At 37.6% G+C, this 72,089-nt stretch overlaps 2 protein-coding genes and 1 long non-coding RNA gene across 8 annotated transcripts in view; 1 reads left to right on the top strand and 2 right to left on the bottom strand.

The window, feature by feature from the left end:
• Positions 1-6,363: 6,363 nt before the first annotated feature.
• On the bottom strand, positions 6,364-19,268 carry LOC139124561 (multiple epidermal growth factor-like domains protein 11). The gene is made up of 5 exons (XM_070690694.1): positions 18,340-19,268; positions 12,928-13,037; positions 9,675-9,855; positions 8,289-8,332; positions 6,364-7,343 (listed from the first exon to the last, which is right to left on the bottom strand). Exons 1-5 carry the CDS (start codon positions 19,011-19,013, stop codon positions 7,105-7,107), a joined length of 1,248 nt encoding a protein of 415 aa, XP_070546795.1. The 5' UTR covers positions 19,014-19,268; the 3' UTR covers positions 6,364-7,104.
• Positions 19,269-23,853: 4,585 nt separating this feature from the next.
• LOC139125020 (uncharacterized) lies at positions 23,854-27,592 on the bottom strand. Its single transcript, XM_070691134.1, has 5 exons — positions 27,402-27,592; positions 26,180-26,244; positions 25,546-25,634; positions 25,045-25,153; positions 23,854-24,145 (listed from the first exon to the last, which is right to left on the bottom strand). The coding sequence occupies exons 1-5, from the start codon at positions 27,579-27,581 to the stop codon at positions 24,109-24,111; spliced, it is 480 nt and encodes a 159-aa protein (XP_070547235.1). The 5' UTR covers positions 27,582-27,592; the 3' UTR covers positions 23,854-24,108.
• A 32,138-nt stretch (positions 27,593-59,730) lies between these two features.
• Positions 59,731-72,089, top strand: part of LOC139124833 (uncharacterized) — a 17,698-nt gene continuing 5,339 nt past the window's right edge. The window contains exons 1-3 of one of the 6 annotated variants that reach the window (XR_011550057.1): positions 59,731-60,186; positions 60,869-60,950; positions 66,050-66,163. This is a non-coding gene — a long non-coding RNA (uncharacterized lncRNA). Of the gene's footprint in view, positions 60,187-60,737; positions 60,951-66,049; positions 66,164-72,089 lie in introns of those variants that run through there. The other 5 variants (XR_011550058.1, XR_011550056.1, XR_011550053.1 and 2 more) reach the window with 5 other exon arrangements.

Below are 72,089 nucleotides of genomic sequence, written 5' to 3' on the forward strand. Positions count from 1 at the left end.
TGCTTTTCAAGGAATTGTAATTGTCGCACCATAAAATTTGAATTGAAACTCGGAGAAAAACTCGCAGACACAGATTTGAAGGACATTGATAAGGCTTGCTAATGCATAAATTTCCACCGGCAATATTACAGCATGTTCGCTTAAGGAGGTACGCTACCATTCCAAAAAATGTTGGGACATTCTTGAAGTTGACTTTTCTGAAATAATCTTTATGTGTACATTGCAAAGATATGAAAAAAATAGGGTACCCATGCAAATTTTTTGAAAAAAACACATGCCAAAATTGACAGAAAACCACTAAATCTCCCGTTTTGCGAAATTTGCACTTACCAGCAGAATCTTTATATTATCGCAAACGATTAACAGATCCCAGTGTGCATACCACATTTTTGCATCGCCAGGACAGCAGAATTAGGACAATCAACTAAAATTTGTGATGTCTTGTCTTAAAAATTAAATATTAGACCCAAAATTTATCTTTTAACTGTAAAATTAGCACTGGCATGATTTTTTTGTAATTTTGTCCTGTTATTCACGCTCTCCAGGTTAGGTAGTCTAAAAGGAACATGTACATCTTCTGGACAAAAGAGGGCGCTCTCCTATATAGAATGGTAGCGTACTACCTTAAGGGAGGAAAACAAATTTTTTGAAGGTTCATCAAAATGCTTATCACGTGACTAGTATGCAAATAATAATTGTGTTCTGTGCTCGGTCGGATTTCCAAATATCAGGGCTTTCAAAATATATTAACTTTATTGGGGAATTAGACTTCTATTACTGAGAATAACATAAATCTGAAAGTGTGTACTGGGTATGTAGCTACCTTAATTATGAAAAGTGAGCATCCAGTGATATTTCTTACAAGAAACGACTGCAACTGATATGGACTCTGGAAAAGTAGCTCTTGGGCCCCTCTGTCGTTCGCACGGGCATTTTTCGTAAATTTTGACGGTTCGTTGATAATATAATTGAAATAGCAGACTCCGCGCTGACCATTAACGTTTATTTATGGGCACGGGCGAGAGCAAAAGCCAAATTAACAGGCTCAGCAAGCCTCGCTCATTAATTTTTGGCTTTCCTCTCGCCAATGCCCATAAATTAAGTTCTATATTTTTGATCAAATACTCTGTCTTCTTGGATATTGTCCGTTTTAAAACTAATCATTGATTGAGATTATATATATATATATATATATATATATATATATATATATATATATATATATATATATATATATATATATATATATATTATACATGTATATATATTATATAATATACTAGTTATTGTAGTATTCACTGCTGATATATACATGTATATATATATATATATATATACAAATATATATACATATATATATATATATATATATATATATATATATATATATATATATATATATATATATATATATATATATTATATAACATACAACATTATAGAATGCCTTTCTTCCAATCTTGTTAATTTCCGATTATGTGTTTTCACTTAAATATGGCATAACTATCACACTTATGTCTCAACGTAATTTCCATAGAATCTCACAATGGTATTCTTCTACATGGATAGACGTTCATCCACTGTGATCGGAGGGGATTGATTTGTCGCAATCCACAGCGGACACATGTAATCTTTTGAGTATGTTGCATGTACAGAAAATGACAATTTTCTCTGAAAATAAATTTGTACAAAACACGACATACCTTTCTTAGCTGCAGAGAGAATCGGTTTTCAGTCACTTTCAGCGCCTTTCTGAAGTGGCGCTAAAGATATCTCCGGGCATGCTGTCTTTGTAATCACTATTTTTGGAATTGTTTCGTTCCTCGTTCAACATAATTTGGCAGTCTTCCGAATAAACTGATTGCTGACCACATAGAGAAATCAATAAAGTAAAATTCACAAAGAAAGATTTTCATTTCTTTCCCATATAATTTCATTACTTGACATAGAGATCGATTTCAAATTATGGCCAGGCATCTGACTTTCAAAGTATTTCAATTTTGGAGTCACTTGGTGTATTAATTTAAAACGACCTTTGACCCGACTTTAAATAAAGGCAAGAGATTAAGGCTAAAGATGAGTAACATATTGAGATTCAGTGCGGTCATTTTGAAACAGTTGTAAGAAAATTATCACAGTAAATCAACAATCACACTGAACATTTCCTCAAATGACGTTATAGTTTCAAGTTACAAAATAAACGAACAATACCTAAGCATCTGTGTCAAAATGTGGTTTCTCTCTTGTTGACTTCTTGTTTTTTTATGAATATATGACACATATATGTGACTTGAACAACTGCACAATTTGCTTGGGACTGTGATTTTGGTGTAGCCTAGGGACAATCGGAGGGACCTTAGCGTACCGTCAGGTAGGCCCCCTAAATTCCTGGGACGATACACAGCACAATGAAAGAGTCGTCAGCGTAAACCTAAAGAAGTTACTAGGTCATCATAAACTTTTAAACATAAATTTATGATCAATGGTTCTGACGAACGAATTTTACACTACGGCTTTGTTTTTTGCGGGGGCGGCTACTCCTCTACACAGATAGTGGGCCGGGGATCAGCATTTGGCAGCAGAAGGTAAAGTCGACAGTGTCCATTTCAGAATGCCCGCGTTCGCCTTTTAAGTTTGCGAGGAAATTTACCGATGTATTTAGAATGCTTTATACCGGTATAAAAACTTAAAGAGGCACTCCCACTTGGTAAAATTTTTAAAACACATTTTTTTAATGCCAACAGTCGATATTTGACATGGCGACTGCGCGCGGATCGCGAGATATCGATAAAAACATGTCCTCAAAAAAGTTAAAGTTTGATTTCCGGTGGCCCACCTGAATTCAGCTTCCGAACATAGAACGTTCGGCACTGAGGCCATTGTCAACTAAGCTATGGAGTACGAGTCTACGTTGACGCAGCTGTACGCCACAGCAGTACCACTCGCGTCGGTGATCGGTCATGTCTCCTGGGAGAAAGCCGAGTCTTACTGACTCAGCAAAAGACCGAAAAACAAAGTTTGCTGATTCCACCAGAATTCGCATGTGACTAGCACAGATAGGTGCGGTTGATATATAGCATGCATAGTGGCCGCCGCGTCGTATGCGAGCATACACACGCGGCGGCCGCTATGTATCGAACCACGCGTAACTGTGTGGCAGACGACAAAATGTAGTCATCAGAGGCAACTAATATTTTACACGTAAAAACTGATACCTATGTGGTATTGTTTAAAAATCTAATACAACTGATTGAGAATAATGAAAACGACAAAAACTAAGGAGAAGTTTTAAAAAAGAATTACCAGAGGTAAGGACATTGATAATGATGTATATAAAGTCATCGCGGTAGGAGGTAAATTAATTGCGTCATTCGAACGTTTTTGAACTCCCTAGAATATCGCCAATCAGCACAACAACACACTTTCGGGGGATTACGGGTCACAACCAGAAACGATCGTAAAACTTCGGGATGTGAAAAATACGCTCGGGAAATGACATGTTTTTATCGATATCTTGCGATCCGAGCGGAGTCGCCACGTCAAATATCGACCATAGGCATTAAAAAAAATGTGTTTTAAAAATGTTACCAAGTGGGAGTGCTTCTTTAAAGATCGGTACGTCAAAGACCACGGGTATGTAAATATCTTTGATGTAGGTGCAGGTTTGTTTGTCATTATTTACAGACTTAAGATTTACGAATTGGATACGATACTCAAAAATTTGAGTAAAATCCCTTGCCAACCATGATGATTTTGAGTATACCACTCTCTAACACAGACTTATTGGCGTACACCAGCCTTTCCACTTCCAAAATTTAAATATTAATACATGTATTTGTAAACTTTACAAAATACAGCAGTAGTAAAGACCTTTCAAATCCCAGTTTACCCTGCTAGATTATTCTCAGTTGCATTATGACGATTGAAAAAGGTAAAACCAATAAAATGAAATCCAAAGTCTATTGTTTTTCATTACTTTCTATTATTTTATATCATCTCATAAGTTTACTAAATGTTTCGGTAAATTGCTAAAAATAGATAAGCCCACTCCTCTCTTTTTCCTCTCAACGGTTAAGCATCCCCTTGCAGCTTTCAATATTTGAGCTACCTAAAGGCGATAAATAATTACAGCTCCCTTACCAGCTGGCAAAGTCCATTGCGTTCACTTGCCCCGAATATTCATTAGATAACGTGCCAAAATATGCGCTGCTTCGATTCAAAGTCACCTTAACCGCAAAAACGACAGTCAGCTGAAGTTTACAACTTCAAATTACTCGGTTTTGATATTTATTTGGTCTGCAGACGTGGGCAAGTGTATACCGTGTCGTCTTGTCTTTTTTACATTGATTTTACATCGCGATCGTAACTGGGATTCCTGACCCACTGCGCACCGGCCACTGCCGACTACACTTTGTAATCCGTATATAAGGCACACATTGTGCCAGAAGAGAATATCAGCTTCCTCTGATACACAATAGCAGTACGTATATGAACAGACAAGAACAAAATGAATTAATTTGCAGGTCATTCAGCCAAGGGCCATAGACGATCGCCCGGACTGCCTGCTTAATGATGTAACCAGTATCAGCGTTCTCAGTCACGTGAACAACTTCAAAGTTGTAAACAAACCCGCGCGGCATTTCATCTCGATCGGGCAATACTTAGCCTTTGTATGTCACTACACGAGCACAAATTTGGCAAATGTTTTCACGGAACAATATATTCACAATGAATGTTAGCGAATGACATGTAATTTGGCGAATAAAATGGTTAAATGTCTGAAACAGGAAGATATACTTTATCGCAGACTTTAAAACTTCCTGTTTCGTAACTTTAATGGGCTGACATACGTCAGTATCCAAAACATCTGTGCGTTTAACGTTCTTCTACGATTTGGTTGTAAGAGAAAAATCAATCACTTTCTCGTGTAACTTTGATTTGTGGTTCTATTTAGAAACTACAAAGAATCTGCAGTACTATGCTCTAAACAGGTGATAGCGTAAATCCTGCTCTAAACCGGATAACACGTCATTCAAATATGTGCACTACACTTCCTGGTTACTTCCTGGTTTTGATGACTAAGCAAAGGCATTACTGAGCCAGTACAATAAAATAATGAATTAAAAATTAGTGTTTTAGTTACCAATCCTGCCCGTCTCTTTCCATGTGAGTTATTATGTATACTTAGTTGTATGTGTTTCTTTATTAGGGAAAGGAAAATCAGAATACAAATATGCAAAAATTCGACTGCTAAGATTAAGCATTTTGCCTGACACCCTAAGCAAAGCATGCATACCTTTCAAAGTTATAAACCTTTTTCGATTTCAGGCATGTCATTTTCCCCTTTTTCAGCCTTTTCCACATCTAAAGTAGCGGGCATTCATTTGCAGTAAATCTGGAAAAATTGGAGTCAAACTGAAACACGGACACTAAGATGTGGAATACAGGTGTCGTGCTGAGCCAAGGTGGAAGTTGTGTCAATTACTACACATCCGTTTTTTATCAATAGTCATATGGTAATTGATGTAACCTTTGAACCTTTCAGCAGATCTCTCTCTCTCTCTCTCTCTCTCTCTCTCTCTCTCTCTCTCTCTCTCTCTCTCTCTCTCTCTTGTATGTTTGCCTCACTGTTACAATGTAAGGGAGAGATAAAAAACCATGTATGGAAAACGTTGATACTCAAAAAAGCGACAGACAAGTCCCTAGCCTTTCGAAGAACAAAATGATGGAAAATATGTGATGCAGACTCATCTGTGCAGACATACTATTGTCTTGTATCTAAATACTTTGGACTGCAGCTGATAATTATTTCTCTATCCTGAGCTTTCGACAACTATCCAGCCGTGTTTTACAAAGGTGTTGATAAACACCACTGCGCATGTGTGATCTCAAAATATTATCCCAGATTCGAGGCAGCATATATTGTCCACCATCCCGATTCAACGTGCGTTTATGTTTTCTTCTGTAAATCACTTTCTAAATACTTCTCTTGAGCAGGATTGGTTCAATAGATCAATGTGGTTTCTTGACAACGGGAAACGGTACCCGAACACAACGGGTTTCTGTTTGCGATTCGTCCGAACGGTTTTTCGGGACCAAAGGGGGGTCCTTTCATCAGTCACTCAAAGTTTCTATATTACAACATTTCTGAAAAATGTGAGTCAACACCGCCTTTCAAAGCGGTTGTATTCCCTCTCCCGCAAGTTAGACTTAAATTGACCTCCAATCAGTAAGGTGGTGAATGGAAACCTCGCAAATATTTTATATTTTACGATTAAATAACCTGAAGTAATACATACACAAATGAAAATAAGGTATACAGTTATCTCAATACTAGAATGGAATGAGTGCAGGCAAAGGTCTCGACCGTGGACTGACGAAATCCCGTGTAAACCATTTCTATTCCTCAGATTGAAAGTGAAATTCATAACTTTTTTTCAAAGACCTTAACATTCTGAGTTCAAGATGGCTTGTGTATATTTCAAAAGGGTATAATAAAGTATGGAGAGAGAAAATATTGGTAACCATTTTTAACATTTCACATCGACCAATTCCTTGTAATGATTACATGAATCCATTGACCCACATTTCAACTTTTAAGACATTGGCGGAGCGTTGCATCCTATCTCGCTCAAATGAGCTGTAGAATTTTGTAAAAACATTAAACTCAATTTTCCCGCCAACATGCATCAAAAGAAAATGTAATTTTCCATAAAACTCCTAAAATCCTTTAGATTGATTCAGTGGGTAACACTAAGGATTGTTCAAGGAAACATATTTTGACCGATTTAAGATACATATGAAACATTTGAATATCTCACTGAAAAGTATATAGAGTTCAAAATGTTAAAAATTCTTCATTCCTCTAAATTCATCTAAATATATCAAATATCTTGAAAATCAAGAATTTACTGACGGTGCATCAAGTAAATATCTCAACGTCCGTATATACAATGTCTATGTATACTTGTCTTTGCAAGAAGCTAACTATAACTACACTATTTGTCCTGTATGCACTTAATATGTGTGTGCCTTTAAAATCATCACTCTTAACGGTTAGTCGATCCAAACATAAAGCCGACACTTATGCACTGCTATAGTATTTCACACTATTGTTGTATTTATGTCATCCATTCCCATAGTAGCCAGATCAAGTTTCTGGTATTCAGAGCGAGTGAAGTCACCTAATTGTTCATAATCTTCTCTGATGTTTACAGCTTCTCTGGACGTATTTTCATACTCAGGAATAGTCTCATACTCTCGATAATCTTCTCCCACTATATTTTGTTCAACTTCTCCAGACATATCTTCATACTCAGAAATATTTCCAGTCTGCTGTTGACCTGAAACGACCAATTCAATTCACTATAACATGTTTAAACAACAGGGATAAAACATTAATCAATACGATTTTTCTGGAATTTGAAGGAAACTACTGAATACCATTCTCGAAGACATGCTTGGCGCACTTTTTGACTTCAACTCGATAACTACCCTCCACTTTACCGTACCTTTCTAACACGATTGTAACTAATTTGGGAAAATTGGATGAGAAAAATTATTGGGAAAACGTAACGAAATCGAAATTTTTACAGCTGAAATTTTACAAAATGATAGAATAGTGTAAAATTTGAAATATTGTTCTCATCGAACAAAACAACGAAAACACAACGATTATTGCATACCCCTTTCGTCGGATGCATTTTCATGAATAGAAGTTCATTTTTGTGTAAATGTACTAAAAAGAAATGAGACAAAATGCTTAAAATTTCTCTAATTGACGACTTTTGAGTCAGGGCACTTTTGAAATGCCCCTGACTTTTTCGTGAATTTAAGGCTTCATAAACATTAAATTGAGTCAGGGCACATTTTAAATGACCCTGACTGACTTAACTGTAATCAATCGAAAAGCTTCATTTGGGTCGGCGAAAAGTGACAAACTGAGATTATTAATAGTGTTTCAGTAATGAAGACACTACAGACAAACACGACAAAAATATTTTCATTCAAATATGGATATTGTTCACAGGTTTTGAACAATATTGCATAAGTTACTATCATGCACTGCTTCTTACAAATAACATTTCAACAGCATCGTAAATTTTGAATAGAATTTTAAAGATGGTAAGCAAATTTGGTGTAATATTAGACAAATTTCTAAATTCTTGAGAAATTTTGCCAATCCAATTATCCCAATTTAGTTCCAATCGTGTTTTCTTTTACTTAAGATGCCAAACCGATAAATACACAGCTATCAAAATGTATGAATAATTATATTAATACTTTACCATGCATCTCCATGTATTCTCCTTCTTCATCGTAATCAGGACTTCTGTCGAATATAAGACGATGTTCATTGTTTTACACATGTGTGATGTCAATCTGACATTCGATTAAGGTAATTAGCATGATTGCAATTTTCAAATCATCTTTCAATCAAGGATGCCTTCAATTTGATGTAAATGTATTGCATTCACATTTTGATGTACCATTTGCAAAATCATCTTCGAACTTTTTCTTTCAAACTGTAGAATAAAAGTCGGATTTAAACATCGGTATTCGAAAATCAAATACAGTAGTCCATATAACCTTTAAGGTGAAAAGTAAAGTTTGTACTTTTCATAGCACTTCATCTCACAAGTTTCATTTTTTCAACACACTTCAAAATTACTTCAAACATACAGAAGACAAAGCACGATTTAAAAAAAATGAGTCCGAATAACCATCATTAAACGCACAACATTACGAGTAAACATTATATTTTATTTGGGGTTGGAGGGTTTCGGGTGTTTATATTTCCTGACTTCACTGATGTATCTTGCGATACATCAATGATTGAAAATTGTCTTTAAGCTGCAACAAGCCGAGCAGATAAAATGGTTTTTGTAAGCAACACGATTGGAACTAATTTGAGATAATTGGATGGTGAAGTAATGTCGGTTTAATCTGCAAATGTAGTCTCATCTGCTTTTTTCTAGGTTATACACTTGTTTTTATGACTGATTTGTAATTTTGCAACATTCTGCTGCACGGTACCTAACACTTTTGTGAAATTTGAAAAATATTGAGATCCAATTATCCCAAATTAGTTCAAATCGTGTGAACTTTGTAATCCTGGAAATGTAGGGGAGGGATCTTTTCATTTGTTGTTTAATATTATCAGTTTGATGAAGAGTTAATATCAGTTTTTTTCAGAGATGATTGGTTTTCGTGAATTATTTTTATCTTTAAGCTTTAAAACACCTTTAAAACAAATCGAAGCAGTGACTGTTAATAATGCCTTACACTAACGAATCAATTTTCCCCTTTGGAATTATCCTTTAAAGCAATGCAACTGTAAAACGCACCAGGCCTATAGAAGAGATAGCTCTGAAGTGAAAATCAAATTCAACTACATGTATTTATCGACAATGTCATTGTCAAAGGGTAACATATAAAGACACGGCGTTAATGTGCCCTACTTAATCCGAATAATGCGTGATTTCACATTTGCTAGATGCAATTATCATGGATTAAACGTACCTTTCAGCAAATGAAAGATTGCTTAATCGTTAGCATATCATTTGCTATTTTGAATTTTCAGTTTGTTACTTTATATTATCTGATTGTTATTCAATCAGTTAGTCAAAACTAACAAAAAGTATCATACATAAATGAAAGCAGAACATTCTTACCTCCTTCCTGTCTTCTTTTTCAAAATCAAAACGACAGTTACAGAGACAATGATGACAGTAATAATTATAACAATGCCACCGATCATTATGGCAGCCAGAAGAGACATTTCGGTTTTGCTCTTTGTGCTTACCAAACCAACCCGTAAAGGAATTGATGTGTGACTGCTGTTGTCATAAATATCTGACATATGAAAAAGGAAAACTACATAATTGTTTGTAAGTTACTCACCGAAAGGTAGAATATGGTTCAAGAGTGTAATTTAATGACTTAACGTGAGTGAGCTTACTCAGTAGGGTAAAATTAAGTGCAATATTCGCTATGATCTGCTGACAAATTAGAACTTACTGGAGGTACTTTAAAATAGCTTTAGACGAACTAATAAAGATACTGCGGGATTAACTTGTATTCATGGACTTGGGCTCGAGGCGCACCCTACCTTAATATAAATCCTGCCGTCTTTTTTCTTCTCAAGGTGTGACTCTTTGCGCGTTTGTCAGTCATTTGTCTGTTCAATTTCGAGATCGTTTTCTCTTCAAAAATTATGTCAGAGACAAGATGAAGCTTAGCGACAAATATCGATCTCCATATCTAATTTATATGACGATAAAAGTGAAGAGCAACTACTCGTAACGGTTAGTCTCATTACTCGTTTATATAACTCGTTGTCGTGTACGTTTGCAAGTATAAACTTTTCAGATGGTCTTTTATTAATTTGTATAGTTGACAATTTATTCATTTTGTATTTGGAGAGTAAAACTTACACATGATCTGCACTAGGTGGTGCAGGCACAAGTGGTAACCATTCGTTTTCGTACCTTTGCTTGAAATCGAAACGATAAGCTAAAATCATGTGAAATTATCTCAGGAACCGTATCAATAATGATCTTTACAAATTTGATATTTTACATAGGTCAATCGGTTAATTGGGGCTAGCAACAATTTAGCCTACACTCAAAGCAATTTTACTGTAAATTTTGGAAAGAAATTTTAAAGTCATATGAGAAGAAGACATGGGTCAGAGTTGAATATGGCCATTGATTTAATCAACTATTGATGAAACCATATAAAAACGTAAAAATGCTTGTGTGCTAGGTGTTGAAGAGCACACAGTTATTCTGTACTTATAATAATTATTGCCACATATGTACAATTGTACATTAGAGATTGAAGGCTAATCTCACACTATGGAATATTCCATTGCCTCATTAGGTTGATATCGGTGAATAATGTATACGACGTTAGTGAATGTACAGCGGTGATAAAATATACCGAGTTATTTACAACACGTGCATCTTGTGCCTAATGATGTCTTGTAAATATATTAGAGTAGATAAGCAAAATGTTCTAAAAATTAAAACATGTTGAAGATTCTTCGTAAGAAAAACATTGCACGTAACTGTGCAGATATTGGTGGGTGCAATCTAATATGTGTGGATAATACACCGTATTAGATTGAAAGTTACTTATAATCAAATAAGTATAAAACCCTTCGTATACGATACTATTCTTCGGAAATGTCTATCGAAAAACGCTGTCGATTAACGATTAAATCGAAAAAGTACTCCCTCTTTAAATGTAATAGTCTAAGAGAAAAGGAATAAGGAAACAAAAGTATTGGATTCATCAGACATTGTGATCCGATGTACAGTTCTAGACTCAAAATGTATCTTTCAAGGAACCAAGCTAAAGTAACAGATACTCCAAACGGATGCTTTTTGTGGTATCTTACTCACACATGCGTTACGATCTTGAATTGTGCAAGTCACTGTGAGATATCTGGTTGTTTCTATTCACTAAATTTATTTCACCTCAGCTCATTTTTATCTTTAATTAACGATACTAAAGAAAATAGTGTTAACCTGCTCGCAAATGATCTTGTATTATTCCGAACATTAAAAGACCATATGTTTACCGATGTAATGGTTCAGGGTCGTTTGTCATATCAGCGGCTGAAATATTCATATTGGCAGGCCTTGAAAATCCATAGTTATCGTAGGTGGCGTAAGGCACCATTCGATATTCGAGGATATTACGCGACATCAGAGTTGACCCAGTTTCAATTTCGTCTTTTAAATTCTCATTTGTCTATATCCTTGAAAATTGAGCATCTCCTGCTGTATTATTTGTGTTTTTTATTATGAGGCACTTGCTAATTTATCGTATCCTGTTTCATCTGTGCTGGGTAAACACGTGAGCTCCTCAGAACTCTGACTATTTTGTGAGCAATCATAACCTGTATCATCGGTACTCTGCAAACGCTTAAACGCCACACCATTCTAGGCATTTAATTTTGAATGACTTTGCTTCTGACGCATGGAATACCGAAGTCTATCTAATTTATCGTACTCATTATCTTCTATGTCTGATCCAAAATTAAAATGAAGGTCTGAATGAAACAATGGCATATGAGCCTTCGTAGAATTCGTCCGTCGTTGATGAGAATTTATTGCATATCGCCAGTCGGTGCGCAACAATATCGTTCTCTCATGCGTAAGATTTCCTTTAATTCTAAGTTGATTGCTAATCTTGGGGGATCTTGTCTCATTTTTCGTTGGAATATCATATGGATTGATATAATGGCAGCAGCGCCGCCAATCAGTATATCGATTAGAATGAACTTTTTCTGTTTGCTCTGAGCGTTTACAAAACCAACTAACAAGGGAAGTGTAGTCTGACTGCCGTCGTCAACGTTATAAACAGCTGAAATGTAAAAGGAGCAATACTACATTTTTGTAGACTGTTAGCAGAAAGTTGCACGATACGTTGTTTTACGTTGTTTCTTCTTATTCAACGACTCGTACTGACTCTAAATAAAGAAAGCAAGTTCGATTGGCTGATATAGAAAAATACCACGTCACTTATATTAAACTTCTGATATGTTTCTTTATCCCTGTTGCTGTCAAAAATTAATTTTAATTGTACTAGTATTACACCTGAAGATATGCAACTGTCAACGCCCTACTCATTCTCGGAAACTAAAGCGCTCATTCTGTTTTATACGACTAGTCGTTGTCATAGTATGGTACAACGGTTTGTGAAAATTAATTTTAATGGGCTATTTAAAAGCCGATGTAACAACTTCATATACTTTAATCGAACGTCAAAATTTTACATTATACGGACATTCAAAAATCAACCTATTCAAAGACTGACGAGATCAAAATTGGTGGTTTTAAGAATATTAAATGTTTTATCTAATCAGCAACATATGTTTCTGACACAATTTTTCTCCAAATCATAAAATCTTCTTACCTGGCGTGGTTACTTTCACATTCACGAGGATGTTACAAACAGAACCACTCCATTCATCAGGGCATTCACAATTAAAATGATCTTCAATGCAGTTACCACCATTTTTACATCTAATATTTTGGCAAATTTTCGTTAACATTAGTATCAAATGGTGTACAAATTTGGCATGGGCGTTATTTTTTTTTTCTAATGAATCGTCTGCTACCAATTGTCACATCAAAATAACACTTAAATGCAGTGAAAACATGAACGCTATTTGAAACTTTGTTTTTTGAATTCACAATTTTGACTTAAACTCACTGATATAAATCCCCTTAGATAAACATTTCCGGTGGTCATAGTATGTCATGTATGATACCTTCTAGTAACTTTTTCTCATGTACATTACCACTTTTGGTTACGTATATTGTACCAATATTGTGCAAAGTACTATGGGCTTAAGTGTGGCTCTGATTACACAAAAAAAAATTATTAAAAAAATCTGTACACCTAGGAAGTAATTATGTTCAACTCTAGTAACCATATTTTTTATCTTTGGAGAAAACGAACCGCTGTTAAAACTTTGTCACCATGACAAGGACAGTATCATTCTTTGTGGTTTTCGTTCCCATCATTCTTTCTAGATATGTGTATCTATGATGCGGAAAATTATCAAGAGAGCGGATTCAACGGAAGTAAAAATACTCACCTCTCTACTTTTGGACAGCTACCAGAAATATGATGACAGATTTTGGTACAATAACACTCGGGACATTGTTGTTTGCAGCCGTTGCCATAGAAACCAGGTTTACATGGATTGGTACATTTCACACCAGACCATCCAGGTTTACAAGATATACAGGTATTATCATTACAGATTACACAATTGTCAGGACAGGGTTGCTCACAATGATGACCGGTCCATCCGTTCTTGCACTTACATGTACCAGTCATGGGATTGCAGTTACCGTGCACACAGTCACATACCTGTGAACAGTTAATTCCATGGTAACCTTCTTCGCACCTTTGATCACATCTATCGCCTTGCCAACCAGGCGTGCACAAACAGTCACGACTAGAAATGCTGCAAGTGTCTCCATTGTAACAATGAAGGCACCTGTCCTCACAGAACGTTGCTTCATTTGCGGCAGTGTCACACACGGTACAATCAGACTCCGTCCAACCAATTGCACATTTACAATCTCTTCCATCTTCATTAGTGCAAGTGGCTCCATTAAAACATGTGCATCTCTGTTTACAACTGTCACCATAGTAACCCGGTTTGCATGAGCAACGTCCATCGAAAGGGTCACATAATTCGGTTTTCGCGCAGTTACAAGGTAGACAGGAAGGTCCAAGAAACCATCTTGACAAATGCACATTCCACTAACACTGTTACACACTGCATTTGGAGGACATGAACACTTGAATTCACAACGTGTACCGTAAAAGCCATTTGTACAGGAACAAATGCCATTTGAAAAACAGGGTGCATCGTTTTCACAGTTACATGGAAACTGACAGTTCTCTCCAAAATAGTGCCCAGGACAATCGCAAAATCCATCACGTTTGTCACATGTCCCGCCATTTTCACATTTGCAATTATTCTTACACTCAGAGCCATACGGCCGTCGGGACATTCTGCAAAAAGAAGTGAAAATGGAGAGTATAAAGTGTAAAGTTAAACCAGTGATAACGCAAACCTAAGTATGTACATATTATATGTTGCCAAGTAAACGGTTTGGTCATACTGCATGAATTGGGTCATGATCAATAACGTGAGTGAGCTTACTCAGTAGGGTAAAATTAAGTGCAATATTCGCTATGATCTGCTGACAAATTAGAACTTACTGGAGGTACTTTAAAATAGCTTTAGACGAACTAATAAAGATACTGCGGGATTAACTTGTATTCATGGACTTGGGCTCGAGGCGCACCCTACCTTAATATAAATCCTGCCGTCTTTTTTCTTCTCAAGGTGTGACTCTTTGCGCGTTTGTCAGTCATTTGTCTGTTCAATTTCGAGATCGTGTTCTCTTCAAAAATTATGTCAGAGACAAGATGAAGCTTAGCGACAAATATTGATCACCATATCTAATTTATATGACGATAAAAGTGAAGAGCAACTACTCGTAACGGTTAGTCTCATTACTCGTTTATATAACTCGTTGTCGTGTACGTTTGCAAGTATAAACTTTTCAGATGGTCTTTTATTAATTTGTATAGTTGACAATTTATTCATTTTGTATTTGGAGAGTAAACTTACACATGATCTACACTAGGTGGTGCAGGCACAAGTGGTAACCATTCGTTTTCGTACCTTTGCTTGAAATCGAAACGATAAGCTAAAATCATGTGAAATTATCTAAGGAACCGTATCAATAATGATCTTTACAATTTGATATTTTACATAGGTCAATCGGTTAATTAGGGCTAGCAACAATGTAGCCTACACTCAAAGCAATTTTACTGTAAATTTTGGAAAGAAATTTTAAAGTCATATGGGAAGAAGACATGGGTCAGAGTTGAATATGGCCATTGATTTAATCAACTATTGATGAAACCATATAAAAACGAAAAAATGCTTGTGTTCTAGGTGTTGAAGAGCACACAGTCATTCTGTACTTATAATAATTATTGCCACATATGTACAATTGTACATTAGAGATTGAAGGCTAATCTCACACTATGGAATATTCCATTGCCTCATTAGGTTGATATCGGCGAATAATGTATACGACGTTAGTGTATGTACAGCGGTGATAAAATATACCGAGTTATTTACAACACGTGCATCTTGTGCCTAATGATGTCTTGTAAATATATTAGAGTAGATAAGCAAAATGTTCTAAAAATTAAAACATGTTGAAGATTCTTCGTAAGAAAAACATTGCACGTAACTGTGCAGATATTGCTGGATGCAATCTAATATGTGTGGATAATACACCGTATTAGATTGAAAGTTACTTATAATCAAATAAGTATAAAACCCATTCGTATACGATACTATTCTTCGGAAATGTCTATCGAAAAACGCTGTCGATTAACGATTAAATCGAAAAGTACTCCCTCTTTAAATGTAATAGTCTAAGAAAAAAGGAATAAGGAAACAAAAGTATTGGATTCATCAGACATCGTGATCCGATATACAGTTCTAGACTCAAAATGTATCTTTCAAGGAACCAAGCTAAAGTAACAGATACTCCAAACGGATGCTTTTTGTGGTATCTTACTCACACATGCGTTACGATCTTGAATTGTGCAAGTCACTGTGAGATATCTGGTTGTTTCTATTCACTAAATTTATTTCATCTCAGCTCATTTTTATCTTTATTTAACGATACCAAAGAAAATAGTGTTAACCTGCTCGCAAATGATCTTGTATTATTCCGAACATTAAAAGACCATATGTTTACCGATGTAATGGTTCAGGGTCGTTTGTCATATCAGCGGCTGAAATATTCATATTGGCAGGCCTTGAAAATCCATAGTTATCGTAGGTGGCGTAAGGCACCATTCGATATTCGAGGATATTACGCGACATCAGAGTTGACCCAGTTTCAATTTCGTCTTTTAAATTCTCATTTGTCTATATCCTTGAAAATTGAGCATCTCCTGCTGTATTATTTGTGTTTTTTATTATGAGGCACTTGATTATTTATCGTATCCTGTTTTATCTGTGCTTGGTAAACACATGAGCTCCTCAGAACTCTGACTATTTTGTGAGCAATATAACCTGTATCATCGGTACTCTGCAAACGCTTAAACGCCACACCATTCTAGGCATTTAATTTTGAATGACTTTGTTTCTGACGCATGGAATACCGAAGTCTATCTAATTTATCGTACTCATTATCTTCTATGTCTGATCCAAAATTAAAATGAAGGTCTGAATGAAACAATTGCATATGAGCCTTCGTAGAATTCGTCCGTCGTTGATGAGAATTTATTGCATATCGCCAGTCGGTGCGCAACAATATCGTTCTCTCATGCGTAAGATTTCCTTTAATTCTAAGTTGATTGCTAATCTTGGGGATCTTGTCTCATTTTTCGTTGGAATATCATATGGATTGATATAATGGCAGCAGCGCCGCCAATAAGTATATCGATTAGAATGAACTTTTTCTGTTTGCTCTGAGCGTTTACAAAACCAACTAACAAGGAAGTGTAGTCTGACTGCCGTCGTCAACGTTATAAACAGCTGAAATGTAAAAGGAGCAATACTACATTTTTTGTAGACTGTTAGCAGAAGTTGCACGATACGCTATTTTACGTTGTTTCTTCTTCTCCAACGACTCGTACTGACTCTAAATAAAGAAAGCAAGTTCGATTGGCTGATATAGAAAAATACCACGTCACTTATATTAAACTTCTGATATGTTTCTTTATCCCTGTTGCTGTCAAAAATTAATTTTAATTGTACTAGTATTACACCTGAAGATATGCAACTGTCAACGCCCTACTCATTCTCGGAAACTAAAGCGCTCATTCTATTTTATACGACTAGTCGTTGTCATAGTATGGTACAACGGTTTGTGAAAATCAAATTAATGGGCTATTTAAAAGCGATGTAACAACTTCATATACTTTAATCGAACGTCAAAATTTTACATTATACGGACATTCAAAAATCAACCTATTCAAAGACTGACGAGATCAAAATTGGTGGTTTTAAGAATATTAAATGTTTTATCTCATCAGCAACATATGTTTCTGACACAATTTTTCTCCCATCATAAAATCTTCTTACCTGGCGTGGATACTTTCACATTCACGAGGATGTTACAAACAGAACCACTCCATTCATCAGGGCATTCACAATTAAATGATCTTCAATGCAGTTACCACCATTTTTACATCTAATATTTTGGCAAATTTTCGTTAACATTAGTATCAAATGGTGTACAATTTGGCATGGGCGTTATTTTTTTTTTCTAATGAATCGTCTGCTATCAATTGTCACATCAAAATAACACTTAAATGCAGTGAAAACATGAACGCTATTTGAAACTTTGTTTTTTGAATTCACAATTTTGACTTAAACTCACTGATATAAATCCCCTTAGATAAACATTTCCGGTGGTCATAGTATGTCATGTATGATACCTTCTAGTAACTTTTTCTCATGTACATTACCACTTGTGGTTACGTATATTGTACCAATATTGTGCAAAGTACTATGGGCTTAAGTGTGGCTCTGATTACACAAAAAAATTATTAAAAAAATCTGTACACCTAGGAAGTAATTATGTTCAACTCTAGTAACCATATTTTTTATCTTTGGAGAAAACGAACCGCTGTTAAAACTTTGTCACCATGACAAGGACAGTATCATTCTTTGTGGTTTTCGTTCCCATCATTCTTTCTAGATATGTGTATCTATGATGCGGAAAATTATCAAGAGAGCGGATTCACGGAAGTAAAAATACTCACCTCTCTACTTTTGGACAGCTACCAGAAATATGATGACAGGTTTTGGTACAATAACACTCGGGACATTGTTTTTTACAGCCGTTCCCATAGAAACCAGGTTTACATGGATTGGTACATTTCACACCAGACCATCCAGGTTTACAAGATATACAGGTATTATCCTTACAGATTACACAATTGTCAGGACAGGGTTGCTCACAATGATGACCGGTCCATCCGTTCTTGCACTTACATGTACCAGTCATGGGATTGCAGTTACCGTGCACACAGTCACATACCTGTGAACAGTTAATTCCATGGTAACCTTCTTCGCACCTTTGATCACATCTATCGCCTTGCCAACCAGGCGTGCACAAACAGTCACGACTAGAAATGCTGCAAGTGTCTCCATTGTAACAATGAAGGCACCTGTCCTCACAGAACGTTGCTTCATTTGCGGCAGTGTCACACACGGTACAATCAGACTCCGTCCAACCAATTGCACATTTACAATCTCTTCCATCTTCATTAGTGCAAGTGGCTCCATTAAAACATGTGCATCTCTGTTTACAACTGTCACCATAGTAACCCGGTTTGCATGAGCAACGTCCATCGAAAGGGTCACATAATTCGGTTTTCGCGCAGTTACAAGGTAGACAGGAAGGTCCAAAGAAACCATCTTGACAAATGCACATTCCACTAACACTGTTACACACTGCATTTGGAGGACATGAACACTTGAATTCACAACGTGTACCGTAAAAGCCATTTGTACAGGAACAAATGCCATTTGAAAAACAGGGTGCATCGTTTTCACAGTTACATGGAAACTGACAGTTCTCTCCAAAATAGTGCCCAGGACAATCGCAAAATCCATCACGTTTGTCACATGTCCCGCCATTTTCACATTTGCAATTATTCTTACACTCAGAGCCATACCGGCCGTCGGGACATTCTGCAAAAAGAAGTGAAAATGGAGAGTATAAAGTGTAAAGTTAAACCAGTGATAACGCAAACCTAAGTATGTACATATTATATGTTGCCAAGTAAACGGTTTGGTCATACTGCATGAATTGGGTCATGATCAATAACGTAAGGATGCCAAGAACAGTTGCAGAAAAATAAACAGAAAATAAAATAAAAAAGATATATACCGAGGCAGTTTTCTGTGATTCTTGCAGTATCATTCTTATAGTAACCATCACAACACGTAAACACCCTGGAAAATAAAGTGTAGTGAAATGTGCATAAGGTCACTTGATTTCATATTTGATACTGGTGATGGTCTTGCCTCCTCATGAAAATCTATAGATGCCCCAGTTTAGAACATTGGAGTTTTCATAACTCAGAGTATGATTATGATTATGTACACGATGTATTTCTTAGTGTAGAAAAATAGCAATCCATCATCATCAGAACACATACCATCGAGTTAATCACTGACCTTGTTTTAGTACCCAGTAAGAACAGAAAACAACCATGTGGATCGTCGAGTCCAGTCCTCATTGAAACAGCGATGTCAGTGTTTGAAGTTGATGCAGTACATGTTATTGTCAATAATAGCAAAATTCCTTGCATCAGTATTGACAAAAACCCTTCCATGGTATAACTGGATCAGGGTTTTCTAAAACAAAGACACATTTTAAGAGAATACGTACGTATACTCAACATAAGTACACACGGCAGTTAATTCTTCTATTGTAAGAAAAAGTATTTCAAGCGAGATTAAGATGTGGACGGAAAAGTAAAAGTTATCAGAAACTACATGTGGTTTGAAAATGTTTCCCTTCGATCAAATATTTGTCTCTCACCTCCCTGTTTTTCTTCTCTGAACTGCTTATCTCTGCCACTGACAAGAAGATCCGTGTTTCCCATACCTCTCCCAAAAACGTTTTGAACAGTCAACACAACATAGTATTACTTTTTGCCCGCCAAAAGGGATTTTCAGATGTATCTGCTACGCAACAGGATAAAACTTCCCCACAGTTGATGTAGCAGTCTGCCCCATTTTTGCAAGCCTCTGACAAAATGTGTTAAGTTTCCATTGTAAAGCCACAACAATTCGTAGTATTTCCTATACCTATTGATATTCCGACTGGTTAACAGCTACACTTTTATTTATGTCCACTTTAGTTATCCCAACAAATTTGGATAATTAATTAATTAATTAATCAATTCTGTTCATAAAAATGTCAGGTTTACTACTTCAGGTATAAATTGCAACGCGGTAAGTGGTTAATTTGCAGGAACACATAACCACTGTGGTGTTTCTACGGGATGAAACGAACGGCTAGATCAAAGACAAACGTTGCCGGTTTCCTTTATATGCGAACAAATTTTAGGCGACGTCGTTGAAATAACGATAAAAATACTTTTACGTACCATTGTTGAATGCAAAAATATGAGCTGATTCAATCTCTTAGACCTTAAATATGGTTGTAATCTTAACCGTAAAGCGCAACAGCGTCAAACGTTTATGTTGCATGGTTTCCCATGGAAGATGATCGGATCTGACGTCCTTGCATATTCAATAGGAATACCCAGTAATCTACCCAAGGTTCAAAACCGTGGATTTATTTTTTTTTTGTGTACATTACATTGTATATAAAAGACTATTGCAATACAAGAGAGTAGGCTATAGTCATGGTATGTCAGAACACTAAATGTACATGGTCCGTAAAGGTTGACGGCTGTTTACGTATGTTTTCAACTAATTTGATATCAACTGGTGACGACATTTAAAATAACTGTTAAACAGCTACTGTCTGGTTTTAGTTTTAAGAGATGCACTGCTATTGTCGTGGAAAAAGATGTAGGTATCCGATAACTTGTTCTGAAAAATAAAAAAAAATTACTCACATCAACACTCCACCGTTGATATCAACTCCGGAGAAGAATTTTTTTATTTTTGTTTTATTTCCCTTGAACATACTTCTATACAAATTTCCGATTAAATTCCTACAGCTCCGTTGCAGTTGCCATATTGCCCTTGCATACTTATTTCAGTATACGTACTGTACCAAAAAGTAGATTTGACCGGATAGGCAAAGCACCCGACAAAGGTTGTCAAATTCCAATCTTTGACTGTATAATGCTTCCTACTGCTTTCTTCACAGTTGCACCTTATTAGCACCTTTGACATGCACGGCGCAGTAGACAAATTCCAACTTTTAACGGTATTGGTAAAGTTTTGGTAAATGTGAATATACATGTTCCAGTTTTGCAGCTGTTACTACTGTTAGTACGGGAATATACTTAGTATGCTATACCAACATGGAAAAAGAGGTGAAATCCTGACTTAAAACTAGCGGTATAAAGATGGACAAAGGTAGTCATACAACGATATAGTGTCACCTCATAAAATATTAGTCAAACTTGCACATATTACCCCACCTGTAAAGTAGTGAATTTCAACAACTAAACCTTGGGATACAAATTGTAGCAGTATGGACATGGAACCCTAAAATTTACACCTGGACAAACTATAACAACAGTCATGAATGCAACACCGTCCATAAAACAAATGATCTCATCCAATACACATGGGGATACAAAGTGTGGTAAAGGTGATCATACAACATTAGATGACACCAAGGCAAAGCTTGGTGAGAGTTTCTAATATGTTCCCCTCTAAATTACTAACTTTGATCACATAAACTAAGCTAAGGTAGTTGAGCAAAGGTGGCGATAGTACACTGATTTTATAGCCTAGACATGTGTTGTAGAAACTTGTACAATTATTACCGCCACAAAAGTACCCACTTTTATGAAATTAACACAGGGGTTCACAGGTGAGTAAAGAAGGCCATATTACGGATGAGATTTACCCTTGGCAAATAATGTTGTGAGTTGTAGATATATCAGGACTGAAAGAGCACCAACTTTCATGAAATTAACACAGGGGTTCACAGGTGAGTAAAGAAGGCCATATTACGGATGAGATTTACCCTTGGCAAATGATGTTGTGAGTTGTAGATATATCAGGACTGAAAGAGCACCAACTTTCATGAAATTAACACAGGGGCTCACAGGTGAGTGAAGGTTGTCCTGCTACCGATGAGATTTAGCCTTGGCAAATGATGTTGTGAGTTGTAGATATATCAGGACTGGAAGAGCACCAACTTTTATCACATTAACACAGGGGTTCACAGGTGAGTAAAGAAGGCCATATTACGGATGAGATTTAGCCTTGGCAAATGATGTTGTGAGTTGTAGATATATCAGGACTGGAAGAGCACCAACTTTTATCACATTAACACAGGGGTTCACAGGTGAGTAAAGAAGGCCATATTACGGATGAGATTTACCCTGGGCAAATGATGTTGTGAGTTGTAGATATATCAGGACTGGAAGAGCACCAACTTTTATCAAATTAACACAGGGGTTCACAGGTGAGTAAAGGTGGCCCTACTACCGATGAGATTTAGCCTTGGCAAATGATGTTGTGAGTTGTAGATATATCAGGACTGAAAGAGCACCAACTTTCATGAAATTAACACAGGGGTTCACAGGTGAGTAAAGGTGGCCCTACTACCGATGAGATTTAGCCTTGGCAAATGATGTTGTGAGTTGTAGATATATCAGGACTGGAAGAGCACCAACTTTCATCAAATTAACACATTGGTTTAAAGGTAAGTAAAGGTGGCCCTACTACCGATGAGATTTAGCCTTGGCAAATGATGTTGTGAGTTGTAGATATATCAGGACTGGAAGAGAACCAACTTTTATCAAATTAACACAGGGGTTCACAGGTGTGTAAAGAAGGCCATATTACGGATGAGATTTACCCTGGGCAAATGATGTTGTGAGTTGTAGATATATCAGGACTGGAAGAGCACCAACTTTCATCAAATTAACACATTGGTTTAAAGGTGAGTAAAGGTGGCCCTACTACCGATGAGATTTAGCCTTAGCAAATGATGTTGTGAGTTGTAGACATATCAGGACTGGAAAAGCACCAACTTTCATCAAATTAACACAGGGGTTCAAAGGTGAATAAAGGTGGCCCTACTACGATGAGATTTAGCCTGGGCAAATGATGTTGAAAGTGACAAATATATGCAATTATGTGAACACTAAAAACTGATCAACGTTCATCAAATTAACTGAGGGGCACAAATGAGTATAAACTTTGAAATTAGCCTGGACAAAGCAATTATCAGTCACTGTATCATCATCGTCTAAAACGCACCAACTCTCATCTCACAGCCACGAATCAACCAGGATCATACAATACTCTTATATACAGCTGGGTACATACAAAAATCTGATCAAGAGATGAAAATTTGCCACATCAACAAATTTATTAGAAAAGCTGGCAATAAATAAATGTTCCATAATTGATCAAAAGGGAATACTGAAAAAAGAAATACGTGACCATATGTTAAAATACAAATTAAAAAAGTCCATTCTTAAATTGACAGATATTCATAAAAGTTCGAAACTGCAAAATTACATTGATAGGGCATTCTGTTTGACAGCCACACACGAGCATCTTCAGGGCACTGCGGAGAGATGGTGCCCCATCTTGCCTCGTGTGAATAAATCCTCCACCCATTTTTTTCAATTTTTTGCAATGTTTTTTGTCCAAAATATCAAAGACATCGTCGACTCTCTTCGCTCTCCAAGATTGAGGCCTTCTCCTTAACGCTTTAGCTCTTTTATTACTTGCGATGTCAAAGTCATCATCGGACATTTGATGCTCACCACTGGAATCGGTGTCCTCGCTTGAAATATATTCTGTTGTCAGTATCCCTTTTATTAACTCTTTTTCCCTCTCCCCCATTGACGTCATGATAGCCAGCATCTCTTTTCGCCTGGATAATTTCTAGAAAAAACAATAGAGGAATTATTTTTAAAAAGGTACAATGAAACAAAACACTACATAGGTTTTATTGCTACACAGTATGTTTTACTATTGCTCGACAGTTTGTTGTACTATTGCTCAGAGATGATTACCTGAATGAAATCACGTGTATGTATATATCTCTGTTATTGCATCAAGGGAGTGACCCTTCCTTGTCTGATAGTTATCGGTCTCAATAATATGAAAAATTCTTAACAGATTTTGTCTGAAACGCACCATCACTACCTTATGGTAAGTAAATGCTTGACATCTATAAGAGCTGTAGCCAGCGTATTAACTTACTACAGCAAAATTCATTTACTTGGACGTCAAGACTTAGTTAAATTTCAAGATATAAAATTGTAAAGCTACCAGCCATCTTCAATTAACAATAAACATTCAATGCTGGTGATTTTTTTTTTCTTTAAAAAAATCTAGCCATCTCTTTTTAGTTAAAAGCCAATCATGGATAAGAAGAAAATCTTTTAATTGATTAAAATTCTTTGGTTCTAACAGAAACAAAGTAAATTGTCTAATATCAATAAAAGTAAATGTAAGAGTCCTGCAAAAGTTTAGAACATGTAGTGATAGCAATGAAAAATATTTCAAAAAAATTGAGAGACTGCTATCATTCTATTCAAGGCCCCTATTTATGTAGTGTCATTTCAAAAGACATGCCAAATTGTTGATTATCTGAGAAATAAACATGAGTACTTTAAAACAGGACAGTTTCGCTCAAGGAAATCATGACACATAAGTTCTCTTATTTCTGCTTTGTGCCTTTTTGTAAGACATGTGCTTTAAAATTTCCCAACCAAGATCTCAAAATGTAAAACTTTGCAGTACCAAATTTTCAACATGAATCACTAAAGTCAGATTACCTGCTGCTTTCTTTGCCTCCGGGCTTGCTTCTTTCTGAAATCTCAGTCTTTCCATTTGTCTGTCTCTTATTCTCTTTTCGTTTAGTCATAAAGTAAGTCTTCATAGCCACTGCAAAAAAGGAGAATATTAGGCAAATATAAAAACATTATTGTTTCTGATTAGTGTGTGTCACTTGTATGTCCCCTCGTCAATCTTTTTATCCAAATTTGTGTATAAACAGTATGTCAGTATGCTGCCAGCAAGATGATGATGACACACCCCTGCTAAATTCCCAAGCGTGTTTCTGATCAAGTGCCGTTGAAGAGGAAATTTGTCAAAACGCATGATCAATAACTTTTTTAACACATGCAAAACTGGATGGAAAGTTGGCGAGTGAAATTATAGAAAAAAAATTGCATCAGCTGCATTTTTAGAAAAGGTCATGACCAGAAGTGTTTTTAAATTTTTCTTTGGCCTTATACATCCCTGCATTTTCTAATGAAAGACTGAGAAATACTCACCATGTATAACTGCATCATCTTCTTTCAACTGATTTTTCACTGCATCTTTTATCTCTTTATTTATGATAACATTAAGTTGATGTCCAAATCTGGAAGAAGATAAATTAGAGAGATATCAGACTGGGATGGGAAAATTTACAGTTAGGTTAGTACAGCGTACACTGGCCAGAGTTTCTGTATAGACTCAACATTGATACCATTCTTAATAAAAAGTTACCACATGTGTTGCAACAATTATCAGTTACATCATACAGCCCCTTTGCTCTAAGCTTTTACATGTTAACTTCACTGAGAAATTTGCACAATACTTTTTTAACTCTCTAGCTACATGTGGCTTGTTGTAAGGCTGACATTTTTTATATGCTTACTCTTGTCAAAGAGAGGGCACCTTCAGAATTGATCTCAATGACTATATGCCAGTACCAAATGTACCCATGTAAACACTATGCATTTTGGTGGTTGATGAAAGTTAAAATTGTTTTAACCATAATGTACTGTATAATCGAGTAAAATGTTGCAGCTACGTTGATGCAACTTTATTTGGTTTTGTGCATGAAAATCATGTTTGTAACAAAAGGCACACGTTTTCAGCTAAGTCCCTTCTTAAACAAGAACATATTTTCTCAACACTTACGGTTTAGTTGTATCCCAGTTCATCCCATCTTCTAAAAGACCATTGTAGATGGTATGAATGGTACTCTGAAATGAAAACATTGTAAAATGATGTATGTGAAAGCGGCATACATATACACTGGCCTATAGTCTTTGTGTTATGACAGGAAAATGTCATTGCTCAAAGCTATTTGCCCTATGACTTGTAGGAAGTTCACCCTTGGGAGGCTGGCTGACTTACATGTAGAAAATCTCTGCTACAATAAGGCAGGTTTTCATATGTGCATGCAATGTGTTTATGCATCATGAGGCTCTTATTGGCTGACTATGTTGATAAATAGATTAACACCTCTGAACCTTTCAATTGTAAATGGAAACTAACCTCTCAGAGATGACAGATAAACCATTATTGTAATGCAAATATAATCTGTATAACCTTCAATTAGAAATGAATTTGGCGACCTTTAAAATGTTAATTAACTTATATCCTGTGAGCCCAAGACAGTTGCAGCCCCTTACTACCTCCATGGTTATAGCAAGACTTAAACTAGTCAAATAATAGCAGTCAAAAAGACTGTCTTTACATTGGTTGCGGTATTAAGACTTAAACTTCACCATTAGCATTTAGAGAACTACAGATCACAAAAACCCAGTAGCATCACAGGCAACCCTGACGTATTGTTTTTTCTCAGTGTTTTCTCTATCAGTTCCTTTCCTTTTCTTCATTTTCTGACTGATTGGAGTAAATGAAATTAATGATTATATAACCTGACCTAGCCTGTTGACTCTTTTTTTATACTACACTCTATCACAGGGACATTCATCTCTCATATACAAATATCGTACTTCATTAGTAAACACACAACTAATTATGCTAATCCATGGACTTAGCAGGGATCTTATGGGTTGGTCAACATTGCAAAAGATAGAGTGAGTGAAAAAGGTTACTTTTTTATTATTTCATCTATTTTATTTACTCCGATCAGTCATAGCATGAAGAAAAGGAGAGGAGAGGAGCTGATAGAGAAAGTGAGAACAACTCAATACGTCTGGGCCGCCAGTGGTAGCATGGCCCATTACATTAAAAGTGGACGTAAGGTGATAATAGTTTTGACCTCTTGCATTTAAAATATAAATTATTGCTTTACAAAACTTAATCTTCAGCTACTTGTACTTGGCCCCTCCAATAGGCAAAGCTTTCCCTACATATCAGCTCATGTAAAATGATATTGAGACACACCTACCTTTACTTTTCGAGATGGTCTAATCTTCTTCCTTGCCCGACTCTCTTGTGCCAAACTCTCTTCCAAGATTTGCTGCTTCTTCAGCATCTCTTCTTGGTTTTTCAGCAAACGCTGAAATTCATCTCGTCTGACAGTAATTTCGTCGTCGCCTCGTGCAGTGGCAGCGTCCTGATCGCTCATCAGGAGCTCTCGGCGTGGATGGAGGCCGACGAAGCGGTGACTGGCTGCGACAGGCTTGTTGTAGGAGTTTCGGAGTTTTCAGCAGACGCCATGACTTGTCGAATGTAGAACAACGCACAAGCACTAATCGAGATAAATGTGTCTCAACTCAGCTGAGTTTAAAGTCCCCGCGGATTGTGTTGCTTTATATAGCATTGAGCGTGTTGACTCATGGGTAATAGCCTCGTTCAATATAGTATACACAACTTTCAATATCCTGAGGTTATTGTACAATATAGATAATAAATATACAAAAATGCAATCGAAATAAAACTATATAAACATCAAAATTTATATTTAGATACCAGAATATTCAAATACACCATATTTTATAAGAGACAAATTTACATAATGTGATCGAGGACAATATGAAAGCGAGGCTGCTCAGCCTGCACAACATAATCAACATCCGGTTTGAGGTCTCGCTGTTCGCTGTCAACTTCGAACGATTCAAATCACTATCTCCAAGCTTCGATGGTCTCTAAGTAAGTTATACACTTGCTAATATAGCATATTATTCTGTACTATGTCGATCAGCCTACATCGGCGAGCTTGTCTGTATAGTGTTTGCATTTTCTAGACGAAATTCTGAAAAAATTGATACATGTCTACAAGTCTTCATCCTACAATCACGTCTCTTGTGGTTAGGTGCACGGTGGACGGCCCCTCTTTCAAAGTCGGCATGTAATACAGTATACAGTGACTGTGCTTGCCTTGTCCTCGCTACATACACTCTTTTGACAGACACACAGACTGAATATAGAGAACACTCAGACAGCAATTAATATGTGCTATATATCTACTAGCAATCAATGACAGTTTTAAGAGCAGTCCTTGTCGTTGACTTCCTAATTACATATTCAAACCCTTTGTTTTAAAATGTTATTACCTCATTGATGTTTCCTCCAATAATAGGAAATGATTTTGCTGTACATGCATTTCCATTGTTGTAGACCTAATCGCTGATGGTTGCCTTTTCCTGTTTATGTGTGTTCAGAAATAACACTAGGTCCAAATTAGGATTTCATTCATACTTCAAATGAATTGCAATTCTATTAAACATGACAAGTTTTTGTTTAATGTTTTGTTTGTTGCTTTTTAATGTAAATTTGTATGCCTCAAGTGATGAGTTGCTAGTCTTGTACAATTGGTACTATCTCCTTTTTTCATCAGTACACGGTCTCTTTATCACCATGATGAGTACAATAAGATTTCCACGCACACCATAGCAGAGGACATACTACTGCTAAGATAGTGAACATAACAGTTGGGCCACAGTAATCAAATTCTTTGTTTTACACCCACTCAAATGTCTGAAAACATAAGTGGAAGGAGGTACAAAAACACACCCAAGGCAATTACAACACACAAGTTTTATGTTCTTGATTATTTCCATGTTACAACATAAGTGCCTATTCAAGAATCATATCAGAAACTTCCTTTAATCGTCATAGGTTATACTGTAAGATGAGAAATTTCGTAAACAAAGAGTTGTAGGCAGAAAAGCTACTCGGTAAAATCCTATTCAAACACACAAGTTTTTTCACAGGAACTTCAAAAAACCTATGCGTACACAGACGCATAACAAAGCATTAAATTACTTTAGGCTAACTGGGGATCTATTAAACGTGGAGTATACCTTTAATTATTGCAGGTTAAAAAGGTAAAAACATTACAAAGTACCTGTAATGAGGTTCTTTCTTATTGGTCCCAATGCACACATTGGACGTGTCTGTGAAACAAACTTGAGGGCAACTGGGACCAGTCTCAGAGTGCTTTTGGGGCCAACTGGGAGTTGCAAGATCAGAGTTTCAGCTACCCTAACAGACCTGTTACCTCATAAACTAATTAATAGCCAGAATGTTCAGAATGTTCTAATTGCTAAGATTTCTAAGTACATGGCCAGTAAAAAGTGAAAATGCATGAATTTCTCCTCACTATTTGTGGTAATTTCTCTCATTGTTCAACTTGATAAAGCCCACTGCCATTAATGGCAGTATTTTTATGTATTGTATGTTTAGTATGTTATGCACTGTGTAACTATCTGCTTCCCTTTTTACAGTGACCACATGGCTCCAAAAAGAAAAGTTTGCCCACACTGTGATGAGGAGGTGATTGTAAAAGTCTACAAGCAGCATCGCCGGCTGTACTTCAATGAATCTTCTGGTGTGTGGACCACGGTTGATGACATGGAACGAGAGGAAGATAAACGGCTGGCAGGTGATGACAGTTTAAACGTGTGGATGAACATTGACAATGAGGTTGACAGCAGCTTTTCGTTGAGTGTACTCAACTACACAGTGAAGAGAACTACATGGATAAAACAGTAGAGACTCAGGACATTGATCATTTCATTGAAAATTTAGAGGAAGAGGACCGTGTATACTTCACTGAACCTCATGCAGAAGAGGATACAGATGTCGCATATGATCACTTTAATTTTGAAATTTGGGACAATGTAAATGAGAGAGAATTGAACGAAGATTTCAGTGAAGATTTGACTCTTCAAATCTATTTGTTTCAGTTTTGGAGGAGGAGTCAACTGACCCTCGGTTATTGACTCTAGCCATTGGTTCTGTCTTTTTTGTCCTATCTATGGTATTTTCACACTTTGACAGATGCATGCATGCTCTTGGTAATTGGCTTTTTTAGAACATTGTTCCTCATTTTTGGAAAAGTATTCCCATGCATTGCTGCGTTTTCTGTTCTTTTACCTAGCAGTTTGTATAAGCTGAAAAAATTATAGGTTTACATGAAGATAGATTTGTCAAGTATGTAGTTTGCCCAAAATGCAGTGCAGTATACAAATTTCATGACTGTTACAAGAAAGTGGGTGGCCAGAATATACCTGTAAAGTGCAAGTTTGTTGAGTTTCCAGCACACAGACAGAAAAGACACAGGCAACCATGTGGGGCGCCTTTACTTAAAGAAGTAGAGCTGCAGGGAGGCAAGAAGCGTTTGTACCCATTTAAAGTTTATTGTTACAGATCTGTTTTACAGTCCCTCTCTAGTCTTGTCAAACGTGATGGTTTTGTGCAAAAATGTGAGCTCTGGCGTGATAGGAAACAGTCCCCTGGTGTTCTGTCAGATATTTATGATGGAAGAATTTGGAAAGAATTTCAAAATATAAATGGAAAGTCATTCTTGAGTTCTCCAAAAAATTATGCCATGCAATTGAATTTGGATTGGTTTTGCCCATTTAAACACCTTCCATATAGTGTAGGAGCACTTTACTTAATTATTCTTAATTTGCCACGCACTGAGCGTTACAAGAAGGAAAATGTCATTCTTGTTGGGTTGTTACCAGGTCCAAGGGAGCCGTCATTAAATGTTAATTCATTTCTTAACCCTCTGGTGGAAGAGATGCAATTATTGTGGGATGAAGGCTTATTATGTTCTGTTATAGAATCCGGCAAAAGCTTAGTCAGTAAATTTCATGCCGCCATAATAAGTGTTGTATCTGATGTACCAGCAACAAGAAAACTTTGTGGTTTTGTGGGTCATATGGCTAAAAGAGGATGCTCCAAATGTGAGAAAGAATTCATCTCAGGCAAATTTGGTGAAAAAATTAACTATGGCGGTTTTGAGCCTGCACATGGAGGCACAATGCTCAACATCGTAAACAAGCAGAAGACTGACCAACAAATGTCAAAAGCAGATAGGGATTCCTTAGTGTCAAAATATGGTGTACGGTACACATCATTAATGAGGCTCACATATTTTGACTGTGTGAGATTCCATGTAATTGACCCACTCCATAATTTATTCCTTGGAACAGGTAAATACATTATGAAGAATGTCTGGCTGGACAAAGATAAACCGAAAATTACTAAAACTCAACTTGAAACAATCCAGCAAAAGATTGACTGTACTAAAGTGCCATCTAACATGGGAAGAATGCCATTGAAAATAGCCACAAGTTTTAGCGGGTTCACCGCAGACCAATGGAAACATTGGATTACTCTTTTCTCAGTGTTTTCATTGAAAGGGATTTTGCCAAGGAAAGATATGGAAATGTGGCGGTTTTTTGTATTGGTTTGCCATTTTCTTTGCTCTCCTGTGATAACTTTAAGTAATATTGCTAGAGGTCATTCTTACATAATGCAATTTTGTCGTCAGTTTGAGCAAATTTATGGATCAGAAAAAGTAACACCAAACATGCACTACCACACCCATCTTGTAGACTGCATTTTAGACTATGGCCCAGTATATGCCTTCTGGACCTTTCCATATGAAAGGTATAATGGAATACTGTCAGATTATTGTGCTAATCATCGACCAATAGAAATACAAATTATGCGGAGGTTTCTTAATGAACAGTTACTCTATAGTATGCCAAAACCAGTTGACTACCAGGATTTCTGTGAATTTTTCCCCCTAAATTGTCAAGAAAATGCCTTTGTACCATTGCAGCAGCAAAGATGCAATGATGAGTCGATTGAGCTGGTAGGAACATTGTCATTTGGACCCGTTATGAATTTGTCACTTGTGTTGAAAACAGTACATTTATTTCACATGGTTGGGCCAATTTGTATGGACATGCTAGAATCATCCTGGGTTACTAATCTCACAGAGATGTACAGAATTTTTCTTGAAGAATCCATCCTCCATACTGTAACTGGTTATATTAAGAAATCTGTGGCAGTTAAAGTTGGTCAAGAAATATTAGGGTCTGAAGATTCTCGACACAAGAGGTCTTCTCTCATTTTGGCACGTTGGTGTACACTTGGTGGCAAAATTGATCCTAATAATGGCTTGCTCAGGCCAGGCATTGTTGAGTACTATTTTTCTCAGTATTTACTTATTAACGGTAAACAAGAGTTGTTTGTATCTGCCAAGGTGCGTTGGTTTCAACAACATCAAAGTGTAAACTATTATGGAGAACCAGTAGAGGTTTGGTGTAAAGATGCATATGAAATGTCTGGTCCTGCATCCTTTATACCGGTTCAAAAAATTCAAGGTAAATTTATTGCAGCCTTTAACACAATTAATAGAGAGAAAATAATGTGTGTCATTCCTCATACAGGGAAATTATATTTGTGAAATGAAAACATGAGATGTGCTGCTTTTACTTTTTATTGAGATGATTTACCTGTAGAAGCTGTTGAATTTAAGTATGTGACATATCATGAATGATTTATATTGTAAATAAATGTTACAATGTTGTTTTATTGCAATTGTTTAGGTGTCTGTGTCTTTAATGATAGTCAACAAACACATCAATGTTTTGTACAGTGTAGCTGTTACAGGTATCTGTAACGAGGGTTTTACTCCTCTTCATTTTCTCTCAGTGAGACTCACATCCAACTTTTTGTTCTACTCCCTGATACATTCAGGTTGATATAGCATGTTATATTGTAATTTTGATCAGTTGACAGCTAGGAATTGAATGAAGCAAAGATTGACAATTTATAAATGATGAAAAGGAAAACAATCCTCCCCTACTTCTAAACTGCTTTGCTAACCTAACTTAACCACTGTGTTTGAACAATCATGCTTCTGTAAATATAGAATGCACAATTGCAGTTACACAGAAAAGAAACAAAGATGGGGAGGGCAACTGACAATCAAATTGTACTTTGTTGCAGACTTTAATGAACTTGTCTAAAAAAATTTCAATATTTATGGTAACAAAGCAAACTCTCAACATGTAGAATATATGGCATTTTACAGATTATTTTAAAGAGGAGAACATGAAACTGCCAGGTATGCTGAAACAAACATGCATAAAAATGATGAATGTGTCGTGTAAATATAAAGAACTGTCACAGTGGTGATCTTTGGCACTTCGGCCAAAGTGGACAAAACTTAGAAATAAAGTCTTTGTGAAACATACACTTCCATTTCACCATCACACATAAAAACTTGCTCAACATTTAAAATATCTGAATTTATCTGAACCAAAATCACCCAGAAGTGAATTGTGGGATATCCATTCTTGACTCCGACAAATCCCATACTACACGTGTAGGTATATCCACTGATTATCTGGACTTACAATATTCATTTTTCTATTAAGAAAATTCTCCTTATCTTCAACCTTTTTACCACCATGGTTTGGCCCAAACCCATTGTTATCAATGGTGAGTGTGGATCTGTTTACAGGGAATTTGGGTTGAACAGACTAAATTTGTCATTTGTCTCCTGATGCCTGGTGTATGCACCCGCCAACCTTCAAGGTAGTACGCACATGGAAATTGAAAGACTTCGTCGTTTGCTTAAACGTTCCCCAACGAAATGTCTAACAATTTCCTTGACAAATCAAGAATAAAAATCAAGGGTCACCATGAAAATTTTGATACCGGAAAAACAAAATTACCTAATATTTTCCGGCATTTTAAAATGGAACTGAGCTTCAGAATGAGTCCCAACAAGTGGTAGGCAAGAACAGCAATACAAAATTGAGAGTAAGACTATCTGTCCTTGATAGGCGTTCTACCTTAAAAGTACATAGTTAAGGTTGTGCCAGAATCTTAAACTGTAACATACTCGGACTGGTTAAACTGATAATGATTTGTCTCTTGTGGTTACATTGTTTATATTGTGAATATATAAAGATTATAAAAAACGGACTTGACTACTCCTTTAGCGTCATAAAAATAAAGAATGAATCCGATATAAATAAAAATATCCAGAACTCAGTACCGTCAAGTTAGAAGACTGGCACATAAAATGTCACCTGAGTTCTGTTTCGACCTGATGGTCGATAGAAAATGACGATTTCATCACTCTTACATCATCTACTTGTACTATTGATAATCAACAGGGTCACAAATTTAACTGCAAATGGATAGAGGTTTAAGAAAGCTCACTTATTTCCAGATAATAGTCTTTTCATGACAGCATTCCTAGTGTCAAAGGTAGATGATTGCAAAATCACCGATAATCATAGTGGATCAGTATTTTGGTGATTGTTTAGAATGCAACTCTCGGACAGATATCAGGACTCTCAAACTTTTCCAAATCTTTTCTGTTCTACCAGTTGCGGGGGCTCATTTTGAAGCCCTAGGAGAAAGAATGACTTTTACCATCTTAGTTTTTTGAAAGTCGAAAAATGAATTTACTCCATAGAGTTCACACAGAGACGGCGGCCAGTTTGATTTCCAAATATCGGCAAATCTTGGATAATTTGTATCAAGAGTACCAAAATTTGCACAGTGACCCCTGATTTTTATTCCTGACTTTAAAAAAGAATTGCTGAAAGATTTCGGGGGGAAAATTTGAACAAAACTTTAAGTTTTTAACTTTCGAGGCGCAGAAGTGAAGTAACTCTCCAGGAAGAAGATTCCAATGAAAATAACAGCGTTGGCCGGAGTTTTTTCCGATCACTTGCTTAAACTACATGTTACCGTGGCTTGAATAAACTGAACAATGTGAAAGTGAATCACAGCCATGGATTTCGCAGTAATCTGTTTGCAGATTCACAAACTAGATTTCGACTTTAACAAGTGGGAATTTATCAGATCTGTAAGGGTTGGGAAATCTTCCGTCAGATATGTATCGAAATTAGACTACGACTTAGGAACTTAGGCTTAGCCCAGTCTGTAAGAGGGGTTAAATTTCTAATGCATCGGCAATTTTACAAGTATAATCGTCTTGCATGGAAGTTTGAGAACAGTTTAGAAGGTTGGGTTGGGCCAGATCTGTAATAAGGTCACGAAATCTCAGACCTATATCGGATATTTTATGAATCTAGTGTCTTCTAGTATCGGAATAGGCGACGACTTATGAAGAAACTATCTGTTAGATTTGTAAGGTAGAGAGATCGGATTTTTAGCGGCTATTTATACAAACTGAGTCTTGTATCATAAAGTATTAACATTAAAACGACTCAAGACGTCTGCAGTTCGGTATTGCCGGATTGTATGCTAGTGATAGTTCCGATATGTAAGGAAATATGTCGGCCATTTTACAAGGTTCCTGGTTCGGGCACAGCCATTTTTACTATGAAATCGAGTTCAATGGTGAGTTTAGTTTGTTAAAATAGAACACCATAGGATTAGAGCTAATTGAGGAGCTTTCCTCATTTATGAAAAACCCTTCACTCTACCAATGGCGGGAGCGAATGCACCGGGGATGCGCTACCATGCCGCCCTACCAGTACAACGTTGGGAAGTATTGTGATATGTAAGAATCGATCTACTTTCTGTTCTGCTATATAGTATTAAACTACCAGTATCAACGTTTTTCACGCCATGATAATCACACTATTGAATCAAATGGAAGCGTGTGATGTACATGTACGTTTAACTTAGGATAGATGCACTGTATGCGGAATACTACTACCATTTTAACCTTTTGGCTTACTCACCCTATGACCGCACCATGTGTAGTTGTAATCAAGTGAAGTTGAAAAGCTAAAATATTTTTCCTGGCTTTCATTGCGCTATCAGAAAACGAATACCGTGGCCATGATTAGGCTCATCTATCGCAACTATGGGGACAATTTCATGTTATGCAGTGAGCACATATCATAATTTCCTGTCGATTCTAACTCGTCCGTACGGGTTTAACAGTAAGGTTTTGTGCATTGAACAATGATTAGGTGTGTAATTTGATGGATGATATCAACGTTCAGCTGAATTATACAGTCACAGCGAGTATCATACTTGTTGATTAAAAAAATACTGGCAAAGTCAGTCTCCTAGGCCGAGTTGATAATTTGTACAGCTAGTGAAGGAGAGTTACTGGAAAACGTGTATGAACTAACTTTGTATTTGCTGTTTGATGCATTTATTTAACAATTTCATAAGCACTGTACAACTGCATCAGCTAAGGATGAGCGATACATAAATCAAACTGTTAATAATGACAGTAAAAATGGTCATTTACGTCTGTATGTACTTGTTGCTAATTACAGCACGGGAATTTTAATAATTTTCTTCACAAATTTACAACCCAATTTGTTCATTACCAGCCTTCCCAAATTGTGCCACTGACAGTCCCTGCAAAACATGTTTTTATGGCCACTTAATTGTAACTCTGGAACGTTTGGTTATATCATTGATTACATGATAGCTGTATTATTCCTCCAAAGTGTGACAAACTTGTCAGACTGCATGTGGTTTAGTGTGTAAGTATGCATGTAAATATCGGGGGACCATGAAAAAAAGGAAATATGAGGAGGATGTAAATCTTATCCATAATTTACTAAGGGGGGGGGGGGGGTAGAGAAAAAAGTCACCAGGAAAATAGAAAATCCTCCGGCCTCCACTTGGAAGTATATTCTGAACAGTCTCTAATGTGAAGCTTAGGATTCCCGGTACAATTTGGGGTGTTATCTCATGTCATTCAAGAATCTGTGTCCGGACATCAGTGTCTCAAATTTTGCCCAACAACCAATGCAGTTGTGTTCATAAAATACTGCAATCAAGGGCTAACCATTTCTCTGTATCAGGATATTCCTTATTCAAACTTGTCAATGTTCAAAATACAGTGAATTTCGATGCTTGTTTGCAGTTGATAATGATTAATAGTGGGCAAAAGGAAAACGTCTCTAGCTTCGCGACACAGATTTACAAGCGGAGTGAAATAGGTAAGGAAATGTGCATTCGGAAGTATTCGCTTACAAATTTAAATCTTTCGGCGCTTTCTTGACATTCTCGTTACTTGATGTTAGCATGACGATACGCGCAACAAATGTCGTTTCATCATCAATCTATTTTTTTAGAAAGAGGATTCAGTATTGGCTTCAAACTCCTTAAAAGTAGTTTGCTAAACGCCTACAGTGCCATTCGTAAACGTATAAAATATTGGCAGACTCACTCAACCCTCTCGTTTCGATGAAATGGTATAACTATTCGGCTATCCCGATGTTTTCTCTGATTATGACCAACAGTTAAGCATCAGAAGGGCATGAAAAATCACTAAGCCTATACATTGTAATGCGCATTTGTTCATGTAAAACGGTAAGTGACGAATTGTTAATAAGTTTTAGGTTTACAGAACAAATTGTATTTAAAAACAAGCTCTCGCTTCCAGGTTGTTCTCTTCCCATGCCTGCGTAAAGGGACGTAAGGTTTACATTCAAAATAGTGACAAACTGGACGGACAATTATGCTCAAAAATGAATAATTTAAAAAATACGGAACGAATTTGTCGCTTTATTGAAACAAGCGATCGCATCTCGCATATAAAAATGTGAAAGATGCCACCTCCTGCACCTCACTATCTGAACGTTTGTGTCACAATAGTTTGTTTTTCATTTCACATATGTGTAGAATGTTGAAGGTGTTGTGTTTCTGTAGGAAAGCTTATGATGGCGAGATGTAGCCAGACCTATAGTGAAACGTTAATGATGCGGTCCTTTTAGTATTTGTCGCTTACGTTTAGAACCTAAGTGTGGTTTCTCATCATTTGCAAAGTGTTCTCTTTCCTCAATTTATGTTTGTGATATATTTTCTCTGCAGTGTTTATGTTCTTCAATGAAAGAAACAAATATATCAATGAATGTTTTCTTGTTTGTTTGTTTTTTGTTCATTTATTCAGTAAATTTTGTATTGGCAGGGGGTCTATTTCATCGTATATTAAATTGTTGTTATTCTTATTGGCAATGATTCGTTATTCTGTGAATAAATTCCTCAGTCTTATGTCTTTTTCAAGCTCTGCCCAGTGTTTGAGATCTTACCTTTCAATGCATGGTTTGTATCATAAAGCTCCGTTTCTAGTTCCGTGCCTGTGTGTTGTGCTGGAAATAAGTTTGTTTGTTGTTATATATCTACTGTCTGTTCTGTGTCATCTGTTTTTTTCTTTGTATGTTGTTTAGTTTTATCATTGAGCTAGAGAACGGATTTTGTGTAATATTCAGTGTTACGTAATTGCTGTTCACATCGATGTACGTAATCTTTTGTGGTGACAATGATTATGCCACGATCTTTGTCAAAAGGCTTTTTTTGCAATTTGCCTTTTGTAAGCAAATTTATTTATGGAGACTGCGGACCCGACAAGTTCTGTTTCCTGTTGTAAAAGACTATATATCTGTATCAGTATATATCTGTATCCAGAAGTGCGAGATTAGTCGATCCAAGCAAGTGGATGAAGGGACTGTGCTCCAAGATACCTTTCAAGTTTTGCATTTTCCGTTGTTCGAGGAGTACATCAGAGTACATTTTCATTTTGATTTGATAATTGAATTGGTGTTGTTGTGATCATGGATGTAAAAAATAGTCTATTTTTTACATCCATGTTGTGATATTGTCTCATCAGTTGACTCTATTTGTTGAAATTACAAAGAAGTTATTTTCTGTTTTGGGTTTGTTTTGGTGTTGGAATAAATTCTAAGACTGACTTTTCTACGTGCATTGTATTTGTTTTTGGTGTTTCGATTTTATTATTTGTGTTTTAATCCGTTGTTGAGTTTTAGTTTCACATTTCTGTGTCTTTCCCAAAGTGTTTGTGTCTTTTCTCTCATTTTTATTGCTTTTCAGTGTTCTCTTTTTGAAGTGTGTCGTGGCCCTGAGAAGGACAGTTTGGTATGGGTTTTTACGCCTATTTAGCGTGTTTGTGGTGGCGTTTTGCCTTGTTCATGTTTACGTTTGTGTTTCTTTTTCAAGATTCAACGAACTCGGTAAGGAGGAGGTTAAGTCTTTTCCCCTCATTTGTGTCGCTGGTACCGTCTTTGCTTGGTTGGACTGGATTATATCGGTCTATCGGTCAATCGGTCTAATTTATTTGTACTGATTAATGCAAATTAATGCTAATGGTCTTATCAAATATGTTGCCGGCCAGGCCGCCATGAGGACAAAGCGATATTGCACTTTTATATGATATCCGATATTTACGGCTTCAAGACTATACAATATCGAAGTTAGATTGGCTAGGCAAGATCTATAAAATCTCCGATATATATCGGATATTTACGAGCAATTTGACAGAATCTAGTATCGTCTAGTATCAAAGCTAGAGTCAGTCCTTGGAAGTCGGGTTTGACCAGAACTGTAAGGTGGTGAAACCTCATATATATATATATATATATATATATATATATATATATATATATATATATATATATATATATATATATATATATATATATATATATATATATATATATAATATATATATATATATATATATCGGATATTTACTTGCGATTTGACACAATCTAGTATAGTCTAGTATCGAAGCTATAGTCAGTCCTCGGAAATCGGGTTTGACAACTGTAAGGTGGTGAAATCTCCGATATATATCGGAGATTTACGCGTGATTTGAATGAATCTAGTATTGCCAAAAGTCAACAAATCGCCGATAAAAATCGGCGATTTCACAGATGCGGCATGCCGAGGCCTAGGGCAAGTCATTCTATAGTATCGATATTAGAGTCACCAAATCGCCGAAAAATATCGGATAAATATCAGAGATTTCACAGATCAGACGTACCGAGGCACATTAAGGCAAGGTATTCTAGTATCGTCTAGTATCGATATTAGAGTGCCCAAATCGCCGAAAAATATCGGGTAAATATCGGAGGTTTCACAGATCCGGCGTGCCGAGGCACAGGGCAAGTAATTCCAGTATCGTCTACCGTACTATCGATATTAGAGTCCCCAAATCGCCGAAAAATATTTGGTAAATATCGGCGATTTCACTGACCAGACTTGCCATGGCATAAAGCAATTTATTCTGGTATCGTCTTGTATTGATATTAGAGTCTCCAAATCGCCGGTAAATATCGGCGATTTCATAGACGCAGCTTCCCATGTGACAACCACAGTTCATTTTAGTATCATCTAGTATCGATATTAGTCCCGAAATCGTCGATATGTAAAACTTCGATACTAGATTGTAAATATCCGATATTTAAAAATCGTGTAAAGTCGCGCCTTCATGTACAGCTGCGTGCTCACAGAAAAAGATGAACTCAATTAGAAGTCAGCCTGAATTGGAACAATTGTTCCAGGATATATCTGATAAAAATGTTCTAGCTTGTAGCAACAGTCTTGTAGAACCAAGAAAATACTATCAGTTTCCCCAGAAGTAAGTGTAAAATCCAAAGCTCAAATGTGACCCCGATATAGTATACCTCCTATGTAATTGACCATTGCAACGGGCAAGAAGTTGATGTCACGAAGTAGAGAAATGTGGCAGTAAGTAGGCATAGGAAAAATCTTTGCCGACGAAAAATTGTGAATTTTTGAGCGCCGAAAACAAAGACAGTCAAATAGTCACTGCTACTGTTTACGACAAATAAACCAGATGTGTGAAGTGAAGACGAATGTAAATAAAAGTGTCCACATGCCGGAAAATGCCGAGAGAGTTTGACCGGTTAAGAAGGGCTTGACTACGCAGTTTCTGCGTAGTGAAGCTTCATTACGTATTCATGGTGACCCCTGGCCAGCTGTCAATAACTTTGGGGGCTTTTGTCTTTTGGCCTGCTTTGCATATGCGTCGTTGGACACGACCTGCCAATCACCCAGGTAGTCAATTAAACTATTAATTGACTGTTTACCGACCCAATTAACACTATCCAGCAGTATCAGTCATATTTTAATCGCGTGGCCCGGGTGGGCACAACGTAGGAACGCGTGTATTTCTGTGTGTACGTTTCACTTGTGGTGTTGTTTTTACCATCGTGTGTCCTTGTTTCACCTACAGCATTACCTTCAAGGTGACAGGCTTACTATTAATGTTCAGTATCATTGCACCGAGTCTGCCCACGGTGAAAACCACCTGTTTTGCCTACTAATTACTGCCCGTCGCTGCCCGTCGTGAATGTAGCCTATCTATAGCTACAGTAATCACATAAATCATTTATCAGTTTTGATATATACTCCTAAATTGTAAGTTTGATCAAAATCGAGACCACATTCAAGGGCTATGCAGACTGTCCATGTAAGTACACACAGTGACAAGAAGGCGGCAAACACCTACTCACCAAGCACGTCGAATCGGCGAAAAGAAGCATAAAAAGCTAGGCTTATAGCCAAAACAAACGCGCCAAGCGCTAACAAAAACCCATACCAAGCGGCCCTTTTCAGGGCCACCAAATACTCCAAAAAGGGAACTACCAAAAAATACGATAAGATGACATAGAACACACAAACACTTGAAAGAAATAACAAAATCGTACACATAACAAACAACTGAAACACAACATTAAATACAAAATAAACAATCACAGTAACGTAACAGAAAACATGGCCGTGGAAATAAATCAGCTATTTCCAAAGAAAAGCCGACAACAACATGAAATTCAACAACAACCTATCATCGCTCAAACTATGAAACTCCGAAAAATAGTACTAGGCAAAGCCTTAAAATTCATTCGGACACCAACAAAACCAAACAGAATAAAACCACCTCAGGATTTCAACAAATAAAGTCGTATAATGTGACTACGCTACATCGTGAGACTCAAACAATCGCACAACACCAATTCAAAGAAAAGTCAAATTGGACTCCACGAACAACAAAAAAACAAAAACTTGAAAGCTATCTGAAGCTGCTAAACTCGCACTTCTAGAGATACCCTTTCAAACAAGGAAACAAAACATGTCGCGTGCCAAAAGAATCGCGATAAACCAGCTTGCAAACATTGGACAAATTTTGGAAAATAACCCTTCGACAAGGGTCGGTTTTTCGTTATTGTCAACACAAACGATTACGTACTCGAATGCGAAGGCAATTACGTAACACTCAGTATTATACACAACAAGCCAGAACAAACAGTAAACAAAGTAAATGAACTATTGATTAAAATGTACGAGAACAAGCACATCAACCAGGATACTTGTAAGTATCTTGATCCAATAAACATAAAATCCGTACCCCGCAGTGGTACTTATTGCCTAAAAATTCACAAACCTCCGCAAAAATCTAAAAGACACACCAGTCAAAACAAAATTTACCGAAGTAAAGAAATATAGAACAAACAAACCGAACCACCAAACGGACTCACAACGTGACCAAAATTAATATACTTGCCTCGCTAATCGGAAAGCAAGACCACTAAAATGCATTAAAATAAATTTTCACAAACACAAACTAAGGAAAGAATCTACACTGCGACTGATGAGAAACCACACTCGGGTTTCGAAACGCAAGCGTCAAAGGGCGACTCTATCAACTTTTGTAACAACATAGGTCCGGCTGCGTCTCGCCATAAGCTTTCCCCACACAAACAAAACATTACCGTACACACTAATCCAAACTTCTCTACAAATATCCAAAGCGAAACAAACATTTCATTAACACAAACAATCGGATAAGAATGTAGGAACACATTTTCGAAACGAATCAAACACAAACTCGACACAAAAACATTTAGGATAGTTAGGTGGGGAGACTGTTTCACATTTTTTACATCTCGCTATACTGTCTATGATTCTAAAATAAAGTCATCTGCCACTTTTTCTGTATACGCGGTTTGGCAAAACTCATCTCTTCAATCGAAAGTCGGGCGATTTCATGGTTCTTTGGGGCACTTAAGTGTACGTCGAGCTTAAGGAATGTAGTTACATTCGCGATGTTTTATTCGAAAATTATTTATTCCTTCAAGGGCAAATTCACATAATTTATGCTGTTGGAAATACTGGCCGCTCATAAACAAGACAATAAACTCAATATATGTGCATTTTTACTTATATTGTCAAAGTACCACCGACACCCACAAAAAACCAAATGGTTCAGTCCAGGTATTTGCAACTCTGCCATCCGACTGGTCAACAGGAAATCAACCATAGGTGTCTTTTGGCACGCGTATACGCCAGTCACCTAGGCGACGGTAATCTGCACCACTTATCACCATCGGGAAGGTACTCCTCCCCATATACCACTGGTGATCCCACCCTCAAGGCACTGCGTCATTCGACCAAGCATTGTTATTGTAATTTCCTGCATAAATTAACAGCGAGTCAACGGTCAAACTCTCTCAGCATTTCTCTCATGATAGTGCCACAGTTCAAATGACCAAGGTGTGTTGAGATTATCTTAGTTCCACGACGATCGCGTCCATTTGTGCAGATTAAGTAATGATGCAAATTAATGTTTATGGCCTTATCAAACGTGTTGGCCCTTTGGTTGCCAAGGTGTGTTGAGATTATCTTTGTCCACAGCGATCGCGTCCATTTGTGCTGATTAATGCAAATTAATGCTTATGGCCTAGTCAAATGTGTTGCCGGCCAGGCTGGGCCGCCATCTCCCAGCTGAGTGCTCACACTAAAATATTGAATCATTTAGAAAATCGGGCCTGAAGTGAATCAATTTTTCCATGACATATCGGATAACAACGATAATTATCGCTTTCTAAGTAGCGTTCAAAATTTAGTAATTAGCTGAAGTTTAGAAAGTTTGGCCTGTTTGTTTTCGCAAGTACTTTGCTGGTTTGTAGAAATATTGTGGTAGAACCAGGAAATTAATATCGGTTTGCGAGGGAGAACATTTTCATAAACAAAATCACCTGGACGTACGTGTGACCGTGGCGTCCGTAACCGAGGTTAGAAAGACGCTATACTGTTCTCAACGTCATCTTATGTATCAAATGCCATCAAAATGAAATTTTTTGTCTGTTCGACTGCTGTGGTAGAACCACGAAAATAATATCTGTCTCAAAAGGGAAAACATTACACAACCCACACTGATCATAGAACCTAGCATGTGACCGTATTTATAGCTATCAAAGACCCATTGTACACCATTTCTGTTGTTATCTGTGTTTTCCCGAACGTATCAAGTTTAAGTGTGAGCTTGCAGGGGTAGTCTTGTAGAAGCATGAAAATTATAGCATTTTCTCCTAGAGGAAAGCTTTAAAATCCAAAGCTAAAATATGACTTGAGAAGAGTACCTCGTACAATTTTGAACATGTCACAGTAAGAAATTGAATGTCATGAAGTAGAGAAATGTGGCCGTGAAGAACAGTCAAAAGTCTGTGATGAAGAAAATTGTGAATGGTTTTAGAAGGCGATTAAGGCCTGACTTTCTAAACTTCATTTAATTTCTTAATTTGGAACACTATTTAGAAAGTGATAATTATCATTTTTATCTGATATGTCACTGCAAAATTGTTTTCACTGCAAGTCCGATTTTCTAAACTTCGGCTAAATTCTAAATTTAGAACGCTTTTTAGAAGCGATAATTATCTTGTTTTTTTTTTCATATCATTTCACCCCAATGTGACAATGTTGATAAAGTTTATTCCTTCATAAGCCAGCGCACTTGTGGCTAATCTAATAAGAGTATTCCGTACGATGAAAAAAATTTGAATTTACTGCACCAGCATCATTACCTGTGATCTTCCTTACATACTGCCATAGTTTCCAGGTAAGTTTGTGAAAAGTAGGATAATATGAAATCAGTCCAGCTGTAGCAGTTCAGAGAAATTACCACAAACATGGTGGTAAAGAAAATGCTACAAGGAGCAGTTACTATTTTGGTTAATTTAAAAAAAAAACGAGCAGAAAAAGTAAAAAAAATTCCGCAGACAATAGAATTTAGTGTTGGTGCGTAGTAGCACCATACCATGAATTTTCACTGCAGGTATAAGGGGCAAGGAACCTGTACAGAAGATGTGTTAATGAGTCTCCACTCCCCCAGATTTACTCCATGTCTAGCTGTGGCCATATAGATATCAAACACAAGAAACTACAGAAAGTAACTTCAGCCACAGTCCCTCTATCCACTGTGCTTCAGCAGACTCTCGTGTTAGTGCTATGCTGTTGCTTAGATCGTGGCATGAACGCGTTCAGGCTAGGCCACAGACTTGCCTTTGTCTGTGGGTAGGCCAGCAAGTAACTGCTGCTGAGGATTGCAAAGTGACAGGTGTCAGTTTACCACTGGTAATCCCTGAGGAGTCACCAAAGCATCGAACAGGAGAGTGATGGTAGAAAACGTTCCAGTCATCGAAATAGAATGTCAAAAGGAAGGTCTCGTATCTGTACAGCAATTTAAAGGATACTTGGAGTGACTGGGTCAAACAACTTAAAAGTCGACCTAACGTGAAAAGGTGATGAAATCGACAACATAGCCTTCAATCTCTAATCAATTGTCATCAAATTTTCAAGTACAATATCGTCGAATATCGCAGTTCGACCAGATCTTTACAGATCTACATCTGGCATTGTCTGGTTTCGCCGGAGAGGTCAAGGTTGACCGCCAATGTTCATTTCACAATGGAGGTAAAAAAGACATCCTTGATTTCACTGACTCCAGGACTGAGGCATAAACTTACGTTGATGGTAGCATAATCTTTTCCTAGTATTTTGAAATTGATTTCATCTGATATCACCGTATTTTTTTACTCTATATACCATCTTTCCTCTATTTGCTAAAAGTTGTGATTAAAATTTTACCATGCTTATCTGCCCGGCAAATGATGTACTTCCCAAATACACGTACATGATGAGGGGATAGCATGTATGTGGATGAGCCTACCGATGTATGCACACACGTCTACCCTGAAAACACTTAGTAAAATAAAATGATTATGATAACAGAAACAGCACTGTATGTGACTTTCAAACACTCCATGGTGAACATGTACACAAATAAAAGTGTTTTATTACAACAGGAAAGGTTCATCTACTCAATACTTTACCATGGTGATAAACAATGTATAAATCATGTGCTTCAACACAATGGGAAAACCGTGTCTTTTGTCTTTGTACTAAGCATGGGTGTAATTGTAATCAAAGCTGGTGCTTATGTCTACTCGGAAAACGGAGTTAAAGATGAATGTTTTCCTCCATTATTATGAGCAAGTAATTAGATCAAAATGATCAATTTAAGCGTGATTTTCACTGCAGTCGAAGGCTCGAAGTATTCACTACTGTTCTACACCCAGTCAAAGTTGGCACAACATTTGACCGTGCTTTACCCGCCGCGACAGAGAACGTCAAAGCTGTCATTTGTTCCTTGTGTAACAGACGCACCTCTACCATTGTCTTCTAGCACACATTTATGATGGGGTAACGTGTATGTTTATCACCAGGATAAGCTTACCGATGTATGCGCACATATGACTACCGTGAAAACACTATTAACATAAGATCATTTTGACAACAGAAACATGACTGTATATGACTTTTAAAAAACGACACAGTGAACATGTACACAAATAAAAGTGTTTTATTACAGCAGGAAAGGTTCATCTACTCAATACTTTACTATGGTGATAAACAATGTATAAATCATGTGCTTCAACACGATGGGAAAACCGTGTCTTTTGTCTTTGTACTAAGCATGGGTGTAATTGTAATCAAAGCTGGTGCTTATGTCTACTCGGAAAACGGAGTTAAAGATGAATGTTTTCCTCCATTATTATGAGCAAGTAATTAGATCAAAATGATCAATTTAAGCGTGATTTTTACTGCAGATGAAGGCTCAAAGTATTCACTACTGTTCTACACCCAGTCAAAGTTGGCACAACATTTCACCGTGCTTTACCCGCCGCGACAGAGAACGTCAAAGCTGTCATTTGTTCCTTGTGTAACAGACGCACCTCTACCATTGTCTTCTAGCACACATTTATGATGGGGTAACGTGTATGTTTATCACCAGGATAAGCTTACCGATGTATGCGCACATATGACTACCGTGAAAACACTATCAACATAAGATCATTTTGACAACAGAAACATGACTGTATCACTGTATGAAATCGGGCGTTTACGATTTTATAAGCTAACGTAAACGCGCCTTATCCACTTCCTGTCCCGTCGATTAAGCCAGCTTATATTTCCTAGGGGTGTGACCGGCAGAAACTTACACATCCTAAATCTCACACTTAAGCTGTTACAGGCCGTGTACGTCGAATCTACAAATACGTCCAAATGCAGCTTTCAGCAGGGTGATTCGTTGCAATTTTCAACTATAGTGCTAACATAGTGATCTACGTTGTCTTTAACATGCACTTTTGTGGTTTACGGAGCTAAAACTGGATAGAAAATATGGTTTCGAGCAGGGTTACTCAACTATGTTGAAGTTGCTAGCGAGTGGCGTCAGTGGACAGACGGGGCAATTGTCACCACTGTCCGTTGTGATTACATAAGCAACGCGCTCGGGTAACACACAGGAAGTATGAATCGCTTCGGTTGCGTGCCTTACTAATACTATGACCACTCTCTTTTAGTTCTGGTATATAAAGGAACATTAATAGTGGAGCAGCCTCGGTCAATTTTAGCACAGAATGTCTCCCAGTAAATATGTAGTCTCCCAGTAACTAAAGTCTGACGGTAGATAGCTTCACTTGGACACCCGGACCATTTCGACGGAGTTATTCGACGTCTAGTTTTGCCGCGGCCACATTGATTCCCCTTTTTAATCACTTCCAACAAGGGAAATTCTCATTTCACTCCTTTTCTTCATGTTAACGCACGTTTTAAGGCGAAGCTAATTCTAGGTACTACATGTAGTACGTTCAAGAACGTGTTAACTCTCACTCCGAGGCACGGTAGCATGGCATTCATTAGTGTCTACCAGCACGCATTATCGCCTAGCGCCTTCTTTACCTCATAACTATACATGTACTTAACTTTGAATCATTTCAACCCACTCTGATTTGATTTGTAATTAGCCATGGATTGACTGCTCACACAAACAGCTTGGCGGTCAGAATGATCAGGATCGAAGTGGCAATAATTCTGGCTGGACGTTGATCAGTAATTGTCGTTACCTACTGAGGTCCTTAGGTGCGCACGTGCTACTTTGATTTGAGCCTAAAATAAGTTTCCCGAAACTTACATTCAACAAGTCATCGTTGATGACACAGTCCCCGCTTGTCCATTTTGTTATAATCTTTGGTGTCTAGGTAGCTGTAGTCTAGGTAGCTGTGGAATGACATTGATGCAACGGGTGCATCAGGCCTGTGACTTGCATAATAAAGTAATCTGAGGAACGTTCAATAAATGACTCATCTCTGCCGGTAATGACCACTCAAGGAACTTTTGATTACATCACACATAACGATGCCCTTACTGCCTCCAGTGTCGTGATTGGCACATACTATACACATGGTTTGGTGGAATTTTCGAAATGGTATGGGATCGGGTATGTTGTTGTAATCAGCCATTTCGGATCATATAATGAAACAATTTAATGTGCACAAGAATGCAGCCATAGTACTTTATCTTCGTATCACGTTTGAACAAAATCAGTCCATTGAGGGACAGTGACCTATGTTTATGTTTCAAAGACATAAAAAATCACACCAAAATTTACATCAAATGGCTGTTTATTGACCATATGGATCATAGCACAAAATTAGTAGACATGCATATGTATGCCATAGCACTTTATCTTTGTACCAAGTCTCAACAACATTGGGTAAAGAATATTTGCATATGATTAAGCCTCAAAGACATGAAAAAATCCAAAAATGACCATCTGACAGCGATATTGGAAAAAAATGACAATCTGGCAGCCATATTGGAACATGTCACAAAGTAAATTGGCATGTGCGATCTTTGTGCCAAGTTTGGACAAAATGGGTGTAATGACCTTTGAATTATGATTCAAAGACATGCAAAATTCCAACAAAATGGCAGTTCTGCAGCCATATTGGATCCTATCGCAAGCTTAATTGATACATGCATATGTATGCCATAGTGCTCTGCCTTTGTGCCAAGTTTGAACCAATCAGTTCAAGGATGTTTGAGTTATGGTTCAAAGACATGAAAAAATCGCAAAAAGGCCGCCTGTCGGCCATATTGCATCATATCACGAAATAAATTGGTGTTCATATGAAGGGCATAATGTTTTGCTTTTGTGCCAAATTTGAACAGAATCGGTTCAAGGATGTCTGAGTTATGGTTCAAAGACAAGAACAATTGCAACAAAATGGCCGCCTCACGCCCATATTGGGTCGTATCGCAATATAATTCGACATGCATATGTAGGACATAGTGTTATGCCTTTGTGTCAAGTTTGAACAGAATCGGTTCAAGGATCTTTGAGTTATGGTTCAAAGACACGAAAAATCGCACACAAAATGGCCGCCTCGTGGCCATATTGGATTGTATCACAAAATAATTTAACATGCATATGTAGGCCATAGTGTTATACCTTTGTGGCAAGTTTGAACAGAATCTGTTCAAGGATGTCTGAGTTATGGTCCAAAGACATGAAAAATCGCAACAAAATGGCCGCCACACGCCCATATTGAAACATATCGCGAAATAATTTGACATGGATATGAAAGTCATAGTGTTATGCCTTTGTGCCAAGTTTGAGCAGAATGTGCTCAAGGATGTCTGAGTTATGGTCCAAAGACATGAAAAATCGCAATAAAATGGCCGCCTCGTGCCCATATTGGATCGTATCACAAAATAAATCGACGTGCATCTGTAGGTCATAGTGCTATGCCTTTGTGCCAAGTTTGAACAAAATTAGTTGAGCAGTGTCTGAGAAACTGTTGATGACGGACGGACGGACGGACGGACGGACGGACACACGGACGGGACCCAATCTATAAGTCCCCGCCGGACTTCGTCCGCGGGGACTAAAAACGCTGGCTGGTCAATATCGACGCACAAAAAACTATAAATTAAGAAAGTTCACTAGTAATTTTTGAAATGCGAAAAAAAGTTTAGTGTAAGTTAGGGTCGTGTTATAGAAAAAAAAGGCATATTACGCAAACTTTCGAAAACAATTGTTCCTGTTTTTGAAGGTCAGTGAACCGCTAAATACCGTGGTTTCAGTAAGTTGCGACGGAACGATGTTCCGATGTTTTACAGGACGAACAGGATAAAAAGTTGTGAGTGACAGTAAGCCGGTACGACTGACGTTTCGAACGATCAAGGGACCGTGTTTCCATGAGTGAAGTGAATTATCCCCTGAAAATCTCCTTGAATGAATAGAATAGCTGCCAAGAATACATATACTATAGGAAATGTCGCTAATTTATATATCAATTTATCAATTTGACAATCATATGTACAACGACAGTCCCTAAACACATAACTACATGAACAATTAACGCAAAGCGTTTCTTCGCAAACGCCGATCACGCCTGTTCTGAATGTGAAATACAATAGAGCATGGAGGTGTATCTGGTACTTATGTGTAAATGTAGTTCTAACCTCTTGACACCTCATGTTTCGCGATGGAATCTGCAATTGCATGATATGAATTTTCTTGCCACTGTGAGCAAACCAGCACTATCATGTTTATATCGCTGGGAACTATGATATACTTACAAAATACCGCAACCTCAAAGACAGATGCAATGAGCAATTATCATAAAACCATGATGGACTTTCGTCAATTTATAATGGCGCTTCAGTGAAAACTGGGAAATTCCTGAAAAAGTCCACTGACTGGAAACGCCATGATACTGGCCACGGTCCCTCCTGGCACGTATTTTAACATTTATTTCCGGGTTAAATTTCTAGATGTTTCGGCATAAAGTCGTAAATTCCGACCGCAAGCCGTTTCGTGTCGGCCTCTCTGTTTTCTAACGTAAGTCGTTTCGGCACCGCGACATCTATTTATCACAGGTAACCTCGATGGACTGCCTACAAAGCCTAAGATTAAAGTTGTAACAAAGTAAAGCTCTAAAACGTATAGTGTCAACATTGGCATGTTCTATCTTACAGGGAACATGGTAAAACACAGTAATATCTTCACATCATTTTCAATTCTGTGACACAAGTTTATCGATAGCACTAGCCGCTGATAAATCAAAAGCTTGAAGGCGAATCCGTTGGAGAAAAAACAAAATGCACGTGAAAGTAAAGATAAGAAGGCAAAGGTCAATCAAGCTTACGAATACGACTATAGTCAGTCAATGACTGATAAGTTTGCCCCCCCCCAAAAAAAAAAAAAACAAGAAAAACAAAACAAAACAAATAATCGAAACAGGGATGCTGAAACGACTTAGGTCACGATGCCGATGTGACTTGCGGCCGAAATTGAGATCGTAACGACATGGGCTGAAACGACTGGCTGGAGGCCACCGGTAGGCCACCGGTAGCCAGCGCTACGCAAACCCTTTTATTCCACAAGCTATCAGTCTTTTTAACGCAAATTTTTATCGTGGTAATTACAGTTGTCAAAGTGTAGGTCAGGCCCAGATCATTCAGCTATATCATGGCTGTGAGGTAATCGGCCTAATGGCTTCCTCAAATATCCGAGAGAATTTCTGAAAATCGCCGTTTGTGAAACTTTCCTTTGACATCTAAACGATGCGATCAGAATTCGTCCGACCTTCGCGACGTCAGAACTACGAGTGAAAGACAAATGATAGAAACATAACTTTTTTCCAAAATGCAGAAAAGCCACTGACATGAACAATTATGCAACAAATCACCGTCCCTCCGTGGGTGGAGGGACGGTGAACAAATGTAGATCGTGTGAAACGGGTACGCTTTTCCCGCAGAGGAAGAGTCCTTCAAACGGTGTTTTCTTTGTACAAAACGTGTCAATTACCATTGCGCCAGTAAACTCTCTAAACAATCATGAAAAAAATATTTCAGCCGACAAAACATTGAAGCCAAGTCAGTTCAATTTAGTACAAAAATGAGATAAAAGTTCACAGGTCCGCATTTCATAGCCAATATATTCCCCGGAGAAATAACCCATTTGAGAGGTTGTCGGACAAGTGTGTCGAGGTATCGAGAGAACGTACGGCTATCAAATACTTCGCAAAATAGTAAAGAATGAGCTACAAAATCACTATAAGTTTTAAGGTAGCGACTCAGTTTCATTGTCACTTATTTTCAATCCTCATTTTCACAAAGAAGACGTGGTCACACACCCGACATGTGGTACTTTTTTATCTGCTCGGTCACCGAAGAGTTCAGAAAATTTGTTAGTTTTTCAAAAACAGTGCGCATACGGCTGTTTTATTAAAAACACGTGTTTTTTAGTTTTTTTACTCAAAAAAGTGTAAGTACAAATCTCCAATCGGCCTTGGTGATCTGTTTATGGCAATAGACGGCTGGGTATACTGGGCAAAAAACCGTGTCCCGGATTTTTGAAATTCGCTTTTGTTTTCGCACAATGCACCTTCAAAGTGTCAACTTGACGTTTTTTGCATAAATTATCGGCCTTTGTTCACGTTTGTCAGGATATCTTCACTTCCAGGCCCTTTATCGGAAATCTGAGACACGGTCTTTCAGATATATTCATTCACTGTCCACAGGTGAAAAATCAGGCTAGTCTGTCCAGGCGCCGCCGACTTATACTTATTTGAATAATGTACGCACTGCCAAAAACGGAACTGAGAAAATCGACGATTTGTGTAAACGACCTATGCGTCACACATTGTGACCAAGAAGTCCGACTCGCGCACTATTTTCTGCGAATTTTCTTATACCAGGAATAAGTTGAAGTATTTAGAGTCAGTTTGGGAATTTTGAATATGTTTAGGATTGCAGATCGTGTGAAAATAGAAAGAAATTATACACTGAACTGGCAAATGCTTAGTGCCAGCAGTGGGTGGTATTTACACAACAAACACAGAGGGGTACTTAGCGATTTAATCCATTTTTGGAACGTTTAACTAGCATATTAACTGTATACTGTTAACTCAACGGTTACAATCTGGTTACCAGTGTTCACAGTCAAGACGAAGACGTCGAAACTTGTGTAAAAAAGTCTATCAGATCGAGACCTGTGTGCTGTCGTCGCGCGATCGCGTCGGGCATTCACTTGTTCTTGACTCAAGTTGTCTACTTCCTGTCTCGCGATCGGCAATTTATGCATGTTCTTTGTGAAAAGTGATTGTCGAGTTCATGTTAGTGCCGACACTGTGCGAACGGGATGTCACTTGCTAGTTTTCCTACCTCAAGATGAGACGAACACATGTAACTCTTGACAACATAAAATGTCTGTCGTATTTTCTTAGCTTTTGCACCGCACTGCAAACTTGTCGCCCTTCGTTACGACGGGAGAGATTGACTCGTGTTATTTTTTCAAACTTTATTTATATGTGTTCTTGTACCGATTTTATCAAACTAATAATAATCACGCCGCAGCGTAAAACAGTGCAGGCTGTCATCGACAGCGTGTTCCGAGAGACAGAGTGTCGACTAGTCTACAGTGGAGTCACTCGACTTGCGCAATATCAGAGCACACATAATTATTTCGGAGATTTTTACTTTTAGTCAAACTTTCGATGACTGACCTCATATAGCAAAAATTGCTAGTTTCGGCACTTCTAGAAGTTGAGCCGGGTTTGTTTTACGTTCAGTGTTGAGGTCCAGCTAGCAGCTGTGGAGTCTGCGGGTAATTGATAAGTTTAGACAACACGTACACAATAATCATTTGTGAACCCTCGCAATTCACGTTTGACGTAATTTAATTTTTGGGTTATATTTAAAGAAAGAAAAGGCATGAAATAAAAAAAAATATTTGCATTTCGTTCCGAAAAATTAGCAGATCGGTGAACTTGCTCTTGTGAATCTACATTATGAGTGTATGAACTCCTGCACTGGCTTGGGAAACTCCTTGACATAAATGTCACTTGTTGTCGGGTACGGTGTTGTTCAAGGTTTGTCAGCAGACACGAAAAGACTGCACGATAGAAAACTCGAGTTTAAAAATACAAAATTAAAAGAACACGATACTAACACCAAGCATGTACAGCAAGAGTGATAAAATTATCGCAACTAAGAAGTTTCATCTCGCTCAGGCTAATTTTTGGACTCGGGTATGCAATCAGCATAGCCTAGGAAATGTTCGAAAAGCAGCGTGTCAAATACTTTCATAGTTGTCTCCGTTATCGTCTGCGTCCTCGGCCAAATCTGACTCTTCACTGCATTCTTGATCGTTATTGCAGGGAGTATGAGCCAAAGTCGGACTGTTTTACATTTAAATCGACCTTTGCGCATGTTGCCGTCTTTTTCAGGTCCGCTTTTGTGGACCTCGCTTGCTTTTTCGACGGAATGGAGCGCGAGCGCCGGCTTTGGTCTGCTCGACGACGTGTTTGCCGTACCGATACATGCGGAGTTCAAAACGCTGAGCACAACGTTGAAGCTAGCGCATGCGCACTATACCGCAAAGGCTATACATAATCTCTGCGTGTTTATCAAGTGGTCGGTAATCCGCGACCGTTAAGACAAAAGGGAAATAATGGCACGCGGTGTAGCTGATAGTTTGCCATTTTAGTAATATTTCAGGAATTTCCCGGTACGATGTGACCCAACACCTTTCACCAAAAGAAAGACCACGTGTCAGTGGGTCGAAATTTGAAATAAAAAAAAAATTGCTAAAATTGACCTTTGAACCTGAGTCGCATCGTTAAGTTGCAGGTAGAATAAGTCAAGCAAGCTTGTCGAAGAGAATGTTGCATCGGACATCAGAGGTATCGAAGATAACATCTGACAAGTGTGTCACGGGTGTCGATCGACTAGATGGCTTTCAATTCTACTGGTGGACTCAGAAGGAAAAAAATCAAAGAAAAATTAGTCAGAGGAAAGCATTAACGAAATCAAGAAAATCAGTGTATGTCTCATTGTACTTGTCCGTGCACAGTCCCTCCACCAAGGGACCGTGGTCCGCGTAAGCTCATTTTTAACCACAGGCTTTGTTTCTGTATATGATTTTACTGTTGGACAAAAACACCGCAATGCTACGCTAAAATTATAGAATTGATTTCCTTCCCAGAGAACTTGTTTCATATTATGATACGCAGATCGATGGGGAAATAGTTTAATGTTAGGTATTCTTAGAAGTCGGCTGTCCTTTGTTTGATATTATGATTAGCAACTGCACCCTTCGTTCATTTGCATCTAAATGAAGCCGTCTTGGCTTTGGATTTGCACATATGCATGTGAAATGAGATTTCAACCTGTCGTTTTCACGGGTTGAAGCGATGTTGTAATCACCGTCCCTCCACCCACCTGGGTGAGGGACGGTGTTGTAATTAATGGTTCATTGTGTATGCACAGGGGCAGATGAAAGTCCCCGGGGTGGGAGGTTTTTTGTGCAACGGTTTACCTTATTTGATTTTATTAATTTTGACTGTGATATTTCAAATAAAGCTTTCGAATCCAAACTGTCTGACTGTGTTTCCAACGTCCTTATCTCCTCTTCAACCAGTGCACATACCACTCTAATTGCTGCGCAAACGCCAACTTGTATCAGCGTATCAGCGGATTGGCTTATTAAGTCAACACCACATCCGTCCCACATGTGTGGGGCGGCTGTGGTGTTGACTCAATCACTTAATCCGCTGATACCGACAACGGATTAGCAAGTTGGCAATGTTTTCGGAGCAATTACAATGGTGTATACACACGTTGGAGAGGAGATAAGGACTTGTCGGGTAATATATAAAACAGTCAGACGGTGTGGAGTCGAAATCTTTATTTGAAATACCACAGTCAAAATTAATAACAGTAATTTTATTAATTTTGACTGTGGTAAAATTAATAAAGTAATTTTATTAATTTTGACTGTGGTATTTCAAATAAATATTTCGATGATCAAGAAAGCAGTCAGACAGTTTGGAGTTGAACTTTATTTGAAATATCACAGTCAAAATTAATAAAATAAAATAAGGTAAACCGTTGCACAAAAAACCTCCCTCCTACCCCAGGGGACTGATTTCTTTCGCCTATGGTGTATGGTGCGAGTACTATCAGTGTCAAAGAGGTGAAACGATAATGGTGGTGACATTTCGGGCATTCTCCAAAACAGTCGGTTTTCACTGAAAAAAAACAGCCTTTAATTTTAGGAGCGGTGAAGATCGCCCAGGTCCCCTGCTTCAAGCCATCGTTCACTGAGCACTGTTGATCGCCACGATTTAGCTCCGCACCGAAAACTGACGCATCAGCAATACAGTATTTGCATCAAAGCACCTGTTTGCATGACTTTGCGGTCCCATGGCACGCGCCGATAGCATTTTTGTCAAAGGATCAACAAAACATAGCTAAACTTCTGTAAGGCGAAACTAGATTCTAACACCTCCCCTTGATGATAAACATATAAATGAACAATATCTGATTGGTAAGACAAGAGACGTTACATGACCGCAAAATCTTCACAACAGTCAAAGACTAATTCTCAGAAGCAGTTGTCACTAGTCTCTAACGGTCCCATCCTACGGGTGAGAAGTTACGCAATTTGTGTGATTTGTTAATTTCATTGCCACTCCATTTTGTGGGGTGACGGCGGTTATTCGGGTAAAATTCCATGGCCTGGGATCCCCCAGGCCGAAGAAACTGACCAGACCCATAGTGACAGTTGAAAGAACGCTAAATTTTCAGGTACAGGTAGTCAACGGAGCTGTTCATCGAAAAGGGGCAGGGGAATCGTTTTATTTTTTTAATGGCAGTGGATATTTTAAGGGCAGTGAAACAATATTTTAACTGGATGTGTGGCAGATTTTGTTTGTTAGTTGGGTGGGTAAAATCACATGATTGGCGTTTGGAACGGGTTATTAACGACTGGCGAGAGGAAAATGCTCGTAAACTTGTACAGAACAAGAACATTTACGATATACAGCGGAAACGCAGTCAGATGTGTCTCGCGGTAGCTACATGTAAAGAGTACACCAACAACCGCACACTATCCAAAATACAGTCAAAATGTAATAAAGTTGAGGAGAGCTGATGTACATCGGCTTTCATCTGTTTATATTACCAATAAAATCAATTATGAAGTATGAAGCTTTTTATATTTTGTTCTTCCCCGAAGTGTATAGAAAATATACCGTATGGCGACATGTCTGAACTTTTCGTATTGTTTTCCCAGGCATAGAATTCCAATTGCAAGAGTTAGCGAGTATATAGAGATGGAGCGTTTTACAAGATGGTCTATACCAGACTGCCTGATTAAGTAAAAAAATCCTGCGTGAGAGATTTAGAATTGACGGACGTCCGAATTCTACTTGTCCAGTTTATTATGAATCATGTACGTAAGCGATCAAGACTTCCAAAGAATTCTATAGACAGGCACGTTTTATAACAACTTTATAATCCTATAATCCGCGGACAACTAAGATCATAATATTTAGCAAAATGCTCTCGTTTCGATTTGTTAGGGTTGCCATCGCAAATGTCGCTCATTTTTTATGACAAATATGTGCAGTCAGCAGACGACACTCTCTTGTGAGTTCAACTTTGTTAAAATTGATGTGACTTGCGACGAAAATTGATTAATTGACACATAACTATAGGAGAGCTGCATTACATTTTGTACCGGTGTGTTTTCGAATATTGCCAATACACTCTCATTAACATTCACCAGGGGCATCAACGACATCAAAAATCGGCTCGGACGTGAGTCAAGGTTGTTTAGCGACATTGCTTAGCAACGCCGCTCGAAAACTTATTCTCGGAAACAGGACGGGAGCATAAGTCAGGGCCGGATTGAGCACAGTACCTATGGAAACCGGTGGTTATTTCTTACAAAATATGTGATTCGACTGCGTACTTCTTCTTTTGGCCTTGGACTTTCGCCGCCTTCCCCAAACGTCAATCAGCAAACAAATCATAAGATAGTTCAGTCACATTAATCTTTACATTTTGATGCATAAATCTTTTGTGATTAATTGTTATTCTGACTACCTAACTCATACACCGGTACCTCCAAGCTCCATCAAATCCCACATCAAGTTGTGGTGAACACCAAGCTCAGTTCCGCATGTGAAATCGCGACCGTGACCCGATGATGATGAATTGCATAAAAAAAGTGCTTATATTTCGCTTTTTCCCGTCATAGGGGGTGTGCCTACAGGTTGATAGTTATTAGGCTATACCAGGCTAATTCCAAAGCTTGTTCAGAAATTGAAACAGATACGATATCCAACTAAAAACCGTGTTTTATACAACTGATTCGTTATCTTTTCGCCTAGACCTTGTTGTGACATCCTTACTTCTGGAGCAACCTGGTTGAGCGCGGCCGAACTACAATATTTCTTCAATGTCTCAAAACATATTGCACCACGTTGGCGCATTGGACACGTCCTTGTATTTTCGTCAGAAACTAAATACAGTAGGTTTGGATATGACATCGGTTATAAATGATGTAATATTAAAGATTAAAATACTTTTATCGATCGACAAAAAAAGAAAGAGAGAGAGGGTATGTTGAATCAAAGTCGGGAGAAACGATACTTTCCACGAATTAATCAACAGTGAGCAACGACCATGAATATTTTATTCAACTTTTAAAATTTAGTTATCGACTTTCTTTGACACCCCCGTTTTTTTTGGTTCGGAAATACTGTCTTCAGTCGTTTTGGTACCTCGTAGTATGACTGACACACGATTACAGGCCTTACCCAAAGTTTTAATTAGGCCTAATTGCTGCTATTTTTTACTATTTTGAAAAAGACCTCGCCAAATATCCGGTTCAGCCAGGTGCAGCCAACGAACAATTCACTTTTAAAGGGGTCCTTACTAATGATAAGGTATATAGTGTGCACGGCAAGCAATGTGAACTGACTAATTTTCAGTCGAGAGGGTAATTAATTCATAATTTGCCCTCCCACTAAAACTTTTTCGACCTACCCTGCCGCACTCAAACCCACTCCCCACTTATTTTTGCCCGTTCCCCCTCCCTACTATGAATTTTTGAAGCTGCCCTGTGGCGAAAAAAACTTGCCAATTTCCCCGCCCTGGAAAAAAAATCCCCTCAAAATGTTGTCATTCCTTTTCCCCTGCAGACATGAAAAGTTATAAGTACTAGCCCTGTGTCCCAATCCCCAGAAACACCATGGCTCAACTTCCCCTGTCCCCGTTTTAAAAGTAGCTTTCTCTCTCCTCGTTTTTCGCCAAGCCCTGTCCCTGACAATCAACCGATATCTGCCCTGCCCTACAAAACAAACACTAAAATTTGCTCCCCTGCCACTTTATAAAAACATGTTCCCTGCCTAAGCAAAATTAAAATTTCCTCTGCCCTCAAAAATCGCCTCCGAACAGCTTTTTTCGATGTTCCTGTTCTGTGCACGGTTTGGCACGTCTGTGTGCCTAACACAGAATATTCATGAGGATAATATTGCGGAAATACAGTACAAGCCGCAGTCTGATAGCACGGCAAAACTTGACCCTCTAGCCTGCTGTCCTTGAGTTTGTACATTTATCTGGTGTAAGACGAAGATGGGGCTAAGTTAGCAATATTCTTGTCTAACGAGAGCGAAAAAATAACATTTTCTTCAAGATTAAGTAAAAAATGATAGTTATCATCAAATTCTTCGCAGTTCGTTTCGTGAATATTTGAAACCTAAGGAGCCGTAAGCCATATTGGTCAAAGGTCAATCAGAAGACCCAGTGTGGTGTTGGCGTGGCGTCGCTTGCACGTACCGCCAACAATGATCAAAATCTCCAGTCGTTCATCTTTTAGCGTTTACTGACATGTCCCGCCCGTGTTTAGGAATGTCTACAGTCTACCCTTGAAATCCTGGACCATCTCGACGACTACGCTGTACGTTTTAATCTAGTACAACTGGAGAGTCGTCCAATCGTGTCGATGTCATGAACTGAGTTACGTTTTAGAGCTACTACCAGAAGCTCAACGGTTCGACAAGCAGCAAGTTTATTCTCCGTTCAATCGGGACGAAACTCGACAACCCATTTTAGCAATTTGGACGGAAGAGGGCAACTCTTTTCGCACAAGCGAAAGGTCGCCCCCTCGATCGCTGCTGAGTTCTGCATCAGCTGGACGGTGGTCGTGTACATACCAGGTACAGGTATGTATAGTTTAACTTGTCCTCTTTGTCTTATGTAACCAGCCCAAGTGTCTTTTCTTACATACGTCTACTCCTTCTCGTATAAACGTGTTCAGCAATGTCTTTATCTTGCAAAAATGTCTAACGGTTGTGTTGTTTAAATCATCGATATTGCTGATAAAATTTCAAATAAACAATGAACATCTAATTCCCAGGCAACTTCATGCTAATGTGACCTTTGTGGCGAGGGACTGTACAGAAATTACGGGGGGGGGGGGGGCTAGGGTTGGGGTGTTGGTTGGTGTTTCGAAAATGTAGAATAATCACCCTTCAAAAGTGTTTTCAAGAAAAAGATTGCCCCCAACTTTCATTTGTCCTTTGTGTCACAGTCTTTTTTGATGTTTTTTTAATAACTGACGTAAATTTTTTTATCTGACCTTTGAACTTTCAAAGAATACCCTAAACCTTTAGAAACATGTAATCACTTGGGTGAAAGTCCAATAGCATATTTGTTGTTCACATCTGCTTTCAAACGCTATTCTCACCATCCGGTACTATTCGAAAAACCAATTTCTTGCACCAACATTCACTAGTAACCAGCTCAGTCTAATTAAGTACATTAATATCAATAATCAAGCATCTATAAATACACAGATGTGGCTAGTTCTGTATTGAAAAATAAGATTTAATGGTTTCCTCATAGATACAATGTGAAGTGAATCACCGTCCCTCCACCCACCGGTCTGGAAACAGCTCCTGTTTCTTTGCTCCGAGCCGCGTTGCTGGTAAATATATATATTACAAAAAATCTCTGAATCTCTGACACCTTAAATGTGACAAGTACGTGAATTCGCATTAAAAATATACTAATTTTATCCAAAATGACCAGAATGCATGGCGATATTCACTACAGCGATTTTGCTGGATAAACTTGTCGAGACCAAAATATATTGTAACATAAGCGTTTTGATATTGAGGTGGGAGCTTCAAGGTTCTTTCACATTTTTATACATAAAAATTCATTTCTTTTCAAAGCTGTCGCATACTCTTTTGGCCTCCAAAATAGAGCTTGCAAGGAATTGCTGCTAGACAACTGTATGCGACAGTATCCCTTAGTTACACAGCGGAGCTATATCGGCCGCTAGGTTTGAGTAATGTTAGAATGAAAATCGATTCTAGAAAATAAACTTTTAGGAAGACTTACACCTCGCAATTCCCCATTTTCAAAAATAGGTAATATTACTAAGGACATAGAACATACAATGTCTAAGTTGAAAACATTCAGCGCTCTGCATTATACATTAGACTACTCTGTGCAGTTTATGTGAAGATTTCAGTGCAGGTATGCACAGTATCCTCAGTGTTTGCATGTTTGGCAAATATTTAATCACAGCACAATCTTTACCTTGTGCAAAATTGCACATACACCAAAATTACTGTATTTTCACAAACTTACTTCAGCTCTGAAGGATGTTGGCTTTTACTGCAGTAGGAAACCATACATTTGTGAAACATATGATGAGTAAATTCAAATTTTAACAGTCATTTTGATTTTGGTAATATTCCTAAGGAACAGAACATGCAACGTCACAGGTGAAAACATTCACCTCTGTCAGTGTTCAATCTGGGATGTCAAAACAGGGGGTCACTGTAAACCCCTACTCCTGTCCCAAGGGGACCATTTTAGAAATTCGGGGGACATCAACACACATGTAAAACCCTTGAATCTTCTGTGGAAAATACTATATTCTGTCAACGTGGGATTTAAAGGGACATAAGCTGTAACTTGTTGCAAGTTTTTCAGTGTTCTGCTTCTGTATATCAACTACTGTGTCTGATCCCAGGGTTCTCAAAAACTTTTGAAGTAGGCGGAAAATGCAGAAAAGTAGGTGGTTAGCTTCTGTGTGCAACCAGGTTCCCTGGGCGGGCGGGGGGGGGGGGGGGGGGGGGGGGGGGGGGGGGGGGGGGGAGACAGTTCTGAGCAATTTCATGCATTCTTATACAGTGTATAAAAGGCTATTCCAACATACACACAGGAGGGAGGGTTTCAGGGAGGGGGTCCCCTCCCTGTGTGCAAGAAATTTTTAAAATTTGAAGACATTTCTGAGCAATTTCATGCATTATTGTATTGTATGAAAGACCATTTCAGCATGAGAGTGTTAAGGATTATATTTAAATTTGAAGACATTTCTGAGCAATTTCATGCATTCTTATACAGTGTATAAAAGGTTATTTCAACATACACAAAGGAGGAGGGTTTCAGGGAGGGGATCCCCTCCCTGTGTGCAGGAAATTTTTTAAAATTTGAAGACATTTTGGAGTAATTTCATGCATTATTGATTGTATGAAAGACCATTTCAGCATGAGAGTGTTAAGGATTATATTTAAATTTGAAGACATTTCTGAGCAATTTCATGCATTCTTATACAGTGTATAAAAGGTTATTTCAACACACACAAAGGGGGAGGGTTTCAGGGACGGGGTGGGCAAGAACTTTTTAAATTTTGAAGACATTTTGGAGTAATTTTATGCATTCTTGTACAGTATTAAAGACCATTTCAGCATACAGAATAATCAATATCATTGCCAATTACAACATGTTTCAAGGGATAAAGTTTAAAAGAAAAGTCAGAAAAATTAATTTGATATCACTCAGGCCTGTCAACTGCATTCAGTTGACAAGGATAATAGCAAAATTTCACCAGACTGTTGTGTAGAATTATGTTTAGCTCATGACTTGAACAAACATTTTGAAATACATCATAGAATGGGGCCTAGGGTTTTCACAATCCAGATAATGATCCGCTAGAATCCTGACCAGCCTGGCTGTACAAAGTGTTTTACTGATTTAAATAAACTTGATTGACGATACAGTAAAATCAAAGAGTTTATTCAATTCAATGAATTACAGGAACACAATTTTCAGTGAATTTAATTCACTGTACTAATTTCACAATAAAACGAATCCGCGAGCTGATTATTGATTTTTTGCTGATGTTGAATATAATTGAAAAAGAGAGCTAAATTTCAGTGTTCATGTTTGATAAAACCTCAAACTAACGACACTGAACGCCAGCCTGTACTACGCCGTGTGTGTACAAAGTACCGGTAGTCAATTGTAACACAGTACACACAACGCGATATCGGTCGACCTGAAATTTGACACTGTGATCGACGTAGCGTTTCAATAGTACGAAAAGTGAGACCAAGTAATTTTTTGTTTGTTTAGATTTGATCTAAACCTCCCAAAACCAACAGACAAAGTCAGAAAATCAAAGTTTTCAAGCGTCGACTTTCTCTTCCGCGATGCACACAACCACGGCCCCTCCACAAAACGCGATGTCGATCGACTGACTTGAATATTGACATCGTGATCGACCATGGATAGATTGACGTGGCGTTTCGAAAGTATGAAAAATGAGACTCAGTAACTTGTGGTCGCTTTAGATTTGATCAAAAACCTACCAAACCCATCAGACTAGGCCCTACTCTTACGCAGAAAACCAAAGCTCTCAAGCGTCGACTTTCTCTTCCGCGTTTGAGCGAAACAAAAGTCGGCTTCATTCGGAAATGGTCGGCTATTCGCGGGCATAACGTAATTGTATGTTATAGTCCAATTATCGGCTATACCCGATGTGAATGTCGGAATAATTCGGGCTGTGATCGGGCGAGCGAGCGATTCCCAGTGTATACAACTCGTTCGCTGATCGCGGTACTACAGTGATAGCAACAAGTTCACCGCGTAGCTAGACTACATATAGCCACATCGGCACTTCTTAAATATTATCTGCGGCTTGCAAGACCACCAAAAACATCTAATTATTGTTATCAAAACCAGAATTTCCGGGCCAGAGAGCGAAACAGTGCTGAAAAGTAGCCGGCCAAAATACGAAAGTAGCCGGTCAATTTGGCCGGCATCCGGCTAAAAATGAACACGCTGGATCCTAAAAAGTTTGTCATGCTGAAATTTCAAGTATTCTTTTTGTCAACACAGCTTGTATGTGTGTAGTGATCATTGTTTATTGTTTACAAATGAATTCTAGTCCAGGCTTGAATGCAATTTCAACAATACCGTAATTTCGTAGATTATACTCATTTAGGTTGTGTTGATATGCTAAATACTTGGCTTTAAATTACGAATTAGGGATTCAATGCATAAAGTGTAGGAAAACCACAAACAAAAGTTCTGAAAAAATAGCCAAAGATACAGCTTATGGAGCTCTAAATAAAGTTTATATCAACTCTTAAACATACTGTTAACTTGTATGTATTTGGAAATTAATGTTCTGGAAAATCAGATATGTCCGACCTAAAATATTGCTGTTCAAAACGATCATAGCTGGCCCTAAATGGATGCTTGCCTTGTAGTGTTCAACCTTTGTATGGGTGGTAGACGTTGCAGACGCTTCAATTTGAGGACATGCCCCATCATCTTTGTCTAAAACAGGGATGCATCAACTACTGGCATTAAAAATCCAAGTCGCAACTAGCCTATCGCCATTATGCACAGTCTATTTTGTCTTGTTTACATTCATTAGCCATGTCACATGCACACAGCTCTACCCTACATCAGTCCTTTCTACCCAGCTTCTTATGCACCACCTTATACACTCTCACAAACTTATTTCAACTTGAAAGTTCACCCTTTTCCTGCCAGACAGTATTAAGACTATAACTTCCCAATCAGCCAAGTCAGTAAAACGCGGTATTGAGCCCAAACATGGCGTTTTTTCACCTGCTTGGCTCGGCCTGTTATAGCATCTTTAGTCAAAAAAAATCAAGCTTACAATATTTATGTTTTCTACAGCCTTCAAATGTATAATATTATGTTAAAATACACCATATGGAATATGTTGTGTTTCATTTATTTTAACCATCTTGACCTGATGGTGAAATATGGACTTGGCAGGAAAGGGTTAGCGCATAAAATAATGCTTAAAGATACTGCTAGTGGGGCTTTAAAAGGCCGTGAGCTGCAACACTGTGAAATTTGTCCAACCTCAAAGTACCTTCAATTTCTTCAGATATTCATTGCAATCTACAAATTGAACGATATAGTCATTAACTGTGCCTCAACAGCATTTGCTTGTGGCAGAATAGACAAGAAATTGAGCACATCTTTGTTAATTTTAAATTTCCCGCAATTTTCAAAATCTTGCCATAATAAGTGAAAACAAGAATTTTTCCTCTAAGTGGAGTGAATCCCTTTCCCTTCCTTTCAGTGGGTTGCACCATGTTGTATTTGTAAAGATTTAAATGTGTACATCCACCATTTACGCTGTTTATCATGTAGTTGCATGTAGGCGGCCATATTTGGGTGCGGCACCCATTTATTATTTGTCTTACAAGAATCTCCTCATGCAGTCCAACTCTGTGGATAATTACACTAGAGTAAACATCTCTGAGTTATGTAGAAATTTGCTATGAACTGATTTTAATCTAAATATAAAAATCAAAAATAATGTCAAAAGTTGCAACTCATCTGCCTTAAAGTAAATATGAGAATAATTCTGATCTTACCTAAACATGGTATGTCATTTTATTTTGCATCACTTCATTAATGATATCCAACTTTCTAAATTAATGCAATTTCTGTATCAAATGAAATGTGGTCTTATTTTCAACATGAACATTTTGTATTATTGTATAACCATGGATGTAAAAAGAGTCAATCTTTCATCCATGCTTAGTGCAGTGGGAATCCGATGATGTCAAGCCTTTGTAGGCCATGGGAATGCTATTGTCTGATTCAAATGTGAATACCAATTGATAGCCAGATGAATATGATTATTCACATGAAATATGATGATTCATCATCTGTGTTTCAGATATTTTGATTTTTCACAGTAAGAGTTTTTAACTCTTTTATTTATATCCTTGCAAGTTGCAGGCCCCTTGGAGAGGTTTATTAGGCACTGAAAAAGTAGGGAAAGGGTAGTGTCCCAAGGAAAGACAGAGTTACACAAAAAGGCATGCCAACAACAGGAGAATAAGAGAGGTATGTACTACAAAGTCTGCACTGATAATTTTTTAGTCTAAACCAGTGAACTTTGAAGGACAAGGTAACCAAAGCACCAGTGTTGGTGAATTATAGTACATGGTAGAACCATCATGACACAAGTAAAATCAATTTTACTTAGTTGAGCTTTGATATTTGGTTATACATTTGCAGAGCACCTAACAGCTTTAAGCGACAAAATCTGCCTTTTTAGCTCCGCTGTCAGAGACGCGGAGCTTATCCGATAGACTGATTGTTCGTCGTCGTCCGTCCGTCAACAATGGTCTTCTTCTCTGAAACCGCAAGTCAGATTTCTTTGAATTTGGTATGGAGGTTCATAGGAGTGACCTCACTCAAGATTGTTCAAATTGTGGTGAAATTTGCACAATTGTATTTTTGGGGCAATTTTTCCTGTTTTTGGTCAAGAAATCTTCTTCTCTGAAACTTCACGTCAGATTAATTTGAAACTTGGTATAGAGGTTCCTGGAGGTAACCCCAGTCAAGGTTGTTCAAATTGTGGTGAAATTTGCATAATTGTATTTTTTGGGCAATTTTTCCTGTTTTTGGTAAAAAAGTCATCTTCTCTGAAACCGATCGTCCGATTGCTTTTAAATTTGATGTGCAGTTTACTTAGGGTAACTATAGTCAGATTTGTTCAAATCATGGTGAAATTTGCATATTTGTATTTTCAAGGCAATTTTTGTCGTTTTTGGTTAAAAAAATCTGTAAAATCTTCTTCTTCAAAACTACCAGTCAGATAGCTTTGATATTTGGTACATAGGTCCCTAGGGATGATCTATTTCAGATTTGTTCAAATTGTGCAGAAATATGCAAATTTGCATTTTTAAGGCATTTTTGCCATTTTTGGTCAAAAAATGTATTTCTCAAAAAGTACTGGTCTGATAGCTTTGAAATTTGGTATACAGGTTTGTATAGACGAACTAAGTAATATATATTGAATTTCTGATGAAATGTGTAATTTTGTGTTTTGGGGCAATTTTTGCCATTTTTGGTCAAAAATGTGTATTTCCAAAACTACTCATCTGAAAGCTTTGCAATTTGGTATACAGGTTCCTACCGATGAACTTAATGATATTTATTGAAATTATGATGAAATCTGCAATTTTGTTATTTATGGGTAATTTTTGCCATTTTTGGTCGAAAAATGTGTTTCTCAAAAGTACTGGTCTGATAGCTTTGAAATTCGATATGCAGGTTCGTACAGATTAACTAAATTTGATATTTTGACATTATGGTAAAATCTGCAATTTTGTATATTTTGGGGCAATTTTTGCCATTTCTGTTAAAAAAATTTTTTTCTCAAAAACTGCAAGTGGATAGCTTTGATATTTGGTATACAGGTTCCAAGGGATTATTGTAGTATGTGATATACTGAAATTATGGTGAAATCTTCAATTTTTACCTTCTCGTGTCTATTTATAGACAGAGAAGGTATTAGAGTTGAAAACCAATATGCTGCTGTCAAGAACGTCCGTCTGTCAAGACTTCCGTCTGTCAAGATCCGTTGACGTCATGCCATTGTGATGGGTCATATCATAAACTGGTGGGGGTGTTCATGGCTCAGGTTGAGGTGTGGGAGAACGATTTTGAGCTATGACAAAAATCAAAAGGGACTTAGCGGCATAGCCACAGTGTTAAGCCTTTCTCCAAGGTTTCTTAGTTGACTACAATCTATTACAGACTACTGAGCTGACGTTAGGGGTACTCACTTTGTGTTTGCTCACTCTGTGAGCGCTAGTGTTTGGTACTGAGTTGCGTGGATATCCCCTCATGGCCTCACGTGATCTGGGCCTGTTGCATAATCTGCAGAGATGATCATATGCCTCCGAGTCTGAAAACTGTCATTGTGTAAGCCTGTCGGCATTTTCCTTGCATTTTTTCTCATTTAATTTTGCAAAATATCGGCGAGTACCTCAATATTTCAAGATAACCCTTTCTTCCCAATCGTTTCCTGGAGTTTCAGAGTCATATGAACGAAAATGAGTGAAAGTTTTAGACAGGAAAATCGGACGTCGGCCATGTTCAATGTTTACAGTACAATCAGAAGCTTACGTGGAGGAATTAACCAACAAACACAGGAGTGTTCATGATGCCCGCCCTCTAGAGGCAGACCCTCCTATATGAAGTACCACATTTGATGCTTGTGGAAAGCTTGACCACACAATGGAGCATTTAAACTTTTAGAAAATGACAAACTGAATAAGAAGGTATTCAGAAAATGTCAAATACTGAGGAAAAATGCGCAAATATTCAAAATAAACAGGTTACCTGATTGGTCAGCTATAAAAAACAATGAAATGTTTATGATCAAAAGTTTTTGAGATGCGCACATTTTAACAAATACAGAAATTATTAACATTATAAATATAAGACCAAACTATTTTTTCAGGGATGGGACAGGTTGGAAATGAGGGGTGAGAGACAAAGGCACTCCTATTGCTGCATGTGGATGCAGCCACACCATTTCATTTACAGCATACTTATTCACTGTGTTGTGTTCAAGTTCCATATTGTACTGACTGTCATACAAGGATAACATAAGCAAATCAAATCAAATTAGAAAAGGATCAATGCTGTTTTGTGGATTTTGCTGAACATGGCTGATATTTCGCCCTATATATTTGGTATCCAGCAAAGGCATATTTTGATGTAAAGTCAAAATTAACACTACATTGCTGACAATATATTTTACCGTTTCTGCATGAATTTTTCTTTTTTAAATTATAGTATATTAGTACTTCAAACAGATTAACAGTTATCGTGATGTCAACCCATAATTTTACATCACAAAGACTGTAATTCTGCCAATTATTTTGGTTTTTCAGTCATTTTATAAATTTTGCACTGCACAAGATGATTGAACAAATTGCAATGTTTGAATTTGTAAACTCAAAGAATAAAAATCCTTTGGTCACAAATTAAATTATTTTTTGAAAAGAAATTTACTCTTAAACACTTTTAGCATATATTCTTTACACGGTCATGTATTTCAAGGAAAATATGCCTATTAAAAACAGTAATTTCTTCACTTTCAATTTTTTTTCAATACTATGACAATTAAATTGAATTATCAGCCATGAGGTTATACAAACACAAGACCAGATAAGCGTTTTTCATCATTTCCACAGGACTCTTTGGAAAATCCATTAAAAACAGTTAAAAGTGACTTGAAATGATCACTTAGTATACATTTAATTTACAGATGCCAGGTTTTGTATTTCACATGCACTCAGGTCAGTAAGGAAGTGCGTCATTACTATTTTGGACTGTTAATTCTTATTTCTGAATTGTTTAACTTTTTTCCACATTGAACTATCTTTAGGCAGTTTATACTGAAGCTTAGAATTTTTTTAGTCCCCACGGACACCATACGGGGGCACTTATAGGTTTGGCCATGTCCGTGCGTGTGTGCGTGCGTGCGTACGTGCGTGCGTGCGTGCGTCTGTGCGTCCGTCCGTTCACGCAGATATCTCAGAGATGCCTGAAGCAATTTCATTCAAACTTGGTACAAGGATTACTTCATATGTCATACAGATGCACGTCGATTTGTTTTGGATACGATCCAATATGGCCGCCAGGCGGCCATTTTATTACGATTTTTTCATGTACAGAGCCATAACTCAGACATGTTTCAACCAATTTTATTCAAAGTTGGTACAAGGACATCGACCAGTGTCATAGATATGCACGTCAATTTTTTTTGTGATACGATCCAATATGGCCGCCAGGCGGCCATTTTATTACGATTTTTTCATGTACAGAGCCATAACTCAGACATGTTTCAACCAATTTTATTCAAAGTTGGTACAAGGACATTGACTAATGTCATAGATATGCACGTCAATTTGTTTTGTGATACGATCCAATATGGCCGCCAGGCGGCCATTTTATTACGATTTTTTCATGTACAGAGCCATAACTCAGACATGTTTCAACCGATTTTATTCAAAGTTGGTACAAGGACATTGACCAATGCCATAGATATGCACGTCAATTTGTTTTGTGATATGATCCAATATGGCCGCCAGGCGGCCATTTTATTACGATTTTTTCATGTACAGAGCCATAACTCAGACATGTTTCAGCCGATTTTATTCAACGTTGGTACAAGGACATTGACCAATGTCATAGATATGCACGTCAATTTGTTATACATATATACGTCAATTTGTTATGTGATACGATCCAATATGGCCGCTAGGCAGCCATTTTATTACAATGTTTTCATGTACAGAGCCATAACTCAGATATGTTTCGACCGATTTTATTCAAAGTTGGTACAAGGAGATTGACTAATGTCATACATATGCATGTCAATTTGTTATGTGATACGATCCAATATGGCTGCCTTGCGGCCATTTTGTTACGACTTTTTCATGTACAGAGCCATAATACTCTCAGGCATATCTCAACCGATTTTATTCAAAGTTGGTACAAGGACATTAACCTATGTCATACATATGTATGTCAATTTGTTTCATGATATGATCCAATATGGCTGCATGGCAGCCATTTTGTTACAATTTTTTCGTGTCCTTAGCCAAAACTTGGGCATGTCTCAACTTATTTTATTCACCAATTTTAATCATTGTACAAGGACAGTGACCTATGTCATACATATGCACATTGATTTGTTTTGTGGCCATTTTTTTCCGATTTTTTCATGTCTGGAACCATAACTTAGACATGTATCAAGCGAATTTATTCAAAGTTGGTACAAGGACATTGACTCATTTATGTATGTCTATTGGTTTCACGAGATGGTCCAATATGGCCACATGGTAGCAATTTTGTTATGGTTGTTTCATGTCGAGAGCCATAACTCTTGCAAGTCTCAACTGATCTTATTCAAAGTTGGTACATGTACATTGACTTACGTCATACATATACGTGTTGAGTTTTGAAACAGTAAGATCAAATATTGCTGCATGGCGGTGATTTTGTTACAATTTTCAAATGTACAGAGCCATAATCAGACATATTTCCACCAGTATCATTCAAAGTTGGTACAAGGATATTGACCTACGAGTATTTCATACATATGCTCGTCAATTTGTTTCACGTCATGTAGCAGTAACATGTCAATTATTGAAGTTTTGTAAGTAGGCTGATATGTCAAGAAATATGTACTGCATCAATTCATGAAACTTTATACAGATGATAACTGATGTTAAGCTCACATTGCTTTAACATTGAAAAAGACATTTATCAGTGTCATTTTAAATAATTTGTAATTGCATAAGTAATGAACTTTCCTAATTAGGGTGATATAGCCATAAATTAATACAACATCAAATGTGATGAAACTTGATACAGATGTTGATCTCATAGTGTTGTAAATACTGCATCAAACTTTATGAAATATGGTACCAGTGATAATCTGTCAAGTGTTAGAATTGTGTGCACAAATGTTTTGCACATCCTGTTGATTAATTCCTAGTTGACTCATTTTCTGAACTTTAGGATGGTGGCCTACATTGGTTTTATGTTTTCATCACCATGGAACTCATTCTTGGCCATTGAGCGTCATCTGTATCAAAGTATTTTTATCACAGACCTAATTAATGAAGAGGACTCTATCCTCTCTGAGGACATGTAATCAAAGTACCCATTAACAAGTGGGGACTGTGTCATCAACGATGACTTGTTTTATTGAAGTATTTAATCATCTTTTGGGTTCTTTGGGTCCATATCCCACCTCATGCCCCTACATCATCAACTATTTACCAACAACTCCATGCCAACAACCAATTACCTGACCTGGCCACACATTAGAGAAGGTACAGCGTCATTGACGGTATTTTTATTTTGGGGGACAATTATTGCCATTTTTGGTCAGAAAATTTTATTCTCTAAAAACTACTCGTCAGATAGCTTTAGTGGACGTGTTCTTTGGAATGATCCG

The sequence above is a fragment of the Ptychodera flava genome (genome assembly GCF_041260155.1).
Source record: "Ptychodera flava strain L36383 chromosome 23 unlocalized genomic scaffold, AS_Pfla_20210202 Scaffold_24__1_contigs__length_23054250_pilon, whole genome shotgun sequence".
In the NCBI taxonomy this organism is placed as follows: domain Eukaryota; kingdom Metazoa; phylum Hemichordata; class Enteropneusta; family Ptychoderidae; genus Ptychodera; species Ptychodera flava.

Coding starts and splice junctions, on each gene's coding strand:
- LOC139125020 (XM_070691134.1), bottom strand. CDS start 27,581: ATGAGCGATCAGGACGCTGCCACTGCACGAGGCGACGACGAAATTACT. Junction 26,245..27,401: donor GACCATCTCGAAAAGTAAAG/GTAGGTGTGTCT, acceptor TTTTCATTTCAG/AGTACCATTCATACCATCTA. Junction 25,154..25,545: donor AGATGATGCAGTTATACATG/GTGAGTATTTCT, acceptor CCTTTTTTGCAG/TGGCTATGAAGACTTACTTT.
- LOC139124561 (XM_070690694.1), bottom strand. CDS start 19,013: ATGTGCATTTGTCAAGATGGTTTCTTTGGACCTTCCTGTCTACCTTGT. Junction 13,038..18,339: donor AGCTGTCCAAAAGTAGAGAG/GTGAGTATTTTT, acceptor CCAAAATATTAG/ATGTAAAAATGGTGGTAACT. Junction 7,344..8,288: donor AGAATACATGGAGATGCATG/GTAAAGTATTAA, acceptor TGGTCGTTTCAG/GTCAACAGCAGACTGGAAAT.